Genomic DNA, 72,089 nt, shown 5'->3' with positions numbered 1-72,089 from the left:
GCGTGTGGTAGTGGTGGGCCATGCCTAGGCCACATCCCGTTTGACCAGGCACCATCTCGTCGAGCAGGGTGCGTCCCATCGAATTCCTGTCCGCATTGAATAGGGGAAGGGAGATTGTTTTTTGCCCTAATCCTTTGCCTTTCTCCAACCGCTGCGTCTCCTTCTTAAATAGGGGAAGGGAGAGGGTTCTTATCCTATTCCTCCACCTATTCTTGAGCTGCTGCCTCTCCTCCTTCTTCCTTCTCGCCGAGTGCGTTCGTGCATCGTGGCGGTTCCTAAGTGAGTGAGGGTGAAACAAGGGAGAGGAGAACTCACAGATCCATTCATGAATCTAGAGCACGATGTCGAGCTAGAGGTCATCCAACATAGATGAGATGGTGCTGGCCACCTTCACCGAGAAGGGTCCTCTTTCACTGAAGGAGGAGGCGCACTAAAGGGTGCTGCACGTCGCCGGCTTTGTCACCGTCTGTGAGGCCTTTGTCGGGATGGATCCATTCATAGACTTCTTCTTACGAATCTTCTCTGGGCGAGCCTTGTTGGTGTGGAAGTGACCTAGGACTGCGCCGTTGGGGGTTTTTGCCCTTGCAGTCGCTTAGGTCGGCCAGTTCATCAAGTTTGATGAGATGTCGGAGACATCCACCAGCCATGGTGGCCATACTTCGGTGAGCAGCGTCCCCATCTAGGAGCTGCCTCATCTCGAGGTGCTATTGTCAGGGTTGTGGCTGATCATGGTGGCATAGTCCCTAAATGCCCTGGCGAAGACACCATGATCACCGACGTGGTGCTCGACGTTGCACACGACGGCGTACTCAGGGATCCCGTGGAGCGGTAGGACGTTGCCGATAGAGAACGTGGCATGGCGGCCGCAGTAGTATTTAGGGTAGAAGCGGTCAGCAAATGTAACTAATAGAGTTGTGGGGGAGCCCCCGTGTGAATAGTTTTTTGTATTCATGAATACATCAGTCCCTTTTTGTGATGAAATCACTTTGTAAGGGGAAGCTTGTCACATCCGTTTCCTAGCAATGGTGGTGCCATTCGGTCGATTCGGGCTAACTGTTGAAACAAGAATTTCCTATAGATATAAAGGATGTTGATATCCCACGTAAGAACTTAGTTGGGTAGATAAGCCAAGCGACGAATTTGTGCGAAAATGAACAAGTTCTTAGATTTCGCTATAGCAAACAGCTTTTCAGCTCTTCTCCCTCTTTTTGCAAAAGAGGTTTAGTGCCTTCCAACCCTTCCCATAGTTAGGTTCATAGAAGCTTGGAGCGTGGATGAGCTAGCTCTGATCATGCTAGAGAGCAAAGGTGCCATACCCACTGGGGCGTAGGTGCCTCGTAGTCCGCCTAGTTTTACTCAGAGTTTGTTCCCGAAATCCTAGCTCTTAGGATTTACCATGAGAAAAGAGGGCAGGCATAGAGAATATTCCAGGATAAATGTACTCATACTAGCCCCCGAGTGAGACCCGACCCCTCGCACTTGCAAGGGTTAGATGTCACAAAAGAACGAGGATTTTAATGACAAAACTGATAAGAGAAAGTATGCGTTTATTTAGGGGTAAAAACGACGTAGCTGCTCGATGTTCCAGGCATTGGTGAAGACCTCGCCGTCGATGGTTTTCAGCTTCTAGGTGCCTGGCCGGAGTACCTCTGCCATGACATATGGTCCCTCCCACGATGGGGAGAGCTTATAGCGGTCCTTGTTGCTCTATACGAGGCAAAGGACTAGGTCCCCGACATTGAAGGCTCAGCCCCGCACCGGTTAGCTGTGGTACCGTTGCAACACCTGTTGGTACTTGGCTGAGTAGAGGAGGGCGACGTCACATGCTTTGTCTAGCTAGTCCATGGCGTCGGCGTCCTTGTGGGATGCCTTGGCTCCCTGTTCATCGTACGCCCTGATCCTTGGCGCTCCATAGTTGAGGTCAGTTGGGAGGATGGCCTTAGAACCATAGACCTTGAAGAAGGGTGTGTAGCTGGTGGCTCGACTAGGAGTTGTCCTTAGGCTCTAGAGTACCATGGGGAGCTCGGCGACCCACCGTGCACCGAACTAGTTCAACCTATTGAAGATCCTAGGCTTAAGGCCCTATAGGACCATGCCGTTTGCGCGCTTGACCTGCCCATTTGTTCGGGGGTGCACGATGGCGGCCCAATCAACCCATATGTGGTATTCATCACAGAATCGAAGGAACTTCTTGCCGATGAACTGCGTGCCTTTATCTATGATGATGGAGTTCGGTACTCCAAAGCGATGGATGATGTCGAGGAAGAACAGCATAGCTTGCTCAGACTTGATCGTGGAGATCAGCCGAGCTTCTATCCACTTGGTAAACTTGTCTATGGTGATGAGCAAGTGGGTGTATCCTCCGGACGCCTTCTTAAGAGGTCCAACCAGATCGAGCCCCCAGACCATGAAGGGCCACATGATGGGGATCATCTGGAGTGCCTGAGCTAGGAGATGAGTTTGCCGAGCATAGTACTGACACCCTTCGCAGTTGCGTACGATCTGCTCGACAGCGACTACTGCAGTGGTCCAGTAGAAGCCTTGTTGGAATGTATTTCCAACTAAGGTTCTAGAAGCAGTGTGGTGACCGCAGACCCCACCATGGATATCACTCAACAAGTGCTTCCCCTGTTCAATGGGGATGTAGAGCTGTAGGATCCCGGTGTGGCTTCGTTTGTAGAGTTTGCCCTCTACAAGAATGAAGGACTTGGCGCAGCGTGCGAGCCATTGAGCCTCTGCCTTATTTGTTGGTAGTGCATCATGGAGTAGGTAGTTGAGGTAGAGTGTTCTCTAGTCGACCAAAGGGTCAGGCTCTGTCACTGGATCTTCTTCAATCTCTATGACCTCGAGGTCGATCAGAGCCGTCGGTTGGTTAGCCCCCAAGGCTAGATCAGGCGGACCGTCATTGGCCTGTTCTGACCTTTCATAGCGCACCAAGGGCTTGTGTTGGTCACTGGAGAAGACACCTATTGGCACTAGCTCTTAGCCAGATGCCGCCTTCACAAGCGTGTTGGCCGTCTCATTGAGGCGCCTCGAGATGTGATTGAGTTCGAGGTCATCAAATTTGTCCTCTAGCCATCGGACTTCTCGGTAGTATGCAGCCATCTTGGTGTCATGATAGCTTGACTCCTTCATGACTTGGTCAACGACCAGCTGGGAGTCACCCCGGACATCGAGGCGTCGGATGCCCAACTCGATGGCAATGCGTAGGCCATTGATGAGTGCTTCATACTCAGCCACATTATTCGATGAGGGGAAATGGAGGCGAACCATGTACCTCATGCATACCTCGAGGGGCGATATGAAGACTAGCCCCATGCCAGCACCCCTCTTCTTCAGTGACCCGTCGAAATACATCATCCAGTACTCTTGGTCGACGACCGTCGGTGGAATTTGGACCTCGCTCCATTCCACGACAAAGTCAGCCAATACCTAGGATTTGATCATTGTTTGGGAGGCATACATAATGCCCTGATCCATCAACTTGAGTGCCCATTTTGTGGTTCTTCCCGTGGTGTCCTGGCTTTGGACCACCTCGCCGAGGGGGAACGACGTCATGACCGTCACCGGGTGTGACTCAAAGTAGTGGCGTAGCTTCCTTTTGGTGATGAGGATAGCATACAGGAGCTTCTAGATTTGGGAGTAGCGGGTCTTAGAGTCGGATAGTATCTTGCTAATGAAGTACGCAGGGCATGACACCTTAAGGGCATTCCCCTCTTCTTCCCGCTCCACTACTAGGGCGGTGCTGACCACTTGTGTGGTGGCCGCTATGTATAGCAGAAGGGATTCTCCATCAGTTGGAGGAACCAAGATCGGGGCCTTTGTTAGAAGCAGTTTGACCATGTCAAGTGTCTCCTGGGCCTTGGATGTCCATTCGAAATGATCGGCTTTCTTCAAGAGTCAATAAAGGGGGGAAACCTCGTTTGCCGAGGTGCGAGATGAATCGGCTAAGTGCGATGAGGCACCCTGTAACTCGTTGAACCCCCTTTATGTTCTAAATTAGGCCCATCCTTGTGATGGCTGAGATTTTTTTTGGGTTGGCTTCGATGCCATGCTCGAAGACGATGAAGCCAAGCAGCATGCCCCTCGGGACCCCAAAAACACACTTCTTGAGATTGAGTTTGATACCGTTTGCTCAGAGTTTGGCAAAGGTTTGCTCAAGATTGGCAATGAGGTGGTCAGCCTACTTGGACTTGACCACGATGTCGTCAACTTAGGCCTCAACGGTCCACCCGATGAGGTCCTCGAAACACTTGATCATACAACGCTAGTATGTAGCCCCAGCGTTCTTCAAACCGAACAACATTGAGACGTAGCAGAATGATCCGAAGGGGGTGATGAAAGATGTCGTGAGCTGGTCAGACTCTTTCATCATGATTTGATAGTACCTGGAGTATGTATCAAGGAAGCAGAGGGTTTCGCACCCTGAGGTAGAGTCAACTATTTGGTCTATGCGCGGCAAAGGAAACAGATCCTTTGGGCACACTTTGTTGAGACCCATATAGTCGACACACATCTTCCATTTCCCACTCTTCTTTCGTACAAGAATGGAATTGGCTAACCACTCTGGGTGGTATACTTCCTTCATGAATCCGGACACCGAAAGTTTTGCTATCTCCTCTCTGATGGCCCTGCGTTTCTCCTCATCAAAGCAATGTAGGCGTTGCTTCATTGGCTTGGAGCCTGGGTAGATCTTCAAGGTATGCTCGGTGACTTCTCTTAGAATGCCTGGCATATCCGAGGGTTTCCATGCAAAGATGTCTTTGTTAGCGCGGAGGAAGCTGATGAGCGTGTCTTCCTATTCGGAGGAAAGCATGGTACCAACACGCACCATTTTACCCTCAGTGCTGTCGGGATCTATGAGGACCTCTTTGGAGCCCTCCGCTGGTTTGAAAGACCCGGTCGACTTCTTGGTAACGGACGCTTCTTTGGTGACCTCCTTCTTGATGGCGGTGAGCTCTCCGGAGGTGATGATTGCTGCGTCATGACCGCAACACTCGACCTCGCATTCATAGGCGCGCTGGAAGGAGGTGCCGACGGTGATGACCCCATCGGGGCCTAGTATTTTTAGCTTGAGGTATGTATAGTTGGGGACAACCATGAACTTCGCGTAGCATGGACATCCTAGGATTGCGTGGAAGGTTCTGTGGAACCCAACCACCTCGAAGGTGAGGGTTTTCATCCTATAATTGAATGGATCCCCGAAGGTAACGGGCAGATTGATCTACCCAAGTGGCATGGCCTGCTTTCCGGGCACGATGTCGTGGAAGGGTGCTCGGGTCAGGCAGAGGCATGTTTGGTCAATGCCCATTTCATTGAGCGTCTTGGCATACATGATGTTGAGGCCATTGCCTCCATCCATCAGTAGTTTGGTGAGCCACTTCATGCCAACGATCGGGTCAACCACTAGAGGATATCTCCCCGGATGCGGGACGCTCTTCGGGTGGTCGGTCTGATCGAAGATTATGGCAAACTTGGACCATCGGAGGAAGGGAGGCGTGGGCGGTCCGGTCATATAGACCTTAGGACATGTGACCTTCTGACGATGTTTGGAGTCATAGGTCGCCGATCCTTTGAAGAACATGAGGCAGTCATCCGCATGTTGGAAAGCCATCGTCCTTCTCCTCGTTGTCGTCCACAGTGGGGGTAGGGTCCTTTCCGTGCTCCCCTTTGTTGGAGCCTCCGAACAAGAACCGTCGTAAGAGGCTGTAGTCCTTGTACAGATGCTTAACCAGGAAAGCATGGTTTGGGCATGGCCCCTCGAGTAATTTTTCGAAATGCTTCGGAGTGCCCTCCGTGGGCTTTCGACCACCCTTGCGGTCAGCAGCGGCCACAAGCGAGTCCTCGCGCCATTGCTTCTTGTTCTTTCTTTTAGCAAAACGATTGGAGGCGCCTTCACCGGCGCCCTCGTGCTGCATTGCCTTGCCATCGAGACGATCGAAGATCGCTCCGACCGCTTCTTCTCCTAAGGCGTGGCTAGTGGCGATGTCTAGGAGTTCCTTGGTGGTTCATGGGCCCTTGTGTCCTAGCTTATGAACCAAAGACTCACAGGTAGTCCCGAATAGGAAAGCCCCTATAACATCAGTGTCGGCGACGTTAGGTAGCTCGTTGCACTGTCGGGAGAAGCGCCGGATGTACCCACAGAGGGTTTCACCAGCCTTTTGTCGGTAGTTTTTGAGGTCCCATGGGTTCCCAGGGTGCTTGTATGTGCTCTAGAAGTTCCCCACAAAGATCTCCTTCAGGTTCGCCCAACTCTAGATTATGTTGGACGACAGGTGTTTCAACCACGCTCGTGCCGAATCGGCCAAGAACAGTGGAAGGTTGCGGATAATGAAGTCATCATTATCTACGCCACTGGCTTGGCAGGTAAGCCAATAGTCTTTGAGCCATAGTCCAGGGTTTGTTTCCCTAGAGTACTTCAGGATGTTGGTCAGTGGCCAGTACCTTAGTAGAAAGGCAGCGTTGAGGATGTGCCGGGCGAAGGCCTGAGGGCCTGGCAGACCGGGGCTCAGACTCCGGTCCTCGCCACTGTCTTAGCATCCACCACGATGAGGATGATAACCGCGGCTAGCATCCTCTCTTGGATCGCCGTGGGTATGCCTACGAGCATCAAGAGTGTTGAGTGCGTCACGGTTACAGCCGACACGTTGATGCATCAGGACCTTGGCGCGCTGCCTACCGCCCTATGGTGCCTAGTGGACCGACACATCCCTGCTTGGATGCCTGGAGAGCGTGCGTTGGCTGGTGTTGAGCTTGCGTCACCGAGACAACGAGCTCTCTGCCTACTGCGCCACCATACGCCCGAGCAGTGTGCGAATCTCATGGTGGGCTTGACGATCCTCAGCCGTCGTGGCCTTCGGAAGGCCATGGAGCAAGGCCGCCGCGACGACGATGTTCTGGTTTGCCCAGGCGAAGCGAGGGAGGGCTTCATCATTGTAACACCCTCGGTGTTACACCTTAATCAAAACACTAAACCATATCATGAGCATCATGTTTATGTATTATTGCATGTGGTAAATGAGAAACTAAATTTTATTGCACTAATTCTCAAATTGAGAATACTGTTCACCATGGAAAACGATGTTCACTATAGAAACACTGTTCATCCACAACAACACGTCGTGCACAGGTAGTGTTTTTTTACCTTTAAGCAAGCTAGTTAGCCACTAACCTTACGATGCGTCGCTATCGTGCTTTCGCGTCTCCTGCCTTTAAAAGGATACATCGAGCCGCCGAGCCATTTCGCTCTGCTGCTCACTTGCTTCTCTCAAATCAAGTTTCTCTGTTCTTGCCCGTGAAAGCTGCGTCTATCGATTTCTCTCAAGCTGTAATAATCAACTGAGGTAGCTAGTCTGCAATTGATCTTCTCATTCTCCAATATTTCCTTGACATGTGGTCTCCTCCCCCATTAATTCCTTGACCTGCATGAATGAACCAGCACCCCACCGCCAAGCACGTTTAGCCCAAAGCACACTCCAGTCCTCATGTGCTCGTTAAGTCCAAAGACCACTCAAAGTCCATCATTGAATTAATTCCCTCATGACCAAAGACCCACTCCATGTCCATCACGTAAAATCCAATTCACATGACTAGCTAGCCAAATGCCAGCTCCACCTCTAGCCCTGTGTCTCTTGCCATAAAGGACACGCCAAGCCCGCCGAGTCATCCCACTCCGCCGCTCACCATCTGACTCTCTAAATCGAGTTCCTCTATTCTTGCCTGGGAAGGCTGCGCTCTGTCGATCTCCCTCTCCGAGCTGTAATTGACCGAGGTAGCTAACCTGCAAGGATTCCTTCATTCTCCTTCTCCATTATTTCTAGACTCACAGTCACGTGCTGATCAACAAGTCCAATAGCATGATTAGCCTCCTCCAATAATATCATTTTCCTCATCTCTAAAGCTCATTTGAATTTATTTATTTATTATGAAATAAATTTTGTTAGATTCCTAAATTCATGATCTATCTATTAGTGTAATTAGTTTGTATGGTTCTGCGATGTTTTAGGGTTACTTATTAATTCTAGGTTGCTTGTTATTATTACGGTTATTTAGAGAATGAATTTTTGTGATGCATTGGTAGAAGTGCTAGACCTAAAAAAAATTTATAGTAGGTTTATTGTATTATTATGTGCTCACTGTAATTTTTGTGGCCTTAGAATAGGTTGATAAATATGGTAGCTAGTGCACCTTGTTTTATCATATATATAGTAAATTGATATTAACAATAAGGATACCTTTAGTTGCTAAGATAATACATGAAATGTTTCATACCTATTTAGTGGGAATAATAGGTAACTTTGCATATTAGTCATTAGAGTTAGCTTAGTAGCTTGGTAGATGTATTCTTATTTTAAGAGTTGCTGTTGCCGTATTACTAAGCGTTGCATCATCATTTCATGCATGTAGATAACGAGTTGGTAGAGTTCGTGACTGCGGGTGAGTAGGAGTACGACGAAGTCATCGAAGAGTACGAGGAGGAGATCCTCGTGTAGGAGGACATCCCAGATCCATCAGTTGCTGACTTTAGTGACACCCCGCCTGGCCAAGGCAAGCCCCGGTGTATAACCCTTATTTTGAATAATAACTGGATATATATATATGTGTTGTGCATTTACGTTACAGGCATTTTATAGAAACTACATGCATAAATATATCTACCTATGAGTCCTACTAGTACAGATCAAGTAGCTGCTATGCTCAGGATATTGGTAGCGTGAGTAACCTGCCGTTACTCGCTAATAGGTAATAAAATATGATCACTCATGATAAAATGGTGGAAAGAAAAATGGTGACCGGGCAGGGATATGGTTTGGGTACTGGTGGGTGTAAGGGGTTGTGTCCTGCGGCCAACAGGGCATGACTCGGTTACACTTTTTCCCTGTCCGTGTCGATAAAGGACCGGTCGTTGCATATGGCTCTAGGTAAGTCACAGATCTATTGTCCCGAGCACATACTTGGGTATGGGCGTAGGGAAGGCTTGTTGTTCTCTTGTCATGGATCTAGCTCTTTCCAGACTGACTGATTGGAGGTAGAGATGGTGGAGGTTCTTGCACCACACTAAGTCTGGGACTCAGGAGTGGGGGCTTGGAGTCCAAGTTTGGACGGGAACCTAGACACCCAGGATAGGAGAGTGATGGGTTGGTTCTACTTATGCCTAGGGTACAAGTGGGGCGTGTGTCTTCGGGGCACCCAGCTAGGCACATTGATTCGTGAATTGCTAGGAAATCCGGTACGGCTTGTCTACGGTTTAGCGCCGTAGTAAGAACTGAAAGTTGAAAGGAGAAGAAATGAAACTGATTGCTCAACTCTTGCTTGAAAGTAGAATAAGTGCTTATATAAACTGGCTAGATGATAACTTAATACGGCTGATAATAATACATAAATGAGGACTCACTATTAGTATTGCTTTCTGCTAAAAGAAACCAGTAAACCATAAAGCTTATCATATTCCTTGGAGTCAAGAAATTATTCCCACTAGTCGGATAAGTCTTGCGAGTACATTATGTACTCAGGGTTTATTTACCCCTATTGTAGGTGATGCATTAGAAGTACCTTTATGTGGAGGATTCTTCTGGTGGGCTCTGACGGATCCTCGTTCTTATCGCTAGATGTTTATTTTAAATTCCGTTGTTTATCATTCCGCACTCTGATATTTGGTATTGTAATAATATACTTTTAAGAAACTCTGATGTATGAAATGGATAAGTATTGTAACTCATTCTCATTATTGGATCCTTGGGAAAAATGTGGATCTTTTGGGTTCTCCCTTAGGGTGTGCCCGATGGATACCGCCCACTGTAGCTTGCTTTCGGGGTGCTTAGTGTCTGGTGGAAGACGAGCACCTCCGTAAGCGTGTTATTTCGAGCGGTTCTACCACAATCATCGGCGATGATCTTCCAGTTCATGTCGTGGGCCATGGCTTGTGCGTGCCCACCATCTCCATGGCGCTCTATCTCCCGATCGAGCTCCACACATTCCTTTATGAGCTAGAGTCGTGCTTTCTCGATTTCCCGGTGTTGGGCTTTCAGCTGCTCCACCCCTATGAGAGGTGGGGCCGCTGTCTCCCCTTCGGCCTCGTCGTCGAGGTTGTCTATCGGGGTAGCCTCCTCCTCGGAGATGCTCTCATCGTCTCCCTCAAGGGTACACGTCATGAAGCATTCCCGAGAGGGGTGATGGCTCCCCCTATTGGAGTCAGAGCCAGAGGAGGTTGTGGAGAGATTCCATGACATGTTTGATCTCCCCCACGAACTTGTTGTTCATGAGCGGTAGGACCATGCGTCGTGCCACAAGGTGGCTAACGGTCATCACAGCGTTGAGGAGACCAAACAGAAGCACTATCAGGGCGCTCCGTATGTGGTGTTCCAGAGAGAGAGGTTCTCCTCTAGCGAGCCATGCGATGTCCTTGGTGTCGGAAAAGGTGAGGTGGCGCCGGTCTTCCCTAGATGGTTGGGGTCCTAGGGAGACACCAAGCTAGCGCTCAAACCTCTCGTAGTTGACGCCGATGGAGGGGAGAGGTTGGATGGTGGCGTGAGCCAATGTCAACTCTCCTCCCACAGTGACGATGAAGTCCAGGTCACCGAAGCGCATGTGTGCGCCCGGTACCTAGCATATTCTGTGGCTAACCATCCATGGCCTGATGTTAACGTCAAAACGTGCAAAGGTCCCCTATTTGGCGCACCAACTGTCGTTGATTCGAGTAAACATCAACTAGTAAATTTATATTTGTTGTGCGTTAGGCCCGAATGGTGTGCTAAAAGACACAAGGTTTATCAGCCTGTTTGATTGGCTGGTTCGTATCGTTGCTGGTTCATGAAGAAGTACTGCTGGCTGGTTTGTATGAGAGAAAAATACTGTTTCGGCATGAAATTTACGATCGTTTATGACAAGCCACAGCCAAACGAACAGGCTATATACTGGTTCGGGCAGAATGTCCCTACGTCCAGTCTGCTGCTGCTGCTCATGTTATTAGCACTGAAAGGTTCGTAGTAAGGGGTATAAACGATCGAGAGAGGGACAGGTCCTAAGTCTCTGATGGAAAGGTTGAACGAGTGTTGAGAGCTCGGTTGCTACTCAGCTGTGTGTTATATGGGGTGTGGTGTGTAGAATTGATCCATCCCCTTAGTAGGGTGCCCTGCCCTCCCTTTTATAGATCAAGGGGGAGCAGGGATTACAGATGGGAGAAAGAGAAAAAACCAGAGGCAGAGAAGGTCCTTCGAAGGTGCCGGGTCTTCCTTTTCCTTTGAGCATGTCCCGCTAACACGGCAGATGGTGCCAGGGATAGCACGTTCGCTGATCCTGATAGGGCCGTACTCTGGCTTCGTTCAGCAAGTGGTCACGTCCCGTCCTGCCCCAGCGGGTGGCGCGACGCACCAGGGTGCCGAGTCGCGACCCTATGGGGAGCAGACGGTGTAGAGTCCCCACGTTCATTAATGTAGATGACATGAGTTTCCTTCTTGGACCGTAGTGGTTGTCGTATGTTTTCATCGGGATTCGTGTCCGAGGGCAAATGCCGGCACCCATAACACTGTAGGATAAATGCTGGCGCCCGCAACACTATTTGGGCTCTAACATGCCTAGAAGGGCTTAAAGCTCTCGTCTGGTCATATCCTGATGGTTCTTTCCTGCATGCGTGCAGGGTATGGTCCTCGGTATTACGGTTGACTTTTGTGTCTCGCCTTCCCTACGCGCGTAATTATGGCGAGGCGGAGTCTGCCCTCAGATGTTGGGCGAGGCGGAGTCTACCCCTAGATGTCGAGCGAGGCGGAGTCCACCCTCAAACGTCGGGCGAGGTGAGCCGGAGTGTACCCTCGGACGTCGGGCGAGGCGGAGCCATCCCCCATACGTCGGGCGAGGCGGAGCCCGCCCCCGGATGTCGAGCGAGGCGGGGCAGCCCTCGGACGTCGGGTGAGGCGGAGCTAGCCCTCGGACGTTGGGCATGGCGGAGCCTGCTCCCAGACATCGGGCGAGGTGGAGCCAGCCCTTGGACATCGGGCGAGGCGAAGCCTGCCCCAGACGTTGGGCGAGGCGGAGTCCAGCCCTCAGGGGTCGAGCTAGGCGGAGCCAGCCCTCGGATGTCGGGCGAGGCCGAGTCTGCCCCTAGACGTCGGGCGAGGTGGAGTCCAGCCCTTGGGGGTCGGGCGAGGCGGAGCCAACCCTCGGATGTCGGGCGAGGCGAAGTCTGCCCCCAGACGTCGGGCGAGGCGGAGCCAACCTTCGGTCGTTGGACAATAAGTGTAGTTGCGTTCTTGTCTGTTCGGAACCATCAATGTTTGATGGTTATCAGCTCCTCCTCTTTGGGTACCGCAGTACTAGGTCCCCGACACTACTGGATGGAAAATACTAAAATTGCGTGGAAAAAACATAGGAATTTGATGAGAGCCACTGACACAAAGAAAACTTTCCATGAATTCCTCTAAAAATCATATGAAACAAACCATCTATTTTTAGGGTGCGTTTGGTAGGGATCCAGATTCTCGTAAAAACATTTCGGATATATATTCTTTCAAGAAACGTTACAGGAGAAGTATTAGAATCATTTTATAAAACTGTTTGGCTAGTAGTCTGGATTCTGGTTCATAAGAAAAAAATATTTTCTTAAAAAATATATAAATAAAAATATGTATAAAAAAATCTAAAAAAATTTTGTAGGTGAATAACAATATAAATACAACCTATTTTAACTTGTTACGCTAAAAGGAATTATAACTAAAAAATAAAATTGATAGCCCATACTGGGATGCAAAGAATCCACGCGAAAGTACTCTCCAACCGATTCAGGAGTGTAGGCAAAGAAAGTGAAATGTTCTTGGTTGAAACGTTTCTCATGCAAGAGTCCGTTTGATAGAGATCTAGGTTTTTGTAGAAACGTTTCGAATTCAGATTCTCGTATGAAACGTTTTGGATGATGAAACAGAATCACCTAATGAGATCGTTTGACGGGTAGACTAGATTCTGATTCATTAGTAAACTAGCAAATATGCTCGTGCGTTGCAACGGAAAAAGCTATCTGATGTTAAGGTAAAACAAGTCTTGCTAGAATTTTTTTCTTTAATCATAAAGCACAAAGATGTACCCATAATGATATCATAACTTTAACTTTATAGTATCCATGTGTTGGTAGATATCGAGTTTGGTGACTCTTTTGAAGGACTCATAAAAATTTGTCAAATCAAAATTTCTTTGGTTATTGCGGTTCCTCAATATCAGGAACCAAATTTTTCGTTTTCGGTTCTTTCGGTTTTGGTTAATTATGTTCAGGCCTACAAACTTGTATAGACATGTTTTGTCTTAAAATCAGACTCTAGACAGTGATTGCATCATCAATTTTATTTCGTTTTGAATCAAACTCTCTACCATGCATGGATGTGGATTTCTCTAACATGGACATTAGATATTTTATATATTATATATATAATATGCAGATTAATCTAATATATGCAATGCCATGGTTTTACACTTCTTCTATCCCATAAACTCTAAGGTGTTAACTACTCGTTGAATAGAATTTTTTTATTATAGATCATATAAAACATATGGTGCGGTGTGGTTACTTTTCTATTATTTATCTATTTAATATAATTTATATGATTTTCTATTATTTATTTATTTATATAATTTATATATATGGGATCTGGGTACGATCCCTGGCTAGGATTGTATTTTTTGCTTTTTCCCCCCACAGGTGTACGAGTAGGCTTGTATTTTTTTCCATTTTCTTTTGGCAGGTGTTGGCGGTTTTCTCGCTGAACAGAAAAGAAACTAAACAAAGAAATTCTACCTTTCTTTTCTTTTTATTAGATTTCTATTCTTATATTTTTATATTTGGATTAAGATTCATATTTCGGTTATTTGGAGTTGGAGAGATCTAATTGGGTTAATGTAAGATTCCTAGTTGTTCATATTATTATATTTTTCCTATTTAGATTAAGATTCCTGTTCACCCAAAATCGAAGAGATATAATTGGATTAGGATTCCTAGTTATATATTGAGAAGGGCTATAGGTGGGTTTCCGCATTCACAAAGTTAGTTAAGGGATGGCCGTACAAAAATAGGTGGAGAGAAATTTTGGCTCTTTATTATTAGGTATAGATAAATAATTTATTGATTAGTTTGAGTCTTATCCTAATTTGATACAGACTCTGAGAAGGGCAGACTAGAGGACGGCTAGGAAAAAAAATATGAATAGAACCTGGACTGGAATAGAACCCAGAATGGAATAGGAAAAAATATAAACAAGCATACCAGAGTGAAAAAAAGAGGCCAAAAAAGTTATGGGCGTACCCAGTGCAGAGAGCTTCCGCTCTGTGCATAAAAAGTTATGGTAGAAAAAAATATGGTGAAAATTTTGCCTTTTTATTATTAGGTATAGATATTTTTTTTCTTGAAAAATCAGACAAATGATAATATACTTCAAAAAATTTTCAATTTTTTATGGGGGAAAGAACAACTTAAATACAACCATTTTAAGGTGCTGCATTTTTAAAATAGCTAACAAATATTATCGTTAATACAAAGAGGAACAAAGAAACCAGTCCGTGTCCATTTCTGGTACCTAGGCAGAAAAGAGATAAATGATTCAAGTAGTTCTTGCAAGAAGCATTTCTCTCCCTACCTGCTCGGAACCGTTCCCCCAAATGGCCCCTTACATGTGCCATACATAATTCTCATCTCACGTGTATAACAGAATGATCTTATTGGCATGATAGGTTAGATGATTTCTTTCACTATACAAGTACGCGACACACACTTAGACCTTGTTTGGATACATGCTCCATCCCCGTGCCGCCTATGAACCATGGGCGATGGGCGATGGGTGGGCGATCGATGGAACCGGAATTGGAGCACGGAGGATGCATGGATCCCTCGCTGTCGCTCCCCCACGCCGTGGACCCGTCTCGCTCGACGTGACTAACCACCACCCGGTCCCTTTCATCAGGAAAAAAACACACACGCACACACCAACACTCTCCGTTCGTACCTAACGGGATTAGTTGCAGTAGTACCATAAGCGCAAGCTGTGCTGTGCAGCCTAATTGATTGATTCCAAGAATATGCTCGATCGTGCCATCAATCTACAAATGTGTAGGAATACCGAGTACAGGAGGGTACTTGGTTCAGCTGTTGGGTTTCGAAAATGCTCTTTGTTGGAGAGCAAGAAAAAAGGCTTACGGTAACTCAACGGGCACTGATTCCCACTACCGCAGTGCAGGATGATGTGAACTGCGGTTGAGGAATGAGAGGAGGAAGCTTCACCGGCGCGGCGGCGCCGTGAGAATTTCACCGTCGACGAGAAGGACTGGATGGGGGGATGCGCAGGAATCCTGGCGCTCTTTGGTCCGGAGTGGTGTGCGGCGTCGAGTGGCCATTGACCGCCCCATCCCCGCCGGAGACTTGGAACAACAACACATCGAAGGCCCAAGATAAATAATAGGGTGAGAAACCTTCTCTCTTCAGCAGCAGCCGCATGCATATGTCACCCTTTTTTAACAGTCAAAACTACTTGCTCCATGTTCCTAAACTTCTTGCATGTAGTCCCGGAAGACGGTGATTAATGTGTGTAACAACGGCTAACAACCTGATAACTGAAATGAAGATAGATATGCAGACTCAACAAGGGAAACGGATTCTAGCCGTTATTCTTACCTATCAACAGCCTGTTCCCTCGATCGTATTTGGCTTATAAGCTATGGCTTATTAGCCAACGAACAGTATTTTTCTCTCACATCAAACCAGTCAACGGTACTTTCAGTCATGTCTTATAAGCCAAACCAGCTCAAACGAACAGGGCACAAGTACAATGCAAATTTTCACACAACACCCATGCATGTGTCAGAAAAGCGTAGGAGAGCTGTGACCAAGTAACCTCTATGTATGTAGAATGTAGAACTAGTTTGGCTTTAAATAGAACTTATATAAGGGGGTGTTTGGTTTGGGCTGCTAAACTTTAGTCCCTCCTAAATGGTTTAGTCACATTTAGTCACTCTAGAGTTGCTAGAGAGAACTAAAGCACTTTTAGTCCTATTTAATCATAGTGTTTGAGTAAAAAATAACTAAATATAACTAGATTTAGTAGCTCCTGGCTGAACCTAACACCCCCTAAGCTCCGAAGAAACCAAAACACAACCACACAACAAGCAACCCCCACCAGCTCCATGCCAAGCGAGGCTGCTCTTTTTTTTAAGGGCAGTGCTCTATGGTTAGTGCCGTAGAAGATCCCTGCCTGAGATGGTAGTCCGTTTCTCTCTCTTTTTTAGACTAATAAAATGATAGTCCCTTTCGGACTAATCTAAGCTGGTACGGCTCTCGATGTACTTGCGTTGCCAGCCAATCACAACACGCCCTGCGCGCAACTAAACGACTCATCTTCATGACACCAGTCGCTAACGACAGATCAAATGTTTAAGCAAGTCACGTGGGCCCCACCCCTTCCCGCCGAATCACAGAGCGCCATGCGTTCCATCCGCACCGATTCCATGCGTAGACAAATCATCCCCAACCCAATCGTCCAATCACAACATCCTAGGCTACCCGTAAAATTTTTGCCGCTCTGCCTCCGGCTGGCTCGCTAATCAAGCGCACGCCCATGTGGCCGCGTGCCTCTCTCATTGGCTCCGTTCGCTGGTCTGAAACTTGGCTTCTGACTAAATTATTGTGAGAGAGAAACACTGTTGGCTGGTTTGATGAACAGTGCAATGGGAGGGGAACCAGCCGGCTGAACTTTTCAGTTCAGACCAGCGAACTGAGCGAATCTCTCCTTCCGTGTTTCACAATTCTCTGCGTGTTCTTGTTGAGTTTGAACGAGGCCTAATGGGCGCACTTGACCACAGCCCGGGAAGAAGCTACGAAAAATCTTAGGAGGGGCTAAACAACAGCAATTAGCAAGAAAAGAGGTTCAGCAAATCTCAGCCCTCCTACCTGTACATCAACAACTGAAATTTCAGACGACAGCTAGCTCTACGAGACTTCGCTCGCTCGCGAGCGGTAGTCCCACGGCTGGCTCCGTGCCTGGCCCCAGGCCCGTAGGGTTTTTGTACTAGTAGTACCTAAAACTAGAGCCTACCGATGCCACTTTGTCACCACACATTCATAAAATAAAACAACTCATTTCTGATTTTTCAGAGTTCTTTATAAGTAGGGCATGGCCAGTTTGAACTCCGAATATTGGTGTAGTACAAAGCTGCAATATCTTTATAATTTATGATTTTTATTGGCCAATCCCACGCAATAGGTTCTCTTGCGAGTTGTGCGACCTCCAGCTCCAAGCTACTAGTGCCATACACAGCTTTGGAACCTTTTCCTCGCCTCCTTTGGGTAATAGATCCAAGAGCAGCGACGTTGCTCTTTGTTTTTTTCCCACTTTTTTTGTTTGTTTGTTTGTTTTGACAAAAGCGATTGGTTTTATTTCGCCTTTTCCTCGAGAAGAAACAAAGGCTGGGGAGGAATATCGTGCGCGGCGTGGTGGTGGTTGGCTCGATCATCGGCATCGGCGGCGACAGTTGATGCGGTTGGAGGCTGGGAGCGCGCCCTGGTTCAAAGCATGGCCGATGGCGTATGAGCATGAGCTCCTCCTCTTCTTCTCCTTTGGGAAAAGAGAGGAGGGCATGGCGCAAGCAAAGCATCTGATGCCGGTTATGGCCAGGGGAAAAAAACGAGTTGTGTATGTGTGGGTGATGTGATAGGTCATTGGTTCGTCCACTGAGCTGGTGGTAGTAGTTGAGCCGTGGAGATGTTCTCGGTGTTTCTTTTTGAGCTTGGCCGTAGCCCGTAGGTTCAGTGGTTTACTCTCAAGGAAGAATGGTAGTGTACAATCTTTTGACCGACTCTGATTACAACGGCATCACAGTTCCTGCTACAACGAAACTAGCGGCACCAGATCAGCATCTGGCCCACTTAGATAGTATACAAACAGGCCCTTTAGCCCACTTATGATGCTAAAGCCCACGGCGAGGTGTCTGCCTAAGGCCCCCATAGCACCCCCAGCCTCTTAAGTGTGTTGGCCCACGCACAGTAAGCCTGTGCAGTTGCCCGAGTCAAGACCACCTACACAAACGGCATCAAGCCCACCAAAACAAATGGCATGTGGCAGCCCAGTTGCCCGAGTTCCCCGCGGCCCGCGCGTTTATACGTGGGCGGTCCACCACCGCTGGGCCGTTCTAAATTCTAATCCACCCGCCCGCTCACTTCGCTAGAGCCCTGTGAAATCGTTTCCCTGCCGATCCTGTGAAAGCCGTGGCCACGGCGGCCGCCACGGCACACGCACACGTTCTCTAAACTTGCCGGTTGCCGCGGCCATCTCGGCGCACCTCCCTTCTTGCCTCCCCACTCCCACGGTCCAGCGCCCGGCCTGGACGCCACGCCGAGCGTCTCCCACGCGAATGGTAACAGCCTTTTGCCAATCAGCTGTCCCTTTCGCTCCAGGTCCCAGAACGCGAGGACGAACGAACGGACGGACGGAGGAGCAGGGACTACACGAATGCGCACTGCAGGCGCTGCCTGCTCCGGCTCCGCTGCCGTAGTTCTGACATTCTTTCATGCGTGGCTCCCGCTTGCAACATGCATGTTGTTTGACTGTTGGGACACTCATTGGCAGCAGCAAGGGATTTCAGGCGCGCCTTTTATTCGTCCAATTACCCCAATCGTAACGGGCCATGCATCGGCGCTGTTAGTTTGCCTCGAGGTAAATTAACCAACTGTAACATGAAAGTTCAGTCATCTTCCAATCGATGCAACGCGCCAAGATTTGCGCGTGCATGCTTGTGTTTGCTACTAGTCCCGGGAGGCCGCCGTTAACTGTTGTTCCCCTTTGCTTCACGACGTGGTCAGCACTCAGCAGCGCACAAGAAGCGTTCAGCAGCTTTATCCTTTGGCGGTTCATGATAGCTCCTCTCATCAAAGGAAAAAGGCCAAGTATGGATGGATGGTCACAATGCAAGAGCAGGTCTGCTGAACTCTGAACATGCATGCCAAACTCGGCATCCGGCCGGTGGCCTCAAAACTGGCATGTCCCGGCGCTCTCGATGCCGCGCTCTGCACGCCCGCACCAACAGCTCGTTGGCTCCGGCTACCAAACTAGGCATCCGATGCTCCTCCCTGCGACCACCACCAATTTATCACCCGCCATGATCACTGACACCGTAGGTTTAACTCTGAAAACTCCGTAGAGGAAGACCCGCACACATGTCATGGGCTCATGGCAAATACTACGCGCTGGACCGGCGACAGTTCCCCCGAAATCCCAGCGCCAGGCAATGATTAGGCGGAGAAAACTGAGGCAAAGAAAGAGAAAGAGAGGGCTCTTTTGCGTGCGTGATTCGATGCGTGAAAGCCATCACGATCGTGGTAAACCGCCATCATGAAAGGTAATATTGGGGCGCATCGAGATGCGCGCCCCGGAGATGCCCTCCATCATGCTGCTCGCCGGTGGTGCTGGTGCACCTCCAGACGGCGAGATGAGACGAGCTGATCTGAATTCTGATCTGGTTGTATCTTCGCCATCTTCTTGCCCTGCTAGCTTGCAAGCTACTACAGCTACTCCGACTGACGCTGGACTGACACTGTACACGCAGCAGTACCTGTACACTGCTGCTCTGCGTGACTGCGCCTAATGTACAGGCTACTATGTGTTTGTTTGCTTTCTGCTTGAATTGTGCATCGCCTCTGAATTGAACTTGAACTTGAACCCCAGTTGGCCCAGCCGGGGACCCGAGCGGCATGCAGCAACAGGTGATGATTCCCATGCAAATGGAGTGGTACAATACAAACAACCAAATCCGCCTTTGTGGCAATGGTCTTGCTCTTTTCCCGGCCCCCACTTTTGCTGAGTTGCTGGGCGAGACGAGAGCCATCCAGCGCTGACCTGGTTTGCGACGCCAAGCTCCTCCAACGCGTGCTGCTCCGAGCTATTATACTCAGCACCAGCAAGCTGCGTCCCATCCCATGGCAACGCTACTTGAATCTGCGTCCCGTTAATTAAAAAAAAAGTTCTAGCATTTGGTGAAGGAGATCCTTTGGGTGTGTGCCAGACTGTAAAATACTTGTGCACAACTCGTAATCACGGCGCCAATTGTCTTGGAATCGTTATAATATGCTCCCGTCCTATGATTCGAAATTCAGGCATTCAGAGCCTGATCTGCTCAGCCGAGGCCTTCTCACACTAGCGGTACTAAAAACTTGAAATCCCGAGGGCTGACACAGAAACGTGCACTGTTGCAGCGGCAGCAGGCATGCAGGCTCCAGCGGTTTCCTTTTGCAGGCCCACCGGCCCAAGTACTACTACTGTAGAATAGAGACGCTCCAATTTTTTACCGACTGTGCAGTGTGCTCGACTCCGTGCCTCGGCAAGGAGACTGGAGACGCCTCTTTACTCTCCTGCTCCTTCAGCTGCTGGCACAGCTTGTCAGTTGTCTCGCTCGCTACCTTCGACGTCTCTTCTCTGCACAACGCCAAACCGGTGCAAGTTTCGGCACCCGCATTTCTGTCTTGGGGATCCGCGTTGCATGGAAACAGCAAACAAGCTACCAGCACGAAGCTGGAACCTGGAACCGCGTGGCCGAGAGGATAGATTTCCTCCTTTCCCACCCTCTCGTCGGCAGCCGTCCCGGCCCTCGCCTCTTGCAGCTATTGCAGCCGCCGCAACGGCGAGTTCACAGCGGGGGAAGGAGCGAGCGATCCCGAGTCCCGACCCGGAAAGCCGATGGAATCCGTCCACATGTGGCGGGCAATCATGGGCGTGCGTCGTTTCTTTCCCTCATTCCCATAGGTTTCCCACTTCTTTCGTGCGTGCGTCCTTGGATGGCTGATGCCGAGGGGCGAGGGCGAGCTCGCTCTGGCCTTTTCGCCGGCAGGCAGGCGGATCTACGAGCGGGAAAGGCAGCGCCCGGCCGGTAATGCCACGGCGATCGAGCTCGGCCCAGCCGCCTGCCTGCCTGCCGCCTGCGTGCCTGCGTGTTGCAGCGAAGCGATGCGATCGATCCCGATGCCTGCGCGCTCCCGTCCCGATATCTGCCTAGCTCGGCCGTGTTCACGCGCAGGGCCCCGGGCCTTCTTCGCTTTTGTGCCTGCTCAAAAGAGGCGTGGCCTAGCTAGCTGGTTAGCTCAGCGTAGCGTCGGAAGTGACGCGATCAGACTAATCATACCCCTACCGAATGAATACCGATGGATCTGCCTGTCCATCCATGCCTCATTTGCATTGCCTCTGCCGTGCCAAAAGACATCAAGCATCATCATCATCATCATGCGCTGGTTTAATCGTCTTGTGAGCATGGTTAAGTAGCAATGCAACGTGGCACTTTGTTATTTCACGTTAGCTAGCAATGTCAATGCCCCGGCGGTTCGATCGGGGGAACGTGATCCACACCGAATAAAAATCTTCACCGTCTGAGCAAAGATCCCGGGCCGCGACTAAAAAACCACAAGGATGCCCAGATCGTCGATCCATTTTCCTCCTAGAAGGTTGCGACAGTGTCCATTTCCTACTTGGGCTTCGTCGCTTACCAAGAAGGCCTCTCATCTCAAAAGAAGCATGAAAACACACACAGCAACGTACACTTGGATCCGCCCCGGCCGCGTCGATCACACATGTGAGGGTGAGGCCGGGTTGGAGTGAGAGTGGAGTAGTACTCCGCACCACTGTTCCCGATCAAAGAAAGGACGCAAAGGCTAGTGCCATGATTGTTTATCATTCCTGAGCTCGAGAAGGCGACAGACAGCTTTGGCTTGCCCTCATGTGCTGTGCTGTGCAGCTCCCCTCTCCCCTCTTTCTTTTATTGATCCTGTTTGCTTCTTAGTTTCTGGTTAATAAGATCGGCTGGTGCTAGTTTGTAGTGAGAGAAAAACACTTTTAGCTGACTGATAAGCTCTAGCTGAAACCAACAAGCGAACAGACTGATTATTACTAATTACTACTACTACTGGTGACACAACACAGCTGATGGCTAATAAGCTCCTCCTCTCCTAGCTGAGCTGAGCTGTTTGGTCATCAGATGCCTCTCTTTCGTCTCAAACTGGGCTCGGGTTATGCCTCTGCCTAAGTAGGACAAATCTGGAGGAGACGACGGACAGCGACGCCCCACCCCCCTACATGCTCTTTGCTCTCTCTTTTGTTCTCTTGTTGCTGCACCTGTTTGTTTAGGCATGGCCGCATGGGGAAATAACTCAACAAGCCCCCGCACATTCGGGTTATGCCTCTGCCTAAGTAGGACAAAGCTGGAAAGTGAAAGCTCTCTCTCTCTCTCGTTCACGCCTGTTGTCATCACGGAAAAGCTTGTGTTTTGTGTTGTGGGGAGGTCAGGTCATGATGCCTTTTCTCATCGTTTTGACTTCTCTTATAATTCGTCTTTTTCATCTTGTTTTTTTTTCTAGAACAATATTTTTCTCTTACAACAAATCAGTCCGAACAGTATTTTGATTTTGTTTCCAGCGAAGCGAACGGGCCACTGGGACTACCATTCGCAAAATGTAAGGGCGCGTTTAGTTCCGAAAATTTTTGGCTTTGGGCTACTGTAGCACTTTCGTTTGTATTTGACAAAAATTATCCAATTATGGACTATTTAGGCTTAAAAGATTCGTCTCACGATTTCTCGGCCAACTGTGTAGTTAGTTTTTTTTTCGTCTCCATTTAGTACTACATGCATGTGTCGCAAGATTCGATGTGACGGGGAATCTTGAAAATTTTTGGTTTTTGGATTGGAACTAAACGGGGCCTAAGTAGAAATGCCTTTTCCAGGAGTTACTTCTGTTTAGGGACATTAATTCAATGGCATTGGTGGTGGATTCCACCGGCGAGATTCCCTCAAGTTGTCCCATCTCCGACTGATTCTTAATTCTTTTCATTAAAAATCCATGCCTGATAAGATAATTGATTGGATGATACCGGCTGAGGTTTTTTTTTTACTTAAACAGGCTCTCACGGCCTTATATTTAGAGACGATTGCTCAGCCAAATCGCGAGCGACAAGAATATTTACAAACTCTGGGAGGTCTAACCAAACAACGGATTGTCCCGGGTCCCAACTCATAACAAGCCTAGCAATCTCATGAGCTACTGAATTACAAGAGCGTGGAATATTTCGAACACAATCACATCTAAATTGATCAGCAAGAAGCTCCCGTATACCTTTGAACAAAACACCTCCTGGAGCTAAATCTCGGGCATTTGTGGCCAGCGCTTCCCTCAACAGAGCACTGTCAGTCTCCAACTCCACTCTGGAAATTCCATGCACCTTCGCTGCCTCCAAAGCAATTTTGCAAGCCAATGTTTCGGCCATCATCGCATCACGTACAGGACTTACATTTGCCGCTCCCGCCGTCACCGCCTCACCACTGCTATTTCTGATGATGAAGCCGCAAGATCCTGTTAACGTCTCAGCTTTGAAGGCTCCGTCAAAATTTATTTTTAGCCGATCCTCAGGTGGCAAATCCCACCTCAGCTGCGGCCCCGTTCGCTTGGAGGAATTTAGAGAAATCTAGATGAATCTGGAGGAATTTGTGAGAGAGAAACACTGTTCCGGATAAAAAAAGAAACAGATCAAGCCGAGTTTAAGGGCACGCGAACGGCGCCTCGAATGCCTGCCTGGGTTGCTGCACTTCCTTTTCATTTCCGTCCTGTATCTCCATCACCGTGTATAGGACTGCTCCCTGACTTGAGATCAGTCTCTCTCCGGCTGAGGTTTTAACCAAATGTATAATACTTTAACCGTGCATTCCATGGGGGCATTGGCATTCGCCACTCTGCATCACGTCTTCTGCGAGGGAGGAGCCGAGGACGAACGGGACGGCTCTCTCCCTCCCTCTTCGGCCTTCGCTGATGAAGGAATTGATTAGCTTCAGATACCTCACGTGGCCCGTCCGGCCGTCCGGGCCACAGAAGCTGCCGGGCCGGCCGGCCACCCCCGGCTGTCAGAGCTGAGCATCGATCCGGCACTTTTGTGCAGCCTCGCCTACGCTGCTGGCCTTCTGTTTTTTTGCTTGATTCTCCATGGTAAATTTTTACCTGTGCAGCTGCGCTGTAGGCTGCCGCCGTTCTACCGGTGGCCGAGCAATTTCGCCGCGCCTCAACGCTTGCTCGTCTTCTCCTGCACAAGTGCAGAGTGAACCACACAAACGCGAAGCTCGTCCGGCCGGTGTAAAAACGTCTTGTGTTTTGTGAAGGATGGACGGGTGTTCGTTCGTGCACATGCCCAGCGGTTGTCCACATGGTCCCTAGTCGGCTAGAGCCTAGTACTGTATTAGAGAAACTGTCACGCCGGTTCCGGTGGATGGAGATCGATTTGGCACGCATGCAGGTACCAACAGGAGGGGGTTCGGCGTACCGACCTTTTTTTTTAACCTCGTTTCTTGGTTGCTAGGCAGCTGACGAGCGTGCCAACTCCATCATAATATATATATATACACACGCGCGCGCTCGGCTAGGGTCCAGCAGCTACAGGTACCGCAGTCCTTAGAATGTCTTAAATGCCATCCAAAATACAAAATCCATTCGTCCTTTAGGTAGCATTACAGACAAAGAGTTCAACATCTATTTTTGGTCTTTTCCAACACTAGGACATAAGAGACAACCCTTTCTATAAATAAGTCTTCAGGAGAGAGGATACTCAGATTTGGGTTATGCATCTCCTAGCACCTAAAATACTCTGTTGGAGCCCGCGTTCGGCTGGTACACTTCCAGCTTGTTTCAGTTTATTATCTCTCACAGAACACTATTGAATCATCCAAAACCATCCGAAAATCACTATACACTGCACCAACCGAACACAGTGTATATGTATTATGTTAGAGACTCATTTTAGATTTGGGTTCGCATCGGGTCTCATGTTAGACACAGCCTTAGGCCATATCCCAACGCTGCAACTAGAATACTGTGGTACTATACTAGAAGGATACATCATCTCTTGGGCCGTAGCTACTGTACAGTAGCAGTGCAAGTAACACATGATGTGTCCTGCTGGCGTCTGTCCATCAAGCCAGCAGTAGACCAGCCGAACACCCTCCAGATGTGCCAATTGTTGAAATGCCCCAGCACGGCGGCAGCGACAACAAAGCTTTATTGGTCACTGTCGAAAGCAGATGGAGATAAATCTCAGAGCTACAAGTAATTTGGCAAGGCTTGTGATAAGAATGCCAAAGACCAATTCCAGGTCCATTACGATTCCAGACCGTTTCGGTTTAACATTGGCCGGAACCGGGTATTCGTTGTTCTGGTCGTGAACTCGCTATCGAAGTTGCCACCGCACATGAAGTCATGAGGCAACTGCCCAACCATACTACTGCTACTCATAGTGACACTAGGTTCACGTTAGAGAGTGTGGCATGGCATGTGTGGGCTGTATGGATGCTGTAAACACACGCGGCCTGTTCGTTGGTTGGTTTCTGGGCTGGTTTGGGCTGGCTGGTGCTGGTTTGCCGTGAGAGGAAAACACTGTTGACTGGCTGGTTTGGGCTGGCTGAAACCAACAAGCGAACAGGCTGACGGTTTTTGCACGTTTGCAGCTGCTGTTTTTTTTCCCTGCTCGACCCGTGACATGGTCACATTGATGCTCGCACGCAGAATATGCTTTGGGACTGTGATCAGCTTCGGATCAAGCAACTCCGAAAGGCCAATCTTGGCGAGATCAGATCACAGCGGCGGTCGACACGCACAGCACAGCACAGAGCTGGAGCTACAGTAGTACGGAGTGAGGTTTGAGAGCGTGAGCTTGGATCCCCTCCCTTGAGAAAGGAGTACTCCTATATTAAAAAATAGTTATTCTCACTCCTAAAAATCAACAATTTTTAATTTTAACCTAATATATTTAATAAAATATTAATATTTAAGGTATATAATTAGTATATTTAAAAATATATATTTAGAGATATAAATATTAAATAAATTTTTCTATAATTCTAGTTACAGTTGAGAAAGTTCGACGGAGAGAGTAAAAGCGAGCCAGCAGCCCCGAACCCCGAGAAGGCCAGAGGAGGAAAGCAAAAAGAAACAGTGAGAGGCATCACGGTGTGGTGGTGTGGAAGAGGAAGTGAGAAGAGAGAGAGTAGCTTTCTCCTCCTCTTCTCTCTCTGCGCCCCACGCTGCATCCTCAAAACCATTCCCTGGAATCCGTCGCGCCAGCCCTTCACAGCTGCCACGGCCCCGAGTGTGCCACCGCCGTGCGTGTCCAAGCAAGCAATGTGAGGGCGCGCCGCGGCTAAGCCAGCCAGGGGTGTCCAGGGTAACAACACGCGCGTGCGTGCGTGCGACGACGCGATGACGCTGCAGATGGAGCCGCCGGTGCCGCCGCCGCGGCGCTCGGTGTCGACGACCTGCGACCTCCACCCGGGGGAGACCTTCACGGGCTTCTGCGCCGCCTGCCTCCGCGAGCGCCTGGCCGGGCTCGAGGCCAACGCCGCCGCGGCCGGCGCCGCGCCGGGCCGCAAGTCCACCTCCGCCATCCGCTCGCTCTTCTCCCGCCCGTTGTTCGCCGCCGCCGCCGCCGCAGCGATGCCGGACCTCCGCCGCTGCAAGTCCTTCTCCTGCGGGCGCGGGGGCGACGCGCTGGCCGCCGCCGTCCTCGCGGGCGCCGGCGGGGCGTACGAGCCGCAGCGGCGGTCGTGCGACGTGCGCGGGCGGAGCACGCTCTGGGCGCTCTTCCACCAGGACGACCGCGAGCGGGTTCGCGACGGCACCGCCTTCGGTGCCTTCCCGGCCTCGTCCTCCGCCGCCGCGGCCGCGCTCGCCGCCGAGGTCCTTCCGCCCCCGCCGCCGCCGCTCCCTCCGCCGGCGTGCGTCCCTGAGATGTTCTTGGAGGAGGAGATTGCTGTGGCGGAGGAGGATTCCGACGAGATTGTTCCGGTGATGGAGCCCGTCTTGGTGGTGGACGACACCTCTGGGGAGATGGACACGGAGGTGAATGCGGCAGCGCGGGATGTTAGGGCCATGAAGGATCACATAGATCTCGAGTCCTCGCAGTCGCAGCAACCCAGCAAGAAGGTGCCGCCCAAGGACCTCAAGGAGATCGCCGGGAGCTTCTGGCTTGCCGCGTCGGTGTTCAGCAAGAAGTGGCAGAAGTGGAGGCGCAAGCAGAAGCTCAAGAAGCAGGAGGCCGCGGGCAGCAAGGCGGCGGCGGCGGCAATGCCCCCACCGGAGAAGCCCTCCAAGCCATCGTTCCTCCTCAGGCGTAGCCGCTTCCGCCGTGGTGAAGCCGGCTCCGAGTTCGCCGGCGGCCGGCGCTCGTGCGACACCGATCCAAGATTCTCCCTGGACGCCGGCCGCATGTCCGTCGACGACATGGGCTTCTCCTGGGACGAGCCCCGTGCGTCGTGGGACGGCTATCTGTTCGGCGCCGGCACCGGGGTTGGCCTCGGTCGCGCGCCGCCGCCTCTCTCCCGCCTACCTCCCATCCTCTCGGCTCTGGAGGACTCCCCCGCCGGCATCGTTGAGCGCTCCGACGGCCAAATCCCCGTGGAGGACGACTCCCAGCCGGAGCCCGACGCCGACGCGAACGTCCCTGGGGGCACGGCCCAGACGCGAGACTACTACATGGACACGTCAAGCCGGAGGCGCCGGAGCCTGGACAGGTCCAGCTCTGTGCGCAGGTCCTTCGAAGTCACCGACCCAAAGCCAGTGCCAGTGCCAGTGCCAGTGCCTGTTCCAGTGACTGCACCGGCGGCCGCCATTGTCAATGGCAAGGAATCCCCTCTAATGGGCAGCTCGGAGTTCTACCACTCCCACCACGCGGAAGACCTGTTCGACCACCGCTTCAGCACCACCTCGCTCGTCGAGGACTTCTCCGCGAGCCTGGACGCCGCCTTCCACAGCCCCGCGAAGAAGCCGCAGCGGTGGCGCAAGGCGTGGAGCCTCTGGGGCCTGATCCACCGCCGCGCCGCGGGCCGGAGGAACGGCGCTTCCGACGGCGGCGCGGACCGCGCGTTCTCGGAACCGTGGCCCGAGCTGCGCGTCCGCGGGTACAACGGCCGGATGATGCAGCGGTGCAACAGCAACGCGAGCGCGCGGAGCTCGTTCAGCAGCAACAGCGGCGGCGGCGGGCTGGGCAGCTCGAGGCGCAGCTACGTGTTGGACGCCGCCGCGCACGGCCACGTGAAGCGGAGGCGCGAGGAGTACTGCGCGGCGGCGCTGGAGCGGAACCGCAGCGCGCGGCACTCGCCGGGCAACGCCGCCGACAACGGCATGCTGCGGTTCTATCTCACGCCGATACGGAGCGCCAGCGGCCGCCGGACCGCCGCCGTCCTCCCGGTAAAAGGCGGACGGCAGTCGTTCGCGCGGACGATGCTGGGGCTGTACTGAGTACTGACGACGGCGAGCCGCTGGTCATGCTGCTTCATTTCAGTAGGGCAGTAGTAGCTGATGGCTTACATGTTCATTCAGGGGTTTGGGAGGTGGTATAACCAAAAATCGTTTACATGCTTGTGTAGCGTAGTGCAGTGATCCTTTTGTTCATTCGGGGGCTGGATAAAAATGAAGTTTAATCTCGTGATCACGACTTTAACTCTCTCTTTTTTTTTGCGATTATCACGACTTTAGCTCTGTGCTGTTGTTCTGTGGCTCCGTTCTCAATCGCAAGTGTTCATCGTATCTGCGGTTTGTCATCCTGCCATGCGGCTATCACCGGCTCAATCAAGCGTTCATATTTCCTTTGCGTCAATGCGTGTCTCTTGCTTCCTTCCTTTGATCGTGACGAATTCGTGTCTCTTGCTTCCTTCCTTGGATCGTGACGAATTCCCTGGACAAGGTCTCCCATGGGCTTGTTCGCTTGTCTTAAATTTGGCTTGTTCGGCTTGTTTTTTCAGCCGGAACAGTGTTTTTCTCTCACAACAATTCAGCCGGAACAGTGTTTTTCAGCCAGTTTCAGCCAAAATTCAGACCAGCGAACGGGGCCATGGGGGTAGTCACACCGTGCGTGGCGGCGGCGATGTTGGACTCCCTCTCGTCCTCGGCTCTCGTCCTCGGGGCAGGAGATTTAACTTTTTACCATTATAACGATTGTCACCTCCTCAGATAATACTTTAACGGTTGTCAATACATTTTTATTAAAAAAAAAAAGAAAAGAAAACTAATAGAAAAACACCACTTCGCTCGCGTGGCACGCCAACCCCCCGTGACAGCGTGAATCCAAGTCAGCAACGCGCATGAAATGTCACTCCTACCCCTCCCTTCATCGAATGCCCAACGCAGCTCGCTCGACGAGCCCGCGCTCGTCTCCATGGCCACGGAACCTCTGAGGTTCGTCAAGGACGAGGCGTTCCGCACCTCGCTCCGTGGCCGCGGGGCCTCTGAGGTTCGTAAAGGACGAAGCGTTCCGCACCTCGCTGCGTGCCTACTGTGCCTCGTGCTTCGGCGACTCCAACCACCGCGACGTGCTGGACCTCAGCGAACGCCGTTGTCCAGACCTGGTGTTCACGTCGGATGCCTCATCTCGTAGTCATCCCAGATCCTCAGCGAATGCCTCGGCGACTCCAACCACAGCGTGTCGTTCAGCGGCGTCATGATGAACCTGGTGTTCACTTCGTGGATCATCCCATCGCTCAACATCTCGGCGGCCCTGTTGGGGTTCTTCCTCCTCAAGGCGTGGACGGGCCTGCTCGGCTAGATGGGCGTGCCGCACCGCCCCTTCACCCGCTAGGAGAACGCCGTCGTCCAGACTTGCGTCGTCGCCTGCGCCAGCATGACGTACAAAGGTACGCGCGATCTGGCTGCCCGTTCGTGATCTCCTCTCGTAGTCGCTCCTGTGTATACACGGCAACGACATTGCCATCGTTGCCCGGTCGCTGGCGCATGCGTGACATCATCGATGCGCTGCGTGTAATCAGGCGGGTTTGGGTCGTATCTTCTTGGGATGGACCGGGAGACGGCGGAGAAGACGAGCACCGCGAACATCAGCGAGCCGACGCTCGGCCGGACGATGACCTTCTTTTTCCTCGTCAGTTTCGTCGGCCTCCTCGTCATCGTGCCCATGAGGAAGGTACGTAGGCTCTGACCGACCACCAACCATCAGACGACGAGATCATCGCGTCCTGACATCACGTCCCTCCGTCATCCGATCCCACCGGTGAACACACCATGATCATTCGCCACAGGCTGACGTTCCCGAGCGGCTCGGCCATGGCGCACCTCATCAACAGCTTCCACAGCCCCCACGGTGTCATGCAGGCAAAGTGAGACCAACTTCTCGGCGCAATACAACAAGCTGGTGATTCTGCTGTTCGCGTCGTGGATCGGGGCCAGGAGTGGCGGCATCGTGGGGAGCCTCGTCATCTGGGTTGTGGTTGAAAACATCTAGACCTATCTATGTGTGTTTCGGCGATTAATGATAACAAAATATTACTATGACTAACATGAAGTCGTCTGGTTGCGACTGAACGCTGAGAAAAATGTGACTGGACGTTGGGTGCTAGAGTTCGGTCAACTCCAGTAAGGTTCCAGATAGAGAGAATCCTGATCGGACGCGTCCGGTCAGATCGGACGCTGGTCAGGTTCCAGCTACTGACCGGACGCTGAGCAGCAAAGTGACCGGACGCTGGGTGCGAAAGTCCTGTCAACATCAGTAAGGTTTCTTAGGGCAGTTTTCGTGACAGGACGCGTCCTGACCGGACGCTGATCAGAGTCCGGTCACAACTTAACTGCTCGGTGGCGGAAAGAACTGACCGGTGCGTCCGGTCACCCCGCAGAGGCACATAACGATTCGTTTTGAATGAGTGGTTATAAATACTTTCTCTATTCACTCAAGGGATCACCTTTGCTCATTTCAACAGGTGAGAAACACCTTTGAGGGTGTCAAGGAGAGTAAGATCCTAGTGAGGTGATTGAGATTTGAGAATCCAAGAGACAGACCTTATTAGTGAAAGCAAGAGTAGCAAAGTGTGCATCCACCCTTATCATTAGGCTTGTCGTGGTCAAGTGAGAGTTTATGCTTATTACTCTTGGTGATCGTCATTACCTAGACGGCTTGGTGATGATTGGGAGCTTGGTGATCATCCAACGGAGCTTGTGGATGGCCGAACTCAAGTTGTGAGCGGTTGTGGGTGATTCACCGCAACAGAGTGTCAAAAAATCAACCCGTAGAGAGCACTTGATCCTTGCACGGATCAAGGGGGAGCTACACCCTTGCGCGGGTGCTCCAACGAGGACTAGTGGGGAGTGGCGACTCTCCGATACCTCGACAAAACATCGTCGTATTCCTCCTTCTCTCTTTACTTTGAGCATTTACTTTGAGTAATTCAATTCTTTTTCTTTATATTCATAGAATTACCATGTTAGAGTAGGATTAGAACTTGAGGTGCAAAACTTTTATGCGGTAGAATATTAGAAACACTTTATAGGCACACGGGGTGAAGTGAGCTAAGTGTAGAGTTTAATTATTGTAAAGAATTTTAGAATTAGTCCAATTCACCCCCCCTCTTGGGCATCTTGATCCTTTCAATTGGTATCAGAGCCTCGTGCTCACGTATTTAGACTTAACCGCCTAGAGAAAGATGTCTCACGGGGATTGTCTTTCTCCTATCTTTGAGGAAGATGATTTTTCTTATTGAAAAATTCATATGAAGGCATATTTAGAAGCTCTAGATGTTGGAATACTTAGAGCCGCCTCACAAGGATTCCCAAAACCTCGGGATCCCACGCACATTCAAGGCGATGAAGTAAACTACAAAAAATAGAATGCAAAGGCTAGAAACATCATCTTTAGAGGCCTTTGTAAAGATGTGTTTAATCGAGTGAGGAACTACAAGGACGCCCATGCACTATGGTCGGATATTTGTGTGCTCCATGAGAGAACTAAGAGCGAGCGTGAGGAACGCTATCATCTTGTAATGAAAAAGCTTAATTTTTTTGAGATGCTTCCTAAAGAGAGTGCTAATGAAATATACTCACGCTTGAATGTTCTTGTATAGGAAGTCAATGGGCTTGGACTCACTCAAATGCAACCATCCGATGTAGTAAGAAAAATCTTGAGTGTCCTCCCCATTGATAAATATGGGCATATTATGACCGTGCTTCATCAAGGTGATCTTTCCACCGCTACATCGACTCAAATCTTGGGAAAGATCAATGCTCATGAGATGTACATGCACATCACACCACGAGATGGCTCATCATCTACCAAGAAGAAAGACAAAGACTTAGCATTCAAGGCTAGCCAAGAGAAGGGCAAAGCAAGAATTGAGTATGAGAGCTCAAGTGATGATGAAGTTGATGATGCAAGTCTTGCTCTTACGGTGAGAAAAAATGCCAAGATGCTAAAGAAGTTCAACAAGAATGACATCAAGTTTGATAGCAAGAAAAAGAAGTTCTTCACTAGCACTAGAAGGAAGCCAATCTCCGAGATGGATTGCTACAATTGTGGAGAACTTGGTCATCTAGCTTATCAATGCACCAAGCCCAAAAAAGATAAGTACAAGAAGAATTACAAGGATAAGAAAGATGACTCAAGTGATGAAGATGAAGATAAGAAGAACAAAAACAAGCCATACAAGAAGAAGGATGACAAGAAGAAGGACTTCCACAAGAAGAAGAAAAATGGCAAAGCATACATAGTCAGTGAATGGCTCACGGACATTGATTTATCTAGTTGCTCATCCGATGATGATAGTGACAACGAGAAGGTGGCCGTCATTATGATTGACTCTTCATTATCTTCACCAATACCACCACCATCATCCTCTACACTCCTATGCCTTATGGCCAAGAGTGAACGAAAGGTATCAAATGATGATGATAGTAGTGGTGATGATCATGCTAACAATGATGATAGTGATAGTGATAGTGATAGTGATGATGATGAATTTGAATCACCTTCATATGATGATCTTATCAAATTGCTAAACCAATACACTAAGATCATTAGAAAGACTATAGCTAAGAATGACAAGCTAAAAGCTAAGAATGATTCTCTTTTAGCTAAATGTGATATAGCGGAAAATGCTAGTGTTGAGCTTAGAGAAGCAAATAATGCTATGTCATTCAAACTCAAGGAGCTCAAATCTTCTAAGAAAGAGCTTAAAGATAAACATGATAAACTTAAGGGGATGCATAAAGAGCTCATCACTAGCTACAAAATGCTAAAAGAAGAATATACAACTCTCAAGATCAATCATGATAATCTTGTTATCGCTCAAGAATTTTTATCCAATGAGCCACATGATGCTACTAATGATGTTGTTAAGATTGATATAGCTACATCATATGATGATTTGATTGTTGAGATCATTGAGCAAGGATCTAGTGGCAAAGGCAAGCAAGTGGTTGAAACCGACAACTATGATGAGTATGTCAAGCTCAAGCATGATAATGAAAAGCTTAAGAAAGATCTTGAAGAGCTCAAAACCACCAACACTATAGTGTTAGAAACTCTTGATCATGATGGTGATTTGATTCTTGAGAATGAGAAGCTCAAAGAAGAGAACAAGAGACTCAAGAAAGAGAAAATTGATGATGCGCTCAAAGAAGAGAATAAGAAGCTCAAGTTGGAAAAAGAACATCTCAAGATTGGATTGAGCAAGTTTACAAGAGGCAAACATCTTCAAAGTGAGTTACTAATGAACACCGTCATAAAAATGGATAGAAGTGGCATTGGGTACTTGGCAAACCAAGAGAAGAAGGCTCAAGCTCAACAACAACAACACAGGTCAAAGCCAAAGCCAAAGCCAAAGAGGTGTTTTGAGTGTGGACAAGAAGGTCACTTTACCCATGAATGTCAAACTCCACCACCACAACCCTTGCCCAAGCATGCTGGACCCTTTGCTTTCAATGCTATCAGGCCCTCAAGCCAGGCGCCATTACAGACCCATCGAAGTACATCGTCCAGTACTCGTGGATGACGTCGGAGGTCGATAGCTAGACCTCCGTCCATTCGGCGATAAAATCCGCGAGAGCCCATGAGTTCGAGTGCCTACTTAGAGATCCATCCCATAGTGTCGCGGTTGCAAACGATGTCTCCAAGCCGGTATGAAGTGACGACCGTGACTTCATGATCGGTGAAGTAGTGCAGGAGCTTCCGGGTCGCCATTAGCACGGCGTATAGGAGTTTTTGCACCTTGGGGTCGGTGAGTACCTCTCTGACAAAGTATACGGATCGTTGGACCTTAAGGTGGTGTCCTGTCTCCTCCCTTTCGACGACTAGGGCGGCGCTTACCATGTGGTTGCTTGCCGCAACATAGAGGAGGAGGGGTTCTCCCTGTTCGGGAGCGACGAGGTTTGGGGCCGACGTCAGTGACGCTTTGAGGCTCTCTAAAGCCTGCTATGCTTCCTCAGTCCAGACGAACGCGTCTATCCTTTTGAGTAGCTCTTAGAGAGGCATCCCTCGCTCGTCGAGCCAGGAGATGAACCGGCTCAGGGTGGCTAGACAGCCAGTGAGCCTTTGTATGCCTTTGACGTTGCGTATAGGGCCCATGTTGGAGATGGCCATGATTTTTTTGGGGTTGGCCTCGATACCGTGTTCGGACATGATGTATCCAAGCAGCTTCCCCTTTAGAACTCCAAAAACACATTTTTTAGAATTCAATTTGATGTTGAACCTTCGGAGGTTCATGAATGTCGTGGCCAAGTTCGTGATCAGGTCGCAAGCTTGAGCCGTTTTGACCACTATGTCATCAACATAGACGACGATGGTTGGTTTTGGCCGGTCGACCTAATTAGATTTGTCGAGCGGGTCGATTTGGTTGGTGAAGCATTGCTGCATGCACCGTTGATAGGTGGCGCCAGCGTTCTTTAGGTCGAAAGGCATGGTTACGTAGCAGTACGAACCATACGAGGTGATGAACAAGGTTGCGAGTTGATCGAACTCTTTTATCGCAATCTGGTGATAGCCTAAGTAGGCATCTAGAAAGGAGAGGATCTCGCATCCTGAGGTGGAGTCGACTATCTGGTCTATGCATAGTAAAGGAAAGTGATCCTTTAGACATGCCTTGTTGAGGCCAGTATAATCGACGCACATTCTCCATTTTTGGTCTTCTTTTTAACAAGAACAGGATTGACAAGCTAGTCGGAGTGGAATACCTCTCTGATGAAAGCGGTGCAGGCGTTGCTTGGTGGGCTTTGAGCTTGAGATGAGGCGCAGTGCGTGCACAGCAATCTCCCATGGTATGCCTGGCATGTCAGATGGTTTCCATGCGAAAACATCACGATTGGCGCGCAGTAAGTCGACGAGCTCGCATTCCTATTTGTTCAAGAGCTCGGTCCCGATCCGCACCGTCTTGGTTGGGTCAGTGGGGTTAATCCCCACCGCCTTAGTTTCCTCGAGTGGGCGAAAGGCCATCAAGGTTGGTTTGTTGTAGTCTGGAACTACTGGGGTCGATGACTCCCTGAGCCATGGGAGCTCGGATAAGTTGATGACATCAGTGGCGAGCTCGAAATGCTCACGGACGCACGTGAAGGCGTGCGAGAAGGTGCTACCCACAGTGATGATGTCATTCGGTCCTGACATCTTAAACTTTAGGTAGGTGTAGTTGGGGACCACCATGAACTTGGCGTAGCATGGCCACCCTAAGATGGTGTGGTAAGACCCCAGGAAGTCCACCACCTTGAAGGTAAGCACCTCCGAGCGGAAGTTGGCTCGATCGCCAAACGTGACGGGCAGGTCGATCTACCTAAGAGGGTATGCCTGCGTCCCTGGGATCACGCTATGGAAGGGAGAGCTCACTTGGTGGAGCTCCGACCGAGGGATACGCATGGCGTCAAGGGTGTTGACGTAGAGGATATTGAGGCCGCTGCCTCCGTCCATCAGTACCTTGGTGAGGCGCTTCTTGCGGACGATGGGATCGATGATGAGCGGGTAGCGCCTCAGTTTGGCGATGTGGGACGGATGGTCCCTCCGATCAAAAGTGATCGGTGAATCTGACTAGCGGAGGAAGGTGGGGACGGCCATTTGGGCGATGCATGCCTCTCTATGGTGCACTTTGTGTTGGCGCTTGGAGTAGACGACATCGAACCCCCCAAAGATCAAGATGCATTCCTCAGGATCGGGAAAGCTATCCCCATCCTTGCCCGCCACGCCCCCTTTCTTGGCTGCTACCTCCTTGCCCTTTCCTTCCTTTGGCTCGCTGGCCTATCGTAGGAAGTTCCTAAGGAGCTCATAGTTCTTGTAGAGGTGCTTGAAGGGGTAGGCATGTTTGGTGCATGTGCTATCTATGAGCTTGTCGAAGTGGTCAGACAGGCCCTACTGGGGCTGCTTGCCCGCATGATCAGTTGCGGTGACCAACATGGTGTTGGCTGGTTAGCGTTGATCCTTCTTGTTCTTCTTGCCCCTCTATGTGGAGGGGCCCTTGTCTTGGTCCTCACGCTTGGCCTTGCCCTTGTCTCGGCCTCCGTTGAATACTGCTCTGATCGCCTCCTCGTCAGAGGCGTGGTTCATGACAACATCGAGCAGGTCACTGGTGGTACGGGGCTTTAGGCAGCCAAGCTTGTGGATTAGGGACTTGTAGGTTGCCCCAGAGAGGAATACGCTAATGACATCTGCGTCGACGACATTAGGAAGGGAGTTGCACCGCTTCGAGAACCTATGGATGTAATCTCGTAGGGACTCATTGGGCTCCTGCTGGCAATTCTTGAGGTCCTAGAAGTTCCCAGGGCGGACATACGTCCCCCAGAGGTTCCCAACGAAGACCCTTTTGAGGTCCACCCAGTCGCGGATGCTGTCGTGCGAGAGGAATTCGAGCCACGCTCGAACATATTCTCCCACACAAATAGGGAGGTATTGAATGGTGAAGTGATCATCATCCACTCCTCCGGCTCATCAGGCGAGTCAGAAGTCTTCGAGCCATATACCGGGATTCATCTCCCCAGTATATTTGGAGATGTTGGTCGGTGGTTAGAAGTGTTGTGGGAATGGCGCTCTCTAGATGCGCCGGCTAAAGGCCCATGGTCCCAGGCCATTCGGACTAGGACTCTGGTCGTTGGGTCGGTGACCGCGCCTAGGGTGCGTTTCACCAGTCCCTTGGATGGTTTGACCGGAGCCCGTGTTGCCTGCTCTCACCGCCGCCCGATGGACATTATCATCATGTCAGGCCCAATGTCGGTTGCTGATGACATTATGAGCGTCTCGATTTGACCCAAGGCATTCGCGCATAGGTGGCCGGTGTGGAGCGGGCGCCATGTTAGGTTGTGGCGCAGTTGTGGCCTCCTGTTTCACGCCTGGCGGCTATAGAGGCGAGCGGATGGAATGATGCGTCTGGTGCATCCCTGCTCCCCTGGTGGGGAGAGAGGCCACGAGTCAATGGCGCAATGCAGAGCTTTCCGCCTGTTGAATGGTGGTGGTCTTCACCAGTGCCCAGAGGTTCCGGTGGACTACCTGTTCCTGTGGGTCGATGAGTTCGGGAAGGCCGCGCAGAAGCATCATCGCCACGGTGATGTTCTAGCTAGCCCAAGCGAACTATGGGGGATCATTCCCCCGTCGATGATGTCGTGCTGGACCTAGCGGGCGCGACCCCAAGCGCTGCTCATCGGGTCACGCACGTGGGGCGCAACACGCTGCGCCGAGCGCGCCAACGTAGGTGGCGGGTGGTTCTGCCGCCTTTGTCAAAGCTCATCGCCATGCACCTAGGCACACGCGAGGGCATTGGCGCGAGGGTCCAGAGTGGTGTTGTCTGTAGAGACTCCGCTACCACCGTCGGCTGTCCTGGGGCATCTGCCCTAGTGCACTCCTGAGACAGAGGGTGGCTAGGTGCCACGATGTCGCCGATGCTGGAGCCGTCGCTCTCATCATCGTCATACATGAGGTCATGAAAAGAGGTAGGAGTGTAGCTTGCCATCCCCAAGAATTCGGATGTGAGAGGAGGCGGTGCTAGCATCCTTCGGAACCCCTAGGCATACGTGTCCGTGTGGGGGACGCGAGGCCATAGGGGAACCGATCGCATGGCGGTCGCGGTAGGGACAATGGGGTCCCTCCGAAGAATCGGAGAAAGTCAGTAAATAGCGAGTAAATAGCAAAGAGTATGTTACTCACAGTTGGGTTTGAGCCCTGCGTGGGTGAAAGGTCCTAATATGGCTAGAGGGGGGTGAATAGCCTATTTAAAAATCTACAAATCCACTAGAGCAATTTGATTAGTATAACAAATAGCGTAATGCAAACTTGCTCTAGCTCTACAAGGGTTGCAAGCCTCCTATCCAACAATTCTAGTTGCAATGATTACTTAGGCACATAAACTTGCTATGTAATTACTCACTAAGAGCTCTCAATCTTGCTACTCTAAAGAGCTCAACTAGATGAATGTAAATAATAAAGCAAGCTCTCAATTCTAATTACACTAAAGAGCTTATATCAACTAGTTTGCAAGAATATAAATAAGTGAGTAGGGTGATTATACCGACGTGTAGGGGATGAACCAATCACAAGATGAATATATAGCCAATCACCGGGAGAATGCTAAAGACAAGAGACAATCGATTTTCTCTCGAGGTTCATGTGCTTGCCAACATGCTATGTCCCAGTTGTGTCGACCAACACTTGGTGGTTCGGCGGCTAAGAGGTGTTTCACAAACCTCGTCCACACGATTGGACACCACAAGAACCGACCCACAAGTGAGGTTACTCAATGACACGAGCAATTCACTAGAGTTACCTTTCGGCGCTCCACCAGGGAAGGTACAACTCCCCTCACAATCACCGGAGACGACCATGAACAATCACCAACTCATGCCAATCCTCTACCGCTGCACCGAGCCGTCTAGGTGGTGGCAACCACCAAGAGTAACAAGCGAAATCCGCAGCGCAACACAAATACCAAGTGCCTCTAGATGCAATCACTCAAGCAATGCACTTGGATTCTCTCCCAATCTCACAAAGATGATGAATCAATGATGGAGATGAGTGGGAGGACTTTGGCTAAGCTCACAAGGTTGCTATGTCAATGAAAATATGCAAGAGATTGAGCTTGAGCCAGCCATGGGGCTTAAATAGAAGCCCTCACAAAATAGAGCCGTTGTACCCCTTCACTAGGCACACTGCGGGCTGACCAGACGCTCCGGTTAGACTGACCAGACGCTGGCCCCAGCGTGCGGTCAACCGATGTAAGCCACGTGTCATTTAGAGTTAAACTTGAGCCACCAGATCACAACGGCTATTAACTGACCGGACGCTCCGGCAAAACTGACCGGACCCTGAACCACCAGCGTCCGGTCATTTACAGTAAGGGTCCAAATCTGGTTTTCTTCGATCGGACGCGTCCGGTCCACCTTGACCGAACACAGACCAACGTCTGGTGCTAAACCCTAGTCACTGTGTTGCCATGTCAGTTTGACCGGACGTAGAAACCAGCGTCCGGTGCATCTCAGGTCCAACGTCCGGTGCAACACTGAAACTGGTGACCGCTCTGCCACACCTGACCGGACGCGCCGGTCCACCCAAGATCAGCGTCTGGTTACTCACAGTGACCTCCGTTTTTTCTGTCTAGGGTGCCGGTGGCACCGTCGGACTGTCCGCACTCTACGGGCGGACACTCCGCCGGTGGAGTTTCTTGCCCTTGCACCTAAACTTCACTACCCTTGATCAAATGTGCCAACCACCAAGTGTATCACCTTATGCATATGTGTTAGCGTATTTTCACAAACATTTTCAAGGGTGTTAGCACTCCACTAGATCCTAAATGCATATGCAATGAGTTAGAGCATCTAGTGGCACTTTGATAACCGCATTCCGATACAAGTTTCACCCCTCTTAATATTACGGCTATCAATCCTAAATGTGATCACACTCACTAAGTGTCTTGATCACCAAAACAAAATGGCTCCTATATTTTATACCTTTGCCTTGAGCCTTTTGTTTTTCTCTTTCTTCTTTTCCAAGTTTAAGCATTTGACCATCACCATGCCATCACCATTGTCATGATCTTCGCCATTGCTTCATCACTTGAAGTAGTGCTACCTATCTCATAATCATCTTGATAAACTAGGTTAGCACTTAGGGTTTCATCAATTAACCAAAACCAAACTAGAGCTTTCAATCTCCCCCTTTTTGGTAATTGATGACAACCCTTATACAAAGATATGAATTAAAGTTCATTTGAATCCATGTTGCTTGCCCAAGCATATTTACCATGTGTAAAGGATATGGACAAGTTTTATGAACTCCATATGATAGCAATTGCTCCCCCCTACATATGTGCTAAGAGTTTGGATTGTAGCTTGCACATATGATTAGATAGGAAATATAGGAGTCAATTTCTACCAAATGATGCTAAGGTATAAGAGATGGACCTTTGAAGCGTGATACCAATCAGAGTGCACCAATATACCATCCTTAGCACCATTAGTAACTAGACATATGCAAGAACTAGAATACCCTGTGAGATCAACATTACATGCAAGGGTCTAGTTTCCATAGAATGAACATAAGTCTAATTACTTAGCCTATGCATGCTAGTTTTTCATTTCAACATTCAAACCTACAACTAGCATACACCACACAAGCATGGATATTTGAAATTAAAACTTATGCCATGCAAGCAAACATATGTAATGCTCATTCAAATGCACCATACAAGTTTATGAGCTTGCTCCCCCTATTTGTATGCTCAAAATTTGAATTAATCCCCTTCTTTTGTCATATATTATCTCTCCCCCTTTTGTCATATATTATCTCTCCCCCTTTGTTTCACTATCTTTGTACACTATTTCTCCCCCTTTGTCATCAATGACCATAAAGGCTTAAAGTATAGATAGAGTAGGAGTAATAAGGTCAACAATTTGCACAAAAGATGGCCTCAAATTATAGATATTTTGGGGTGAGACCATGTGAAATGAGGATCATTTTCCCAATTTGGTTCAATCTAGATTACTTACAAAAGATATTTAACTCGGTTTGATCCAAGGACAAGCTTCTTCATACCTCCAAATAAGGGTTATCTTGTACCATGTTGAGTTAAACACTTATAGCTTATTTTCTAAATCAAACACTAGGTTTACAAGCTCACAAACATGTCATATGCTACCACTAGATCATTTCAAACATTCAAGCAATAGTGGTACCATACAAGCATCAAATTCATTTAATCTTCATGAATGAGCCTATTCAAATGGGAAATATGTCTAGAAACACTAAACAAGTCCTTAGCAATGTATGGATGACATGTCAATCAACTTTACCTTGCTTAGCTCGAAGGAGAGGCATGTCATATATAAATTGGGGGGGGGTGCATCAACACATATTGGAGAAGTCAAGTATGTTCAATTCATTCCTTAGCTTGCAAAACCTCTTCTCATCAAGTGGCTTGGTGAATATGTTGGCAAGTTGATCTTCGGTGCCCACACCCTCTATGTAAATGTCCCCTTTTTGTTGGTGATCTCTTATGAAGTGATGACGGACATCTATATGCTTTGTTCTTGAGTGTTGAACCGGGTTGTTGGTGAGCTTTACGGCACTTTCATTGTCACATAACAATGGCACTTGCTTGAACTTGATTCCAAAATCACTCAAGGTAGCCTTCATCCAAAGTAATTGAGCACAACAACTTCTGGCCGAAATGTACTCTGCTTCGGCGGTTGAAAGTGCTACACTATTTTGCTTCTTTGATGACTAAGATACAAGTGATCTTCCCAATAGTTGACATGTGTCTGATGTGTTCTTTCTCTCAACTTTGCATCCCGCATAATCGGAATCCAAATATCCAATCAACTCAAATCTTGCTCCTTTGGGATACCATAATCCAACATGTTGTGTATGCTTCAAGTACCTCAATATTCTCTTAGTTGCCTTCAAATGACTTTCTTTTGGTGAGGCTTGAAATCTAGCACACATGCATACACTAAACATTACATCCGGTCTTGATGCGGTCACATAGAGTAGACTTCCAATCATAGACCGATACATCTTTTGATCCACCATGTTGCCACTAGCATCACTATCTAAGCTTCCACTTGTTCCCATTGGTATACTAATAGCTTTACTATTATCCATTCCAAACTTCTTGAGCATGTCCTTGATATACTTGCCTTGACTTACAAATGTGCCATTCTTCATTTGCTTGATTTGAAGACCAAGGAAGTAACTAAGTTCTCCAATCATACACATCTCAAACTCACTTGCCATCATCTTACCAAACTCCTCACAAAATTCTTGATTTGTTGATCCAAAAATGATATCATCAACATAGATTTGCATTACAAACAAGTCATTTCCAAGCTTCTTAGTGAAGAGAGTGGTGTCAACCTTTCCCATCTTGAATCCCTTAGAGAGTAGAAAATCCCTCAATCTCTCATACCATGCTCTAGGTGCTTGTTTCAATCCATACAAAGCTTTTCTCAACTTATAGACATGGTTGGGTTTCTTCTCATCTTCAAAACTAGGAGGTTGCTCAACATACACAAGCTCATTGATGTACCCATTTAGAAATGCACTTTTCACATCCATTTGGTACAACTTGATGTTGTGGGCACAAGCATAAGCTAGTAAGATCCTAATTGCTTCCAATCTTGCAACCGGGGCATATGTTTCTCCAAAGTCAAGACCTTCAACTTGAGTGTAACCTTGAGCCACTAATCTTGCTTTGTTCCTTATTACTATCCCATCTTGATCTTGCTTGTTCCGAAAGACCCACTTAGTTCTAATCACATTATGATCTTTAGGCCTCTTAACTAAATCCCATACTTGGTTTCTTGTGAAGTTGTTTAGCTCTTCATGCATAGCATTGATCCAATCAACATCCCTCAAAGCTTCATCTATCTTCTTAGGTTCAATGGATGACACAAATGAGAAATGCTCACAAAATAAGGCCAATCTTGATCTTGTTTGCACACCTCTTGAAATATCACCAATGATAGTGTCCAATGGATGATCTTTTGCAACATTAGTTGGTTGAAGCACTTGCACTTGATTGCTTGCATTAGATTGATCACTTGGTTGAGATGATGAACTAGCCATTTGTTGATCTTGCACATTGCCATCACTAGTGCTTGCTTGGATTTGATCATGAGAACCACTAGCTTGCACATTTGAGTTAGAGAGCACTTGATTCTTGTCATCTTCAATATCAATCACCTCTCTAGGCCTTATATCACCAATATCCATGTGCTTCATTACATTGATCAATGGAGTGCCTTTCACATCATCTAGGTTCTCATCTTCCTCTTGGGAATCATTTGTTTCATCAAACTCCACATCATGAATCTCCTCAAGAGTACCACTAGCCAAATTCCAAACTCTATAAGCCTTGCTAGTAGTGGAGTAACCAAGCAAGAAACCTTCATCACATTTCTTTTCAAACTTGCTCAATCTAGTGCCTTTCTTCAATATATAGCATTTACAACCAAAAACCCGGAAGTATGCTATGTTGGGCTTTCTTCCATTCAATAGCTCATAAGGTGTCTTTTCCATCATGGGGTGACAATAGAGTCGGTTGCTATAGTAGCAAGCCATGTTGATTGCTTCGGCCCAAAATGAATGACTCACATTATACTCACTCAACATTGATCTTGCCATATCAATCAAGGTTCTATTCTTTCTTTCAACTAGCCCATTTGATTGAGGAGTATACTTGGCCAAGAATTGATGTCTAATTCCAAATTCATCACATAGCTCATCAATTCTAGTGTTCTTGAATTCACTACCATTGTCGCTTCTAACTTTCTTGATGGTTGTTTCAAACTCATTGTGAATGCCCTTGACAAATAATTTGAATGTTGCAAACACATCACTCTTATCAACAAGAAAGAATACTCATGTGTATCTAGTGAAATCATCCACAATCACAAATCCATATTTGTTTCCACCAAGGCTAGTGTATGTGGTTGGTCCAAACAAGTCCATGTGCATTAACTCAAATGCCTTAGATGTGCTCATCATACTCTTCTTAGGATGTGTGTTACCAACTTGCTTTCCGGCTTGACATGCACTACATAGCTTATCTTTCTCAAAAGTGACATCCTTCAAGCCTCTAACTAAGTCATGCTTGATTAACTTGTTTAATTGTTTCATTCCAACATGACCAAGCCTTCTATGCCATAACCAACCCATGCTAGACTTAGTGATCAAACATGTTGACAATTGAGCTTCTCTAGCATTGAAATCAACTAAGTATAGATTCTCATATCTAAATCCTTTGAATATCAAGTTAGAGCCATCTACACTTATGATCTCTACATCATCCACACCAAATATGCACTTGAAACCAAGATCACACAATTGAGCTACTGACAATAGGTTGAAGTTCAAGCTCTCTACTAGTAGCACATTAGAAATGCTCAAATCATTGGATATTGCAATCTTACCAAGCCCTTTGACCTTGCCTTTACCATTGTCACCAAATGTGATACTATCAATCCCATTGCTCTTGTTTTCATTAATTGAATTGAACATTCTTGGATCACCGGTCATGTGTTATGTGCACCCACTATCAAGCACCCAATACCTTCCTCCAGCTTTATAATTTACCTACAAAAGAAGATCAATTCTTTTTAGGTACCCAAACTTGCTTGCGTCCTTGTAGGTTAGTCACCAAGGTCTTTGGTACCCAAATGTCCTTCTTCTTTGGGCCCACAATTGGTGTACCAATGAACTTAGCCTTCACACCATTGGCACCTTTATAAAGCATGTAACAAGAATCAAATTTGATTGAGGATACATTAGGTAGCTTGTTCTTGTTAGTCTTGCAATTTTGCTCTATATGTCCAACTTGCTTGCATCTATTGCAAAACCGACCATTGCCCTTCACAAAGCTAGCTTTGGGAGTGACAAAGGTTGCCTTGCATTTCTTGGGGGTATAGTCTAATCCCTCTTTGTTGAGAGAAAATCTTTGGCTACCCAAGCACTTTAGCAAGTGGGCTTCTCCACCATAGGCATTGCCTAAGGCACGAGTGAGCTCATTCACCTCCTTCTTGAGGGTCTCATTTTCCACCATTAGTGATGTATCATTCATAGGTGGAGTAGTAATGATTGTGCTACAAGAAGTGTTAGTAGGAGCAACAATAATGGGTTCATAAAAAGATTCATCAATAAGATCACATGTTAGTCCCACATCACAAGTTATGATCACTTGCTCCTTGGAGTACTCTTCATCATCATCATCATCACTCCTACAAGCATCACTTTCACATTCATCATCATCGCTCACATCATATTTTACCTTGGTAGGTTTTGCCATGAGGCATGTCGATGGAGTGTCGAAGATGGAGGGCTTGTTGTTGATGGCAATGCTTGCTAGTGCTCTCTTGATAGATTTCTTGTTATCATCACTAGAGCTATCACTATCCGAAGAGCCATCACTATCCCATGTGACCACATAGCCTCCACCCTTCTTCTTCTTTTGGAAGGTCATTCTCTTCTCCTTCTTCTTCTTCTTTTCTTTCTTATCCTCCTTGTGCTTCTTCTTCTCATCCTCATCATTGTCACTATTGTATAGACAATTTGCTACTACATGATCGGGGCTTTTACAATTGTAGCATCTTCTCACATACTCTTTCTTCTTGGTGTGATCTCTTCTCTTTCTTGCACCATAGCCCTTCTTCTTTATGAACTTGCCCATCTTGCGCACAAAGAGAGCCATAGCTTCATCATCAATATCACTAAGATCATCATCACTTGATTCTTTCTTGGACTTGCCCTTGTTCTTTGATGATGATGAGCTAGCCTTGAATGCTATGCTTTTCTTCTTCTTGTCTTCTTCTTCCTTCTTGTCATCCTTGTCATCCCCCTCCCTTTCCACACAGTATGTCTCTTATGTCATGACATCACCTAGTACTTGGTTGGGGGTAATATCCTTCAATCCTCCTCTTATGATTAGTAATCTTAACATCTCAAATCTTGGAGGTAGGCACATCAAGAACCGATGGGAGACATCATCATCCTTGATCTTTTCTCCCAAAGCCTTCAAGTCATTGACAATTACTTGTAGCTGATGGAACATCTCCGGAATGCTCTCATCATCCTTCATCTTGAAACTTGTCAACTTGTCCTTGAGAATGTACAACTTGGCACTCTTCACCACTGGTGTGCCCTCATAAGTTTCCTCCAATCTTGTCCACACCTCATTAGCTCTTTCACAATCCTTGATTTGCTCAAACACCTTGGAATCAATGGCATTGTATATGGTGTTGAGAGCCATTGTATTGTATTGCTTGTTGGTTCTATCTTGGTTGGTGGGATTGTCGGGATCAATGATGGCATAATCATTTTTGGTCACTTCCCATACTTGATCATTGATTGAACCAAGATACATTTTCATCTTTCTTTTCCAATAGTCATAGCTTATGCCATCAAAGAACGGTGGTTTGCCCCCCACATGGTTGAACACAACTTGAGCCATAATTTGACACCGAGGTTGTTAAGCCTTCAATCAAACGGTGACCATGGCTTTGATACCACTTGAAAGGTCCTAATATGGCTAGAGGGGGGTGAATAGCCTATTTAAAAATCTACAAATCAACTAGAGCAATTTGATTAGTATAACAAATAGCATAATGCAAACTTGCTCTAGCTCTACAAGGGTTGCAAGCCTCCTATCCAACAATTCTAGTTGCAATGATTACTTAGGCATACAAACTTGCTATGTAATTACTCACTAAGAGCTCTCAATCTTGCTACTCTAAAGAGCTCAACTAGATGAATGTAAATAATAAAGCAAGCTCTCAATTCTAATTACACTAAAGAGCTTGTATCAACTAGTTTACAAGAATGTAAATAAGTGAGTAGGGTGATTATACCGACGTGTAGGGGATGAACCAATCACAAGATGAATATATAGCCAATCACCGGGAGAATGCTAAAGACAAGAGACAATCGATTTTCTCTCGAGGTTCACGTGCTTGCCAACACGCTATGTCCCCATTGTGTCGACCAACACTTAGTGGTTTGGCGGCTAAGAGGTGTTTCACAAACCTCGTCCACACGATTGGACATCACAAGAACCGACCCACAAGTGAGGTAACTCAATGACACGAGCAATTCACTAGAGTTACCTTTCGGCGCTCCACCGGGGAAGGTACAACTCCCCTCACAATCACCGGAGATGGCCACGAACAATCACCAACTCATGCCGATCCTCCACCGCTGCACCGAGCCATCTAGGTGGTGGCAACCACCAAGAGTAACAAGTGAAATCCGTAGCGCAACACGAATACCAAGTGCCTCTAGATGCAATCACTCAAGCAATACACTTGGATTCTCTTCCAATCTCACAAAGATGATGAATCAATAATGGAGATGAGTGGGAGGACTTTGGCTAAGCTCACAAGGTTGCTATGTCAATGAAAATGTGCAAGAGATTGAGCTTGAGCCGGCCATGGGGCTTAAATAAAAGCCCCCACAAAATAGAGCCGTTGTACCCCTTCACTGGGCACACTGCGGGCTGACCGGACGCTCCGGTTAGACTGACCGGACACTGGCCCCAGCATCTGGTCAACCGATGTAAGCCATGTGTCATTCAGAGTTAAACTTGAGCCGCCAGATCACAATGGCTATTAACTGACCGGACCCTAAACCACCAGCGTCCGGTTGTTTACAGTAAGGGTCCAAATCTAGTTTTCTTTGATCGGACGTGTCCGGTCCACCTTGACCGGACACAGACCAACGTCCAGTGCTAAACCCTAGTCACTGTGTTGCCATGTCAGTTTGACCAGACGCAGAAACCAGCGTCCGGTGCATCTTAGGTCCAGCGTCCAGTGCAACACCGAAACTGGCGACCGCTCTGCCACACTTGACCGGACGCGCCGGTCCACCCAAGATCAGTGTTTGGTTACTCACAGTTGAAACGACCCTGATTTCCATGAAGGGAAATCCACAGAGCCAAAGTGTAATAAGACTGTTGTAGATCTTATTACCCAAATTCCAGTCGAATATCACATCCATACAACGATAATATTAGAGTACAAATAGTGCGGAAATACATAAATTATTACATCGCCGCATTGGCGGAATCCAAAAATAGCATTCATTCAGAACAGCTTGAAGATAAGATCACCAAACTCAAGCGTAGGAACGAACCCCTCAACCGTCAAACTCCTCGGAGCTATACTCCTCAGTAGAACCTGTGTGCCAAAATTTATCAGTACGATTTGTACTGGCCACTCCCAACCCTATGAGCATTGCTTTGTGGAAATTGGATGCAAGTTGGATATAATCAAAAGGAACCTATAAGGCTGGGGTTTCCTATGTTATAGCATATCAAGTATATAATAATAGTTGGTCAAGTTTTATCACCATTCCCACACACATTCCACCCCATTCCTGACCAGAGCCAGGCTCGATCCTAGGATCGATATACCACCATCTCCACACCATCACCACATGTCCACCATACCATTCCACATCATCTCCACACCTTCACTCAGTCGATAGGCCAACTCCCTCTTGACACTGTCTCAAGGCCCGTAGCCCCTGGCTACGACCGACACTCTCTCACAGGGGAAGAAGAGAAGGACTCATCTCCTATCTAGTTTAAGCGAAACCTAGGATAGGTCCATAGCCGACAAGTCGGCATATGTATCGATCGATCAACCATACACTCTGCAGAGGTTTCACATACCCACAAGATAGCCATCCTCGACGGTGCCCCGTCTAGGCAGATTCTGATCGCTTGCTAGCCTAGAACGATGCCACCCTACCTCTTAGCCCTGGAACATCCCAAGTCTAGTCTGGGATGGCTGATACTATGAGTCGTAGATAGAGCTGGGGCCCTCTAGATGTCAGGAGCTAGGTCCACAAGGCCTCCTAAAGTCTCGGTAGGGTGTGGGGGGAAAGCGCGCACCCCGTACCTCCTTGCACATGTTCGCCTAGCAGTAGTAGCACCGCTCTACCAAGTAGTCCGACCGTCCCACACCATATAGGGGGAGTGAGATGTAAGGCTTCCCGGTGAATCTGAGTACTAGTAAGTCCTTAGGGATGACCAAGCCTGAATGTCTTCGTTAGGGTTTCCAATTACCGTGCCACCATAGCACCTCTACCCTGGGCTCCACCTCTCCGAGGTTCACACCCAAGGCCACCTCCAATTACCATTTACCCTCCATAGGTATTCCATATCCAAGTGCCCAGGTAGCACCACATGGCAAGACTCGCCCCAGGCTTGTCGTTATTCCAGCTCAGTCGACACAACCCTCACCCTCCACACACCCAAGTCACACACGCAGCACTCTCCCCATAGTCCAGATAACACCAGTTTCCTACCACGCATCAATGTAGTGCAAGCGTAGTAGTAATGATAAGCAATGAAATATAGCAGCGAGCGTGTGACTAGCCTATCAGCAGGGTGAGTAGGGGTAAGGTTGCATCAAGGTAAAGGTCATCAAGAAAGCATACTACCATGCAATTCCTATCATAGTGTGTATATAACATTCAAGTAAAGCATTAGTAGTTCTATATAAGCCATGCGTAATGGGTGCTATGAGATTGGGTGGGATGTGGCACCTTCAGTGTAGTCGTCTCTGTACTCCTCATGGTACTCTCAGTCCTCGTCCATCTGGTTCTCCTCCGAGTCTGCAAACGATCGCATTATAGTCACGTTAGCGACGTCTATAGAATAGCACAAAGAAGCAATAAGAATTTGAAAGAGCTAGATGCACTCAAACATGGGTTTATTACGTAGGGCTCGATGAATTTTGGTCCTGTTCTGGTGCTTTTCTGAGTTCATATGAATTAGTTATGAATTTCTGAAGTTCCAATCATTTTTGTTTAATGGGAAAAGGTTGAATTAATCTTGGGCTGACACGTGCCACGCTGTGACTAGTTCACGTGACATGTGGGAACTTGGAGTGGTGAAACAGCTGGTGAGGTGGTCGGAGAGGTCACCAAAGTGGTCGAAGGGATCACCGAGGTCCCCGACGCTGGCGTGGTCACAGTCGGTATGACATCGGCATGGCATTATCAGGGCTAAACCTTGGCTGATAGGTGGGTCCTATCTAAGTGAACGTCAAGTCAACCAGTGAGTCAACGTTCAACGAATCACAGTCATTGACATGTGGCCCCAGTCAACGGTCAACGTCGACCGGTCAATGGTCAATTCAGGTCGGGTCCAAACTGGGCCGGTTGGGCCTGGATATGGGCTAGACCTTGGTCTACCACGTGGCGCGTGCTGGTGCGGCCACATCATCTTGCTGGGCCACTAGCGGGCCGTGGTCCACGGGCGCAGGTGAGGCGCGGTTCATGGTGAACCCACCTATCTTGGTCCATAGACCACAGAGCCGGTCTATGAAAGACTTGGTCCACTTACTCCTTCCCTAGGGTTTGGTTCATGAGCACGATGTAGTCATGGTCGGAGGCTCAGTGGAGCTGCTCGGAATACGGTCGACGTGGTCATGGTCGGAGCTGCTCGGCGTGGTCGACGTGGTCGATGGGGTCAAGGTCAGTGCGGTAGACATGGTCGACGGGGTTGTGGTCGGCGCGGTCAATGTGGTCGACAAGGTCGTGGTCGGCGCGGTCGACGTGGTCGATGGGGTCATGGTCGGCGCGGTCGACGAGGTTGATAGGGTCATGGTCGGCGCGGTCGACGTGGTTGACGGGGAAAAATCCCCTGCTCTTCCCCTACAGGGCTTCCGCCGGTGGTGAGGTCACTAGCGAGCCTCTCGGGCGGTACTGGTGCACGATTAAGGTAGGCAGAAGCGTCGCCAAGCCTCGGTGAGTGCAGTGGTGGGGTCAAGGTGGCGGCTGAGGCTTCCTAGGGTCCCGGCCATGGTGAACGGCGGCATGGATCCGTTGGCGTGCATGGACAGGGCTATGGTGGTAACGAGAGTCCAGTTGGAGAAGCATGTGAGCTCCACGGTGCTTCTACGGCCATGGTGGGCGTGTTGAAGGAGCTCCTAGTGCTCCCGGTGGCTCTAGCCACGGTGGTGAGGGCAATACAGAGGCGGTGGCGCTCCGACAAGGTGCGGTGCGGCAACGCAGGGCTCTGGTGGGCTTCTTCCCCGGCTAGGGTGAGTGCGGCGTGACTCTCGTTATGGTGGGGCCAGTCGGTGTGTCAACGTTGCCTTTACCACGACGTAGAAGACACGGTGGTCTCACCATGGTTGTGCTCTCGGCCATGGTGAGCGTGCTCGTGCATGTGCGCTCCTGCTCCGATGTACTATGTCATGGCTGGGGTCCTCCTTTTGGCTAATGACAGCACGCACGGTGTGTCCTAGGACTCGGTACGCGTGGCCATGGCGGTCTCCCTAGCTAACCAGTTGGGCTAGGCCAGAGCTCGAAGCTTCAGCAAGGTTTTGATCATGGTGATGCGCATTCCATTTGGCTAGGGAGGTGGTCTCAGCAAGTTGGCTCACCATAGGGTTCATGGCGGTAGGATGGCGGTGCAGTGGCAAGGCGAGGCCGTGATGAGGCGATGCAGTGCCATGCCGAGCAGCTATGTCACTGTAGCTGATTGGGGCGGCGCTCTTGGATCTGGCGAGCTCCTCCCTGCAGCAGCCTCCTTCTCCTCCATGCTTCTCCCTCCTCCCTCTCTCTCGACTTGGCACGGTGTGGTGCTGTGCCACCAGCGGCGGTGGCGAATGGGCAGAGGGTTAGGGTTCACGGACGTTGCCTTTTATAGCTAAGCTCCAAGGGCTTCAATGGTGGACAGCGATGGGTAGTGGTGATGCGCCGAGTGCATCCGATGGCTCGCGTTCGATAGTGTAGGCACGACGCAAGGGGAAAATAGGGTCATGCGATTTGCGTGACCCCAGGCCCGCGCCTGCTCCACGGTCGGCACCCGGTCGCGTGGTGGAGGGAACGTGGGGAAGACGACGATGCTGTAGCTAGGCGGCTGACAGAGGGGGGCCGTTTGTTAGCTTGTCCTGATGTGGCGGCGTGCGGTGCATGACGTCTGATGGGCGGGTCCATCTCGTCAGTGGATTGCACTCGCGCGGGTGGTAGGGCGTTGCTGGGCCAGCTTTGTGGGCCGCGTGCGCGTGTGGGATGGTAGGCGGGCTGGTTCGCAAGGCCGAGTAGGCCTGGGCTGCTGCTGCTACTCCCTATTCTTTCCTTTCTCTTTCATTTGTTCTTTCTCTATTTTGTTTTCCTTTCTCTTTTATTTGCACAACAAAAGATCAATAAAAGCAACTCACTTGTTTAGAATTAAAATGCATGCAAGAATGTAGGTGTTAGGGATTTTTAAACACACACCTACACAACAAGTGACATGCTATGCTTATGACTAATGAAACACTTAGGGTTAGCTCCTACAAATGTCACTCATCATCACATGGGGTTTTGAAGAAAAATTTTGTAGTTGGGATTTTTGGTGTGTGGATTTTTGGGTTGTTACAACAGTGACCTCCAATTTTTCTATCTAAGGTGCCGGTGGCACCGTCGGACTGTCCGCACTCTACGAGCGGACACTTCACCAGTGGAGTTTCTTGCCCTTGCACCTAAACTTCACTACCCTTGATCAAATGTGCCAACCACCAAGTGTATCACCTTGTGCACATGTGTTAGCATATTTTCACAAATATTTTCAAGGGTGTTAGCACTCCACTAGATCCTAAATGCATATGCAATGAGTTGGAGCATCTAGTGGCACTTTGATAACCGCATTCCGATATGAGTTTCACCCCTCTTAATAGTACGGCTATCAATCCTAAATGTGATCACACTCACTAAGTGTCTTGATCACCAAAACAAAAAGGCTCCTATATTTTATACCTTTGCCTTGAGCCTTTTATTTTTTTTTTCTTCTTTTCCAAGTTTAAGCATTTGACCATCACTATGCCATCACCATTGTCATGATCTTCGCCATTGCTTCATCACTTGGAGTAGTGCTACCTATCTCATAATCATCTTGATAAACTAGGTTAGCACTTAGGGTTTTATCAATTAACCAAAACCAAACTAGAGCTTTCTGTGGGCTCATAACGAAGCATAGACGCCTCGTCGTTGAAGTCGTCGGGAGTCCCAAGGCCGACGGAGGACGCGCCTCCTCTGATGGGTGCCAGAATGAGTGTCTCCTTATGGAGGTGTAGTATGCCGAGCCGGTCGGTGACGAAGTCCATGCTTCTGGAGAGGAAGGCCTGCAATGGCTCGAAGATGGGAGGTGTGGCAGAACCGCCTAATCTAATGCCTCACAGGAGTGCTTGTCTTCCATTAGACACTAAGCACTCAAGAGAGAACACTAAATTACTCAGTTCTGTTGGACACACCCCAGGAGAGAACCCAAAAATCCATATTTTTGCCATCAGGATCACAAACGAGAGAATAAAGCTTACATCATTCGTAACCATTTCTTACATCACATTTAATACAACATCAGAGTGTAATATTTATTATTATAATAGCGGAATGAATTCATATTATCAGAGTTATAGACAATTTAATTGAACAGCGGAATAGAAACATGTGAACAGAGTTATAGTGGAAATAAACATCTATTAATGACATAATGAAGTATTGATATCTAGATTACGACAACAGATTATGAAACTTTTGTTTATAAAAGTATTTGATGAGAGTTATAAATAACATCTACGATCGTAGCGTAAAGGAATCCTCGCTGAGCCCACTAGGAGAAATCCACACACAAGAGTCAGCTTTAGCATCCACCTGTCACCTACAACAGGGGGAATAAAACCCTGAGTACTCAATTGTACTCAGTAAGACTTACCCGACAGGAGAAAAGAAAAGACTCCAAGGATATGCAATGCTATCTGGCTTGTGGGTTGCATTTGCAGGAAGCATTACTAAGCGTGCGTCCTTATATTCGATTCTTTATTAATAGCCGCATTGGTTCATTAACTAACCATTCTATGTAAGCATTTATGCTACTTACAAGCAGGTGGTAAGCAATCAGATTTCCTTTGTCCATCTTCCATCCTTCATCTTTCAGTTCTTACTATGATGCTAAACCGTAGACAAGCTGTACCGGATAGCCCAGCGATTCGCGAATCAATGCCCCCAGCTGGGTACCCTGAAAACACACGCCCCGCTTGTACCTCGAGCACAAGCAGGACGAACCCATCACTCTCCTGTCCCGGGTGTCTAGGTCCCCATCCAAACTAGGACTCTAAGCCCCCGCCCCTGAGTCCCGGACTCAGTGCGGTGCAAGGACCTCCTCCACCAAAAGAAACCCTAACAGTCGGTCCAGAAAGAGCCGGATCTACGATAAGAGAGCAACAAGTCTTCCAAGCGCCCATACACAAGTATGTGCTCGGGATAACAAGTCTATGACCTACCTAGAGTCATATGCAACGATCGGTCCTTAACCGACCCGACAGGGAAAAACGGTGTAACCAAGCTATGACCCGCCTCCGCGGCGACACAACTTCTTACACCCACCAATACCTAAACCATATCCCTACCCGGTCACCATTTTCCTTTCCACCATTTTATATATTCCAAGTGATAATCATATAGTAACATATTTCCTATATCTCGCGAGTGACAGGCAATCACTCGACTTCTACCGGAGTCCTGTAGCATAGCAATCTACACGATCCTGTCATGCTAGTAAGACTCATAGGATAAAGATATATATGCAAGTGGTTTCATTCAACTCCTTGAAACTTAATGCACAAATATAATTTAAACTGCAGAAAAATAGGGGTTATGCACCGGGGCTTGCCTGGGTAAGATAAATATTAAAAAGTTAGCATCAGCATCTTCAGATCATCCACCATCAGCTGGATAACAAGCCCATTGCATCATCTCCTGGAGAGAATACCAGTACACCATCTTTAGATTCCCAATCATCCTTCAATTGATCCGTTGATCCATTATCGTACCTATATGATATGCATGCGATGCAATGCAAAGATGTAATTAATCAACTGCAACCGGGATCCGTAAAATACGATTTACGCCTCTCAAGTTAACGAGCTAGTTCTAACGATGACCGTACTTAGGCTACATATACATGTGGTTGGATAAGGCATTATTTCCCAACAATAATTTTAGTTATATAAACCAAGGTGTTTCTTTATTTTATTCTATCAATTTAATCTTTATTCGCAATAGGACATCATTATCTATTCAGCAAACTAGTTATTCTGAAGCTACCAAAACTTACAGGGAGCAGCTAATATTGCTAGGAACCTACTGTAAAGATTTCAGATCCAATACTACTACCAATTTATTCATGGAAGTCCCTACAAGTTTATATTTTACAATATTAAGTACCTTAAGTTAATTATATAGCTTCCAAGAATATTATCCAACTATGTGAACAAACTATACTAACAGGTAGATCTTGATTTTAGGGGACTAACAAAATTGGTTTCGCTATTTTTGGACTCCTATGCTATTTTATATTGCTTTTACAACTTTAATTCCAAAACTAATTTAACAAATGCTTTGGAAAACTAAGAGGACCAGTGGGCTGGCAGCTCGGACGAGCAGGCAATGGCCCAGGCGGATGGGTGCGCGGCAGCCCAGAGGTAGGTAGATCGCAGCCCAGCAACGCAGGTGGTGGCCCAGCAGGCGGCAATGGCCGGCCGGCCCAGCTACAGGCAGCCAACGGCCCACGCACGGCGGTCCAGGCGCGCAGTCACGGCAGACTGGCCCAGCGAGCCGGCCCAACACGGTTTAGGCACGGTGGCGATGACATAATTGTGAAACGACCCCTACGCTTATCTCTAATCAATCCTAGGTCCATAGTACTGTTCAATGAGTCATGTATTTTGCAAAAAGGACCCTGTATAATTCTTTGACTTGGATTCTCACCCCTCACCTTCCTTCCCATTTCTAGAAGCGAAACGCAGGGAGCAGAGGAGAGCCGGGATGGACGCGGCTGGCCCAAATCCCGACCACCAGCACAGCATGGCTCCTAGCGAGCGCTGCGGAGAGGGCGAGCCAAAAGTGGAGCAAGGAGCCGCGCGGTCACGGCGCACGGAAGGGCGGCTAGCAGGGCAGCTGTGCCGCTATGGGGCGTGGTGACCAGCGAAGGTAGCCCGGTGGCAGTGAACTAGCCACGGCCACGTGGGCAGCAGCGTGCGCGGGCAAGGGACGTTTGGCCGGGCGAACACGGTGCTGTGGCCGTCACAGCCGCAGGTGCATGCTACATGAGGAGATGGAAGACGGCGGCGCAGGTGGAGGCAAGGTGCTGTGGGACAAGGGTGCAGGCGGTCGGATGTGGCACGGCAGTCTGGCGGCGGCCGAGGAGCGGGGAGGTGCTTCGCGAATGACGGTAGGGGTGCTTCACCGACTCAGATGATGGCGGGACGCCAGTGCGTGGGGAGGAAGATGAAGCGAGGCAGAGCCGTGCGCTAGCAGGAGGGCTCCACGACTCCGGGCGGGCCGGCGTAGCCATGGCTGGGCGCTGCAGAAGGGCAGCACCGTGGCTAGCACGTGCATGGTGCACCTAGAGCGGCACGGGGAAGGCACGGACCAGCGCGGAGCTGAGACGACGGGGGAGCTACGGCTCTGGTAACGCAGCGGGCTACGCAGACTCGGTGGTGGCGTGGTCCGGTTAGGTACCCAGCGCTGACGAGGAGTGGGGAAGGGAGGGCGGTGCGCCTGCTCGCAAAGGACGGCAGGGGGAGAAACGGCTCAATGGCGGCGCTTTGGAGTAGCGAGCGGTGAGGTACGGCCGACGCAGGAGTGAGGCATGGCTGCGCCCATGCACAGAGCGCACGTATGCGAGGAGCAGCGCTGTGGCCAAGGGGATTCGGGTGCGGCCACGAGGGAGGAAGAAGGGGCAGAGCCAAGGTGACAGTCAAGCGCGCCGCGGGGTGCTATGGGGCATGCTGTACTAGCGTGGACCGGTGGCCAGGCAGCGGCGCTATGATCGGGGGTGGGCAGAAAAGGAGATGGGAGTTCTGAGAGAAGCTATGGGGCTTGCTCCTAGTTTAATGCGCTGGCTGGTGAACATGAGGAGCAGAGCTAAATCAAGTACCATAGTGTGAAAAGCAGCAGCTGCAGCGTTCGACCAACTCTCATTAAGGCTTCGCAGAGAAAAGGACAGCGTGAGACAAGGCATGCTGGCACGGCAGCAGCAATAGAAAAAGAAGGAAAACAGCATGAAGACTTGGCTCGGCTTGCTTGTGCTAAAAAGTGCATTGATTGCTGCTGCTCCCATTAAAATATTTGGACAAGATCAAACAAGCAAAGTCGAGTACAATGAGACAAGTAAAGCAGAGCACTGAGGTGGAGTGCCAGCGCGCAAGCACACGTGTGGGCACGAACACTGTAGGCTCACCGTGCCTCAGACGCGATATCTCATCAGAGTCAGTAGTAGCTTGGCTTAGCGTGGCTGATGGGAGTGGACTTTGGGTTAAAAAAATGAAGCTCTAGACGTGGCGACCATTACCGCACCAGGTAAGCTAGCACGATTTGCTAAGACACTATTTTTGCACGAACTCGCCAATTCTTTGGTGCTTCAGTTCAAGCCAAGACACAGGCTATAAATTTGCTGAGACAGAGAGGGAGAGGCAGCAGGAACACAGCGCAGACCAAGACAACTCAACTTGGTAGGACACGAAGATAGACAACGACGCTGCGACAAAGGCAATAACATGACTAGACAATGGAGGCAGACTGCGGTACAGCTCCGTTGGCGATATCTAACAAGCCCACGTACACGGCGATGTGGTCCGACAATGCGACGCGGATGTGAACAGCGAATTGTTTATAAAAATGGTTCTTCACGCTTAAACAAATAAACAAGCCATTCGCCCTTTTATTTGCTATCAGACATACATAAGTCAAATTTTAAAATCTGAGAAAATTTGTTTTAGAAATTTTCTTAGGCCTAAATCATGGTGCTAAACAAGCTCGTAACACCAGGGGTGTTACAACCTACCCCCTTAAAAAGAATCTTGTCCCGAGATTCGAAGCTAGAACCAAAAAAGGGAAAACACGATTACATTTCATAGATCAGGGATTACATGAAAGGTTACATGACTTCGAATACTAAACCATGCAGGGCTTTAGAGATACATGGCTAAGAGCAACCTGATATAATCAAGACCTACTCTAGAAGTCGAGATAGACGAGGGCAATGGAGAAATAGCAGGAAGATGATTATCCAAAACATGGCGTGGCACCAACAGATCCAGAAACAGTCGACTGAGAAGTAAAACATTGTAAACCCTAAGATTGACTATCCAAATGGGAACTTGAACTTCTTCGATGAACCAGATCCCTTCTTCTTCTCAAATCACACCATCACCTCAAACCGACGAACCTAGCTTCACAACGTCGACTGGATTTTGTAGCTCTACTGTGAATGTGAGAGGAATGGGGATGAAGAAGAAGAGCAAGGACCAAGGGTATCTTATATAGGCGAACGGAGGTGGGAAGCAACACACCAGAGGCGGATGCGGTGGGGATGGGATACATAGACGGTGCATGCTGTGGAGATAAGGTCAGAAACATGGCGTGCTTCCTACGCGAGCAGCGGAGGGGGAAATAAAGGAGAGTAGAGGAGGTCCGCTCGATGAGGCAGGCGTGCGGGCGGTCGTGTCACCAAAAGAAGAAGGAAAGGAGAGGGAAGGGGGTCCGGTATGAGGGACAAGGCGTGAGAGTCAAGAGCCGACCAGATGCTGGGAAAAGGAGAAACGCACAGTGCACAAAGACGACGAGCACTACACGATGCCGCGACCATGCGAAAATGGGATGCTACAGATCCCGACACATGCGACGTTTGTAGGGCACGCAACGAAATGACCCAGCATGCATAGCGCGGTCAACTAAGCATAGGGCTTGGGACAAGACGTCCACTCTGACTTTTCCAATTACTCCCGACTATCCACTGCTAACCTTCCTTCACTACTCTTCTTTTGCTTCCTTCCTTGACCACATCCATCCTTTCTGTAAACATAGACCATGTCATACTTTCTTTCTCCAAACCATCTCTTGTTTACCTTGAGAGAACACCTCTACATCAACCCATTGTGGATTTCCCGTTTGACCACCTGAACATTTCCAAGGAGAAAATTTTTAAAACAAAATGGTACGGCGGTGTAACTCGGCAAGGTACTTGGTCAACAACCTCAATACCAGCGCATGCCGAGCAGCATCACCATGTGGCAGCTGTTCCACTGGGAGCCCTCAGTTTTGTCGCAGCACCATAAGCTTTTAACCAGGCAACTATCACCAACTTACACGCCATGAAGGCGGTGGGGTCATAGACCACAGAGTAAGGGGAGTATTGCAAGGGAAAATTCAAACAACAAAAGTTCCCTTCACAACAAGGGACAAGGAATTCAAATCCAATGATGGATTTGTTTTAAAGAAATTCAAGTGTTCTACTGGGGCATCCATAGTTAGTCGATACAGTGTCCAATAACATCCAATCATGGCTGATCTTCTTGGCATATGAATGTCAACTTCTCTTATAACTCACTTAACATCGCCCTTGAAAACTTGGAGCACATCTAACGAGACTTTAAAGTAAATGAACGCAATAAACACAGTGAAATAATTAAAATGCATGTTCCAACGATCTTATACGGGTACAATGTACAAGCATTCAGGCTCCCTTTCACGACATAGCATTCACCTATGGTCGGACGATCTCAACAACTACGGAGGACGAACAACAGACAAGAGTACAATACCGGGGGGAACAGCGACAACAAGCACTACTACTATGGGTATAGCATCCCAAGGTAACTAGTCTACATCCTCATGGGGCAATGGCTAGGCGAGAGGAATCAAGGGTTCTTCTTCTGACACTTTCGAGGGTGGAGGTGCGGGCGGTGCTGCAACACCGATTCTTCTTCTTTCGGGCGGGTGGATAGGGATCCCTTCCAAGATCGGGGTATCCTGCCTTTCAGCAGCCAGCGTCCTCCGCTCAACCCTAGTGACAAGATAGGCCACCCGCAGCTAATGAACATGCCGATCTTCGGCCTCCTTTAGAACTTCCTCCATGGCAGCCTCTTGGCTCTCAGCAGCTGCAGCGCTGGCATGTGTTTCGGTGAGCTACACCTAGAGCATCCGGTTGAAGATCTTGGCTTCCTCGGCGCGCCGAAGGCACGCCCCTAGTTCCAAGGCTTGACAATCGTACTGCTCATCCAGAGCGAGCAGGTACGTGGTCAAGTGCACCATAGTGGGACTGTCTTCTTGCACATCTCGTCCTTGCAAAGCTTCCATGCGAGTCCTCCATGCCCGTCGGTTCCTATCCAAAGGTGGAAAGAACCGCATGGGGGTTCGGGCAATGGGCTCCTCATAGATCTGGCAGAGGTACCACAAGGCTTTGCGGGCCACAACCTGGTAGGTGTCGATGAAGTGAAACCCGGTCGTGGTCACACTCCAGGCTTTAGTGATGTCGGGGAACTCTTCACTCTTCTCGATGTAGACGGTAACCTCACACCGCTCGGTGCCATGCTCCTCATACTCATGGCCCTCATACTCGGGGCGATCATTGACTTCGAGCTTTTGCAGGGTGGCATGTAGGATTCTAGGAAAACCCTCAACGTTCATGCAGTAGGTACTAACCCAGGCTCCTGCCATCTTTGGCGGTGGTTGCAAGGAAGGCTGAGCAAGAAGCTGGCTCAAAGGAAAAGCTAAGCGAGCTAAAGTGCACCAAGTGGTGGTACCAATGGCTAAGTTAGGCTCTACTTATAAAGGCAGAGCGCTCAGTGGTCCTGGCGCGGTTCACCAGGGTTCCCACGCGAGATCACTATGATGAATCGACCAAATTCCACGCATTCGAGACAAGCGACGTGCGATGCCATTACTGACTTGTACGATTGCAGGGCAAAGGTCCGACAAGAGTGTAGAAAAGGGGTACAGAGAGACGTGGGTCATGACCAGCGTGAACGAAGGGCAAACGCTAAACATGAAGCCATAGTGCAGGCCTAACTCTAGAATAGGAACGAGTCAGACGTGCACAATGCGACGCGCGTGACACCTATGGATGGCGTATCTACCAGCAATACAAGTGCTATAATGCACAAACGGGATATGCATGAATGCACGTCCTATATGTCCTTCCAATGTTGCCACATATAGGGCAACCGTTCTCAGAATTTTGGCACATCGTTCTCTCCCTGTAACTAGCCGATACTATCAGACTATGCTCGAGTCAGTGTACCTATAGAAACTTGATTAAGTCTACCTAAGTTAGCAGAGTGCCATCTATCCTGGATACATAACCATAGTAATAGGACTACTTATATAACTTTGCATATAAATGTCCTAACTTTTTACGATAATGGGTTGTCAAATTTTAGTTTAGAAAAGGTTATTGAAGCTTTATTTCTTCATTTATGCTCTGATACCACCTGTGGTAGAACCGCCTAATCTAATGCCTCACAGAAGTGCTAGTCTTCCATTAGACACTAAGCACTCAAGGGAGAATACTAAATTACTTGGTTCCATCGGACACACCCTAGGGGAGAACCCGAAAATCCACATTTTTGCCATTAGGATCACAAACGAGAGAATAAAGCTTACATCATTCGTAACCATTTCTTACATCACTTTTAATACAACATCAGAGTGTAATATTTATTATTATAACAGTGGAATGAATTCATATTATCAGAGTTATAGACAATTTAATTGAACAGCAGAATAGAAACATGTGAACAGAGTTACAGCGGAAATAAACATCTATTAATGACATGATGAAGTATTGATATCTAGACTACGACAATAGATTATGAAACTTTCATTTATAAAAGTATTTGATGAGAGTTATAAATAACATCTACGATCGCAGCGTAAAGGAATTCTCGCTGAGCCCACTAGGAGGAATCCACACACAAGAGTCAGCTTTAGCATCCACCTATCACCTGCAACAGGGGGAATAAAACCCTGAGTACTCAATTGTACTCAGCAAGACTTACTCGATAGGAGAAAAGAAAAGACTCCAAGGATATGCAAGGCTATCTGGCTTGTGGGTTGCATTTGCAGGAAGCATTACTAAGCGTGCGTCCTTATATTCGATTCTTTATTAATAGCCACATTGGTTCATTAACTAACCATTCTATGTAAGCATCTATGCTACTTTCAAGCAGGTGGTAAGCAATCAGATTTCCTTTGTCCATCTTCCATCCTTCATCTTTCAGTTCTTACTATGATGCTAAACCGTAGACAAGCCGTACCGGATAGCCCAGCGATTCGCGAATCAATGCCCCTAGCTGGGTACCCCGAAAACACACGCCCCGCTTGTACCCCGGGCACAAGCAAGACCAACCCATCACTCTCCTGTCCTGGGTGTCTAGGTCTCTGTCCAAACTGGGACTCCAAGCCCCCGCCCCTGAGTCCCGGACTTAGTGCGGTGCAAGGACCTTCTCCACCAAAAGAAACCCTAACAGTCGGTCCGGAAAGAGCCGGATCCATGACAAGAGAGCAACAAGTCTTCCAAGCGCCCATACACAAGTATGTGCTCGGGATAATAAGTCTATGACCTGCCTAGAGTCATATGCAACGATCGGTCCTTAACCGACCCGATAGGGAAAAATGGTGTAACCAAGCTATGACCCGCCTCCGCGGCGACACAACTTCTTACACCCACCAATACCCAAACCATATCCCTGCCCGGTCACCATTTTCCTTTCCACCATTTTATATATTCCAAGTGATAATCATATAGTAACATATTTCCTATATCTCGCGAGTGACAGGCAATCACTCGACTTCTATCGGAGTCCTATAGCATAGCAATCTACATGATCCTATCATGCTAGTAAGACTCATAGGATAAAGAAATATATGCAAGTGGTTTCATTCAACTCCTTGAAACTTAATGCACAAGTATAATTTAAACTGTAGAAAAATAGGGGTTATGCCCTGGGGCTTGCCTGGGTAAGATATATATTAAAAAGTTAGCATCAGCATCTTCAGATCATCCACCATCAGCTGGATAACAAGCCCATTGCATCATCTCCTAGAGAGAATACCAGTACACCATCTTCGGATTCCTAATCATCCTTCAATTGATCTGTTGATCCATCATCGTACCTATATGATATGCATGCGATGCAATGCAAAGATGTAATTAATCAACTACAACCGGGATCCGTAAAATACGATTTATGTCTCTCAAGTTAACGAGCTAGTTCTAACGACGATCGTACTTAGGCTACATATACACGTGGTCGGATAAGGCATTATTTCCCAACAATAATTTTAGTTATATAAACCAAGGTGTTTCTTTATTTTATTCTATCAATTTAATCTTTATTCACAATAGGACATTATTATCTATTCAGCAAACTAGTTATTCTGAAGCTACCAAAACTTACAGGGAGCAACGAATATTGCTAGGAACCTACTGTAAAGATTTCAGATCCAATACTACTACCAATTTATTCACGGAAGTCCCTACAAGTTTATATTTTATAATATTAAGTACCTTAAGTTAATTATATAGCTTCCAAGAATATTATCCAACTATGTAAACAAACTATACTAACAGGTAGATCATGATTTTAGGGGACTAACAAAACTGGTTTCGCTATTTTTGGACTCCTATGCTATTTTATATTGCTTTTACAACTTTAATTCCAAAACTAATTTAACAAATGCTTTGGAAAACTAAGAGGACCAGTGGGCTGGCAGCTCGGACGAGCAGGCAACGGCCCAGGCGGATGGGTGTGCGGCAGCCCAGAGGCAGGCAGACCGCAGCCTAGCAACACAGGCGGTGGCCCAGCAGGCGGCAATGGTCGGTCGGCCCAGCTGTAGGCAGCCAACAGCCCACGCGCGGCGGTCCAGGCACGTAGTCACGGCAGACCGGCCCAGCGAGCCGTCCCAACACGGTTTGGGCACGGTGGCGATGACATAATTGCGAAACGACCCCTACGCTTATCTCTAATCAATCCTAGGTCCATAGTACTGTTCAATGAGTCATGTATTTTGCAAAAAGGACCCCGTATAATTCTTTGACTTGGATTCTCACCCCTCACCTTCCTTCCCATTTCTAGAAGTGAAACGCAGGGAGCAGAGGAGCGCCGGGACGGACGCGGCCGGCCCAAATCCCGACCACCGGCACAGCATGGCTCCTAGCGGGCGCTGCGGAGAGGGCGAGCCAAAAGTGGAGCAAGGAGCCGCGTGGGCACGGCGCATGGAAGGGCGGCTGGTAGGGCAGTTGTGCCGCTACAGGGCGTGGTGACCGGCAAAGGTAGCCCAGCGGCAGCGAACCAGCCATGGCCATGCGGGCAGCAGCACGCGCGGGCAAGGGACATTTGGCCGAGCAGACACGGCGCTGTGGCCGTCACGGCCGTAGGTGCACGCGTACGTGAGGAGATGGAAGATGGCGGCACAGGTGGAGGCAAGGTGCTGTGGGACAAGGGCACGGGCGGTCGGATGTGGCATGGCAGTCCGGCGGTGGCCGAGGAGCGGGGAGGTGCTTTGCGAATGACGGTAGGGGCACTTCACCGACTCGGATGATGGCGGGACGCCGACGCGTGGGGAGGAAGATGAAATGAGGCCAAGCCGCGCGCTGGCAGGAGGGCTCCACGGCTCCGGGCGGGCCGGCGTAGCCATGGCTGGGCGCTATGGAAGGGCAGCGCCGTGGCTAGCACGCGTGCGGTGCACCTAGAGTGGCGCGGGGAAGGCGCGGACCAGCGCGGAGCTGAGATGATAGGGGAGCTGCGGCTCTAGTAACGCAGCGGGCTACACAGACTCGGTGGTGGCGCGGTCCGGTCGGGTACCCAGCGCTGACGGGGAGTGGGGAAGGGAGGGCGGTGCACCTGCTCGCGAAGGACGGCAGGGGGAGAAACGGCTCAACGGCGGCACTTTGGAGTAGCGAGCGGTGAGGTACGGCCGACGCAGGAGTGAGGCGCGGCTGCGCCCGTGCGCAGAGCGCATGTATGCGAGGAGCAGCGCTGTGGCCGAGGGTATTCAGGTGCGGCCACGAGGGAGGAAGAAGGGGCAGAGCCAAGGTGACAGTCCAGCGCGGCGCGGGGTGCTACGGGGCATGCTGTACTAGCGTGGACCGATGGCCAGGCAGCGGCGCTGTGATCGGGGGTGGGCAGAAAAGGAGATGGGAGTTCTGAGAGAAGCTGTGGGGCTTGCTCCAAGTTTAATGCGCTGGCTGGTGAACATGAGGAGCAGAGCTGAATCAAGTACCGCAGCGTGAAAAGCAGCAGCTGCAGCGTTCGGCCAACTCTCATTAAGGCTTCGTAGAGAAAAGGACAGCGTGAGACAAGGCATGCTGGCACGGCAGCAGCAATAGAAAAAGAAGGAAAACAGCGTGAAGACTTGGCTTGGCTTGCTTGTGCTGAAAAGTGCATTGATTGCTGCTGCTCCCATTAAAATATTTGGACAAGATCAAATAAGCAAAGTCGAGCACGATGAGACAAGTAAAGCAGAGCACTGAGGTGGAGTGCCAGCGCGCAAGCACACGTGTGGGCACGAACACTGTAGGCTCGCCGTTCCTCAGACGCGATATCTCATCAGAGTCAGTAGTAGCTTGGCTTAGCGTGGCTGATGGGAGTGGACTTTGGGTTAAAAAAATGAAGCTCTAGACGTGGCGACCATTACCGCACCAGGTAAGCTAGCACGATTTGCTGAGACACTATTTTTGCACGAACTCTCCAATTCTTTGGTGCTTCAGTTCAAGCCAAGACACGGGCTATAAATTTGCTGAGACAGAGAGGGAGAGGCAGCAGGAACACAGCGTAGACCAAGACGACTCAACTTGGTAGGATGCGAAGACAGACAACGGCGCTGTGACAAAGGCAATAACGCGACGAGACAACGGAGGCAGACTGTGGTACAGCTCCGTTGGCGATATCTAACAAGCCTGCGTACACGGCGACGTGGTCCGACAACGCGACGCGGATGTGAACAGCGAATTGTTTATAAAAATGGTTTTTCACGCTTAAACAAATAAACAAGCCATTCGCCCTTTTATTTGCTATAAGACATACATAAGTCAAATTTTAAAATCCGAGAAAAATTGTTTCAGAAATTTTCTTAGGCCTAAATCGTGGTGCTAAACAAGCTCGTAACACCAGGGGTGTTATAGGAGGAACCCACATCCCAACAAGTGGGAGCGCGGGAAACTCCAGCGAGCCGAAGCGAGTTGTATCGCTTGAGCCCGCCATGGCGAAGATGGCAAAAAGGTGGGCCATCCGATGATCAAAAGCATGAACGTACGGTGTCTTCCCCATGGACGACGCCAACGTCGGTATAGAAAGTGACCAACACATAAATATTTGTAGTTTTGCCGTACATTGTGATCGGATGTGGCCTAGCAATCAATGACACAGGGTTTATACTGCTTCAGGCAATGTGCCCTACGTCCAGTTTAAGTTGGTTGATGACTTTATTCCTGAGCCTAGGTGCTCGAAGTTTGCTATGGGGTTACAAACGAGAGGAAGAAAGATGGGGGTGCAAGAGGTCCGGTCAAACTCCGAACCGAAGGGCCGAGAGTGACAGGAGCTCCTACGTGCGCTAAGTATTCGAGCGTGCGCTCTGTGTAGCTTTAGAGTGTCTAAAGCTAGCAGAGGGTTAATCGGTCGTTGGTTGTTCATATCGTCTGAGAGTTCCTAGTGTTGTGTTATCCATCCCTATTGAGAGAGAGCGCATCCCCTTTTATAGATGAAGGGGACGGCCTTACAAGAGAGAGGGAGAGAGAGAGAGAGTGTACGTCTACCAAGTCTTGTTGCCCACGCCGTCGGATACAAGATGATTGTAGGTGTCCACAACACTATTTATGCCAGACGTATGTGGAAGGATTTACCACATTCACCATGTATGGCAAATAACGACGCCCACAACATTGTTGATGCCCAGAGGCATGTGGGGGGTTTTACCGTGTTCACCTGGTACAAGAATTGATGGCGCCCACAACTCTGTAGGGCAAACGTCGGCGCCACACCACTGTTTGGGTTCTGACATGCCTAGAAGGTTGTAGGGCACACTTCTGACATGTCCTATTGGTACTGTCTTGCTAGTGTACAGGGTACGATCCTTGGTTTCACGGTTGACTTGAGCGCCCTGCCTTACTTGCTCCATCCGTTTTATGGGTCCTCACCGAGTGGGCGTCCCTGATCGATTGGTCCCAGTTGGCTCCGACTGCGCCAGTCGGAGAAGAGTTGTAAGCAGAGGTTCGGTGCATCCTCGGTCGGAGACACGGGTCGGAGTCGGAAGCGGCGTTTGGCTAGGACTTTCGGTAGGAGAAGCGGGCCGAAGTCGAAAGCGAGCGTTGTTCCTCCTCGGCCAGGCCTTCCGGTTGGAGAGGCGGGCCAGAGTCGAAAGCGAGCACCGTTCCTCCTGGCTAGGCCTTTCGGTAGGAGATTGGGTCGCCCTTCTGGCCTATCGTTAGGTATTTGGGCCGACCCAGGAGATGCGCGTCGTTCGCAACGTCGTCTGCTGGGCCAATCTTTTGCTGGGAAGCAGGTCTATGAGGGACCTTAGGTTTATGAACCCGACACTTGTTCTAATAATAGTCTAATAGAGCCTGTTGCTGGTTGCATGATATGTGTAGTCTATCTATATAGCAGTGAGCTCTTCGTTATTACCATATGATCCACTTTTCTCTCATAAAGTTTTTTTGTTCTTACGCATATAAGCTGGTTGCAATAAACTTATAATCCACTTCTCTTCTCTCTCCTCTTCTCTTTCCTTCACCTCAGTTTTCAACCCACGTATAACATGTTATTACACTTGCTCTCGTAGAGAGTGAATAGAACAAAACTTAGGATGTGTTTGGTTGAGCTGTGGCTGTGGGAAAAAGCTGCTGTGGGCTGTGAGCTGTGGGAAAGCTGCTGTGGGCTGTGAGCTGTAGAAAAGCTGAAAGCTGTTTGGTTAAACAAGTATAAAATATACCTTCTATCTTTATCTCTCTTGAAATAACTATAGAAGAGCTTTTTATTCCACCAATTTCGAAAAGCAGAAAGCCAAAAGCCAAAAGCAAGATCAAACCAGCTTTAAAAAATGTACTATGGAAAATCAGCTGCTTCTGAAAAAGCAGCCTCCAAAAGTAGCCCCTTTGGTTGGGCTTTTGGCTTTTGGGGCCAAAAGCCAAAGCCAAAAGCCCAACCAAACGGACCCTTAATCGGGTGAGATTCATATGTAAAATAAGTCCTTTTTACCTATTCAAACTATTCTCATGATCTGATTTTTCTTCTCAAACTCTAAAACTAAACATCGTACCTCATTGACTCTTAAAGCCGTTGAAACTACCTTTCTACCTAAGTTAAAAGTGCTTTTCAAGGCTGTTTCATCGTTTTTATAGTTTTTTTATAAATATCTAATAAGGTTTTTAAACCATAGAAATGTTTATAAGCTTGTAAAACTTTGAAACAATCCTATAGATATAGATTGGGACATGACAAACCCTAATAAAATATTCAGAGCTTGTGAAAATATCTCTAGAAACTTTTAAAAATTATATTTATCTCTAAAAAATAGAGAAAAATATATAGAGGAAAATCTGAAAAATTTCCCAAAACATTCTACTCATTATATAAATGAGTTTTTGAAACTCAATAGCAAAAACATGAGATGCGACCAACAAGAATGCAACACATATTTAATATTGGATGCATTCATCGTGGTTGCATCTCATGTTTTTGTTCCGGAAAGTTTTCAACATCTATTAGAAATTTTAGGAACTTTTCATATTTTTTCCATCTTCACGACTTCACACATAGCTAAATATATTTTTTGGAAGATTTTAGAGATACTTCAAGGTAAGTATAGTTTTTTTTTGGAAACTTTTACATATAACAAGCTCTAAATATTTTAATCGGGTTTGCCATATTCTATATATCTCTAGGATTTTTCTAAAAAAATTTAAGTGCTCAAATTTTTCTCTATATTGCTGTGAGAGAAAAACATTGTTCTTCTTGAATTTTTTTAAGCTATAAAGTGATAAAATTGCCTTGAAAACCACCTCTAACTGGTGGAAGGAGTTACCAGTTTTAAAAGTTGAAGGCGTAAGATAACCGGTTTTAGAGTTTGAAAAGCAAATTAGACAGCAATTATATATAGTTCAGCATAGGTAAAGAGAAGTGGCAGCAGGGGCAGCTTGCCAAGCCCAGGGCCCAGTGCCTCGGCTCTGACGCTCGCTGTCAAGTCCCTCGCATTCATGGCGCCTGACTGCCCCGAGCGAGCGAATATGATGATGCAGAGCTTACGAGTAGTAACGACGGCGCCAGCATCACCTACCATCGGTGTCCCATCAACAGCTAGCAATGCCGAGCTTGTCTGCTTGTCATCTCATCTCCGGTCGGACTCTCGCAACCTGTTCGTCTATGCTGAAATTTAGGTCACACTAAAGCTTATATTAAAATATTATGAAAGCAAATATTATTTTGCAGTTGAAAAATAGCTCAAGCTAATAGAATATCGGACTCCCGCTGCTGGAGTCTAGGGCCTTGTTCAGATTGGGTTAGAAATTAGTATTTGATATTGTAGTATTTTCATTTGTATTTGATAATTATTGTCTAATCATGGTCTAACTAGGCTTAAAAGATTCATCTCGTAATTTACAATCAAACTGTGTAATTAGTTATTTTTTATCTATATTTAATACTCCATACATGTGTCAAAGATTTGATATGATGAAAAAAGAGTGAAAAAACTTACAATCTAAACAAGTCCTAGTAGAGCTTAAAATGCGTCTGAGAGTGCGATGTAACTTCTCGTCTTCTCCTGTCAGTGCATGGAGCCACCCCTGTCCTTCACAAATGAGGCTTTATTTAGTTCCTTCATGATGTTTATATGGAGTATTAAATATAAACTAAAAAAATAATTAATTATACAGATGGCGACTAATTTAAGAGATAATTTTTTAAACCTAATCAATCTATGATTTGACAATGTGGTGCTACAATAAACATATGCTAATGATAAATTAATTAGGCTTAATAAATTTATCTTGCGGATTACTGAAAACTTCTATAATTTGTTTTATTATTACTATCCGAATACTTTCAAGTGACACCCGGATGTAACACTCAATTTGACGCTCCTAAACTTTAGCGCCTATATTTAAACGTGCCCCTCGGAGTGAAGTCGAGATGCTGACTGGGGCTCGAAATGCGTCTGATCTGAGTACGAGGGAGGTGATGTCTCGTGGAGTTTACGGTTACCCAACTGACTAGGGCATGAGTTGGCCACTCATCGGTACAGGTGACAATACGTGCATGCAGATGCAGTGCCCGGAGTCGTAGACACCACGCATCAGGCCATCACGCATTGCCTGGTCGATCGGTCTCAGGGCTTTTACATGGACGGTGCACGCTCCCAACCTGGCTGTATGGTCCCGTGGCCGTAAGCTGAAATCCGTGAAAGAAATGCACGGAGGGCGCTGCGCTGCAGTGTTTCTCCTTTTCAGCCCAAGCCGTGCCAATTGCCAAGGAGGCCAAGGATTGGACGGAGTGTAGGGCACTCCCGTTTTCCGTTTTTTCGCTCCATGCATGGAGACACGGAGTACATGTGCATGGAACGCATGCATGCATGGGCAGCTCCTGCAATGACAGCCAGATGATAGTACTGCTGCTTCAGCGCAGCTCCTGCAATGTCCTTCGTCTGAAACAATTGAAGCCTGAAAAGACTTGTGTCGTGTTTACTGCTGCGGAGAAGTACCAAAGAGCAAGGGGTGTTTGGTTTTCGGACTAAATTTTAGTCCATGTCATATTGGACGTTCGGATGCTATTTAGGAGAACTAAATATGAATTAATTATAAAACTAATTACACAGATGGAGACTAATTTACGAGATGAATTTATTAAGCCTAATTAATCCGCCATTAGCATATATTTACTGTAGCACCACATTGTCAAATCATGGACTAATTAGACTTAAAAAATTCGTCTCGCAAATTAGCCACAATTTGTGCAATTAGTTATTTTTTCGTCTATATTTAATACTTCATGCATGTGTCCAAACATCCGATGGGACAGGGACTAAAATTTTCCTGTAGGAACCAAACACCCCCTAATTAGCCCCTCGTACAGTTCCACTAAGCTCGGTATTAATTCTTCGCCGATGTGGATCAGGATGTTCGGCCGGCAGATATGTCATCAGGTTCATCTATCTATCGATCTGTACATGAGTGAGTTTAAGGATACATAATACTCCCTCCACCAAAAAAAGTAAGACACTAAGATTTATAGGACATATTAGTAACCAAGCAAAATAACATGGATAACTCTCAAAAGTAGCCAACAATAATGTAACAGTGATACAATGTCAAATAGTGTTACAGCGTCTTTCTTGTGTAACAAATTTTGTAGATGCTATAAAATCTTACTTTGTGAGGTAGATAGTGTATATCAAGCTTGTTGCCGACCTGATCTGCGTACCTGCCTAATCCAAAGGTGCATCAGTGGAACACGATCTTCATCATAGCCACACGCACACGCTTGGATCATGACCGATTGGCTTGCCACACGATAGAGAAAACCAAATGACCTACTGCTGATAGACTATTTCAGGGCCAACGTTGCCCTGGTTGAAGTTGACGCCTGCACGATCGAGGGGGAGCACAAATTCCTCCGGCCAGCCGTTTCCTTGCCTTGTCTCTTTCGTGCCTGGATGCATGCATGATGCATGTAAAATCGAAATGACAGGTTGATTATTTTTTTGAAAGGAAAGGACAGGTTGATCATGGCTCGGCTCAATCCAGGCAGCCTAATTCACGAACGCTCAGCCGATGGAACCGGCGAACAATATTCCGACAACTACAGTTCTGTTTTCTTGGGGAAAAAAAATAAATTTCCACCTTTTTCCCTATTTGATATCTACGGGTGAGCGTAGTACTCCTCTCCTCCACGGACGTCATTCTGACTAAAGCTAAGAAAAAACACAATATTTATTTCAAAATACTATAACTTTTGAACCGTGTATTCATTTTTAATTTCGTCTACACCGGTATATTCTACGCGACGAGACGAACAAAACTAAACCCCACTTACATATGTTTCGAAAATTTTTTTTCTAATAACAAATTTATGTGTACTAACTTATAACATATAGCTTATAGTATATAACTTATAGCATATCACTTATAACGTATAACTTATGCGAAAATCTTAGAAACTAAAGAGTTATGAAACACAACTTATCTAGAAAAAAAATATTAAACACAAAGGAGCGAATTAAATTATAACATTTGCCAAAACTTATAAACACAAAAGTTATTAACACATAAAGGAACGAATTAACTTGTAAATTATACCAAAATTTAGAAACACAAAAAGTTATAAAACACAACTTATTTTGTGTACATAAGCTATCAAACATATTTTGTGTACATAAGCTATTCTATACAACTTGTGTACATAAGTTATCCAATACAATGTGCATAAGTTGTAAGTTATAAGTTAATATATAAAATTGCTACTAGATAAAAAATCAAAACATATGTAAGTGGGGTCTAGTTTT

The 72,089-nt window shown here is 48.2% G+C and overlaps 2 protein-coding genes across 2 annotated transcripts; both read left to right on the top strand.

Annotated features, from left to right (window-relative positions):
* Positions 1-25,960: 25,960 nt before the first annotated feature.
* On the top strand, positions 25,961-28,455 carry LOC136513558 (protein OCTOPUS-like). Its single transcript, XM_066507536.1, has one exon. The coding sequence runs from the start codon at positions 26,237-26,239 to the stop codon at positions 28,271-28,273; it is 2,037 nt and encodes a 678-aa protein (XP_066363633.1). The 5' UTR covers positions 25,961-26,236; the 3' UTR covers positions 28,274-28,455.
* Positions 28,456-32,043: 3,588 nt separating this feature from the next.
* On the top strand, positions 32,044-37,394 carry LOC136511024 (protein pxr-1-like). Its single transcript, XM_066505271.1, has 2 exons — positions 32,044-32,682; positions 37,245-37,394. Exons 1-2 carry the CDS (start codon positions 32,044-32,046, stop codon positions 37,392-37,394), a joined length of 789 nt encoding a protein of 262 aa, XP_066361368.1.
* The last annotated feature ends 34,695 nt before the right edge of the window (positions 37,395-72,089 follow it).

This window comes from Miscanthus floridulus, chromosome 16, assembly GCF_019320115.1.
Source record: "Miscanthus floridulus cultivar M001 chromosome 16, ASM1932011v1, whole genome shotgun sequence".
NCBI classification, from domain to species: Eukaryota; Viridiplantae; Streptophyta; class Magnoliopsida; order Poales; family Poaceae; genus Miscanthus; species Miscanthus floridulus.
This window is presented reverse-complemented; position numbering and strand designations above follow the sequence as displayed.

Bases quoted from the DNA above. Each gene is read 5' to 3' on its own strand.
- LOC136513558 (XM_066507536.1), top strand. From the start codon at position 26,237: ATGACGCTGCAGATGGAGCCGCCGGTGCCGCCGCCGCGGCGCTCGGTG.
- LOC136511024 (XM_066505271.1), top strand. From the start codon at position 32,044: ATGTACATGCACATCACACCACGAGATGGCTCATCATCTACCAAGAAG. The intron at 32,683-37,244 runs GTATCAAATGAT...GGTCTTCACCAG, and splicing joins TGGCCAAGAGTGAACGAAAG to TGCCCAGAGGTTCCGGTGGA.